The following is a 72089-nucleotide window of genomic DNA, read 5'->3' on the forward strand; positions in this document are numbered from 1 at the left end:
ATTAAAACTGCGTTACAATTGTAGGTTGTCATAAAATTTCAAGGGCTTTTTTCCTGGTCCTTCTTGCAATTTAGGGGGCTCTGTAGGAAAGTGTATGAGCTGGGCCTACCAGCAGTCAGTTTACAGGCCCCCCAGCCTACAGTAAAGTGAGGTGAATTGGGAGCAGCCTGCTTTGTCTTTCTCTGTTTTGGGGTTCTTATGTGTTTATTGTTCTGAATTCTTCAAAATAAAGTAGTGTTACACTGCAACCTTCCAGCAATGTTTTTAGCGGACGTTTCTGTGTGTATGCTGTGAACATAACATCAGTGTGAAGCAACCCTGCACAACAGATGAAGACAGGAAGTGAAGAAATATACCATACCCAATAGAAACTACCAAAAGAATTTCAGTAGGCAGCATCTGAATTCCCAGGGTTGGAAATGCCATGGACTCCTTGATGTGTACAAGTGGTCAGAACTTTAGTTTTGTGTCTCATGCAAAAGATGGCACCTTCCTGAGCACCTTGCTTGTGGGCATGGTCATTACTGACACAGAGGGAAACCCGCCTTCTAACATGTTATCGGCATGCCTCGGTAGAGTGTCTTTGGTTTCTCTTGGGGATCATTTACCAAATGTTGACCTGGCTTAGTTGTGAGATCTGGTAGTGCATAGGACGTTACTACCCAAGGCCTGTGCAAAACGAACGGTGATCTTAGCTAATTTCACTGTGAACAGCTGACCACTTCACTAAGAACCACCACCATTGGCAGCCTCAAAGGAGAGGCCGAGGACTACACAGGCTTGGAGACTGAACTGCCCTCTCATACCATGGAATTGTGCCTCCATGACCTGGTGAGGCACGCTGGCAGCGACCAGTAGCGGCGGGGCGGGGAGAAGCTTACACCGCCACTTCCTGTGCTGAACCTGTCCTGTGGGTAAACAAGGCCTTTCTACTTCAAAGGTTTGTAATCTGGTACCCGGCACAAGCTGTGTATGGATCTGAAAAAACAGGCTGCTCGGCTACCGCTGGAAAGAAGGTCTTCATGTATGTAGCTCATTGTTCTGGGAGATGTAATTTATCAGGTGACTACACTGGCCAAACAGTTATGTGCAGGAAATCCCCTTGCCTAGGGGAGTTTGTTTCATTGGTGGTAAGAGGAATAGAAATACCTATCTCTCTCTCTCTATATATATAGGGATCTCCAATAGAGAGGCATTGTGGTGTATGTACAGTAGCTATGAAACTCGGTCTTGTTTTGTGTGTACTACACCTTTAAATGAGTAAGGCCTCTTGCTGGATGCAGAAGCAGCTGCCATTTTGATCTCGGAATTGCCGCAGATTATTACAGGGGATATACATACACTGAGCTCTCTCATGGAGACTTTACTTGTGTGCTTCCTTGTTGTTTTCCTTACTTTAAAATAAATCATTCTGACTAGCAACACAGGTTTCCTCCTTTTGGGAGGGAAAACATAAGAGGGATTGGTCCATGGCTGGCAATGTTATCTAAAGCGTTGTTGTCTAAACATGCTCTCTGGGCTGGAGGGGATGCCTTAGTGGGATAAGTGTCTCTGAATCCACAAGGTCACAACCTGACATGGCTGACTCCATCCTGCTGAGGGTGGATGACCTAAGTTATTTCTGTAGGTTCTTACCTTAAAAACCATCTAGTCTCTTCTGCGTAGATGTTAAAGGTCCAACGATGTTTTTTTAAGGATAAAGATCTTCCCCTTGCATCATTGGTCAAAATTTCTCCTTCCTCCACTGTCTTCCTGGCTGCTGTCCTCCATCGTGTCTGCAATAGACACAGAGTAAGTCTATACTTTCAAACCAGATATTTGTATTTTACATTAAGGGGAAACAACAAAAAAGAAGGCACTAAGGAAAATTTCCATGAGAGAGAGCACAGTGAGTGGGGGTGTGTAAGAGAGCTGCCTACTTGGGATCTTCACAGCTAAAAACACAACCTGCTACCGTTTGAGCTAAAGCTCTCTACCTAGAGCTGTAAGAATGTTATATCTTTTGTGGATCAGCACAGAGCAGGACCCATAACAGGCATTCACCAGTGGGTTGTGCATGTCTCCTCTGTACCCTGCTGCACCAACTGTCTAACAAAATGGCAGCTGCCCTACAGAGAGAGGCTTAAAAAAATGTAAAGGTGCATAGAGTGAGAAGTTACACAGCTCTCTACAGCCCCCTTCCACTCGGAGCAGGCTGCAGGTCGAAGGTGGTGATGGGAAATACAGCAAATCAGCTCCAAAAGGTCATTAGGCTCAGCTCAGTCCTTCCTCAGGCAGAACTACTATTGACTTCCACAGGAGTAAGAACTGAGTTAAGACTTCAGAATTTGGCCTGTACTTTGAATATCGCTTTTTGCATTCCAACCACAAATCCTGCATCTTGGCAGCGGGTTAGACTAGTTGACCCTTGTGGTCCCTTTTAACCCTGTGATTCTATACAAATGATGCAATGATCATCACTAATAATACTTTGCATCACTTTGGTTCAGCACCTTGACCAATTTCTCCTAAGATCCCCAGTCTTATAAGCTCCCTGAATCTTTACCTGCTAAACTCACACCTCTCTCCTTTGATGGCTTTTAAATGCTTCTTTTTGTGAGCAGAGAGCCTCAGGTGACTTGTTCCTTCTGTACGTCCATCAATTGCTCCCACGCTGCTGGTTTTCTCTTTCCCGTCCATTATATCTGATTCTCTTTAGGCTTTGATAAACGAGAGGGTGGTTGGCACTGATGAATTAGCTGTCACATTTTTGGAAAGCTTAAGAGTGTCTTAATTGTCTTCCCATTGTCATACATTCCCAGTCTTCCTTTTCATGCCAGTAATGTCCCCAGTAACTTCAGAACTGTCAAGGTGGCTCCCAGAATGAAACTGGTTCTTGTGGATCAGGGCCCATTTATACCTATGACCTTGGTATGTGGAGTTCCGATGGGCTCTGTTGATAACAGGTTGTCCATATGACTAGGATAATTAGCAAAGTTTCCAAACTTTTTAAAGAAAAACTATTATAATCTGAACTAACCAAAATACCTTTTTCTTTCTCTTCAGAAAGTTTTGGATAATGCAGGAGTTCAATGCAAGAGCCAGGTCAGACAAATAGGGGAGAAGAGCAAAGGATTAAATTGCCGTTATGTTTAATTATATGGATTGCAGAATGCTCCGCAGTGACCCTTCAATTTGATCAGTCGACACCAAGAAACTCGTTACTTGGGCTACAAGTGAACTGTGACCTGGGCAGTGCATAAAAATTCAATAATGTTCTAAACATAATGGCATGAACACAGCTGAGGAAGACAGTAAATAGCAGAGAGCACTTACAGTAAATACAAAAAAAAAAAAAAAAAGAAAGAAACCACCCAAACCAAAGTTTCTTTGGATGGATCATGTCTATTAACTCAAAGGGCCTGTGCAAAATGCATTCTCCTGTCTGTATAACCTGGAAATTTCTAACAGGCCCATTACCATGGTATAGTAGACATAATATAACCACTACATACAATCACCCATGGGAACCATAGGATTTCAGAATATAAGAATGGCCACACTAGGTCAGACCAACAATCCATCTAGCCCATTATCCTGTCTTCTGACAGTGGCTGGTGCCAGGAGCTTCAGAGGCAATGAACAGAACAGGGCAATTATCGAGTGATCCATCCCTTGTCATCCAGCCCCAGATTCTGGCAGTCAGAAGCTTAGTGACATCCAGAATATGTTGCATCCTTGACTATCTTGGCTAAAGCCATCAATGGACCTATCCTCCAGGAACTTATCTAGTTCTTTGTGAACCCAGTTATACTTTTGGCCTTCACAGCATCCCCTGGCAAGGAGTTCCACAGGCTGACTGTGTGTTGTGTGAAGAAGTACTTCCTTTTGGTTTTTTTAATCTGCTACCTATTAATTTCATTGGGTGACCCTGTTATGTGAAGGGGGAAATAACACTTCCCTATTCACTTTTTCCACACTTTTTCCACAGTCATGATTTTACAGACCTCGATCATATCCCCTTTTAGTTGTCTCTTTTCCAGGCTGGACAGTCCCGTCCCAGTCTTTTCAATCTCTCCTCATACGGACGCTGTTCCCTACCCCTATTCATTTTTGTTGCCCTTCTCTGCACCTTTTCGAATTCTAATATAACTTTTTTGAGATGAGGCGACCAGAACTATATGCAGTATTCAAGGTGTGAATGCACAATGGATTTCTAGAGTGGTATTATGATATTTTTTGTCTTATTATCGATCCCTTTCCTAATGGTTCCTAACACTCTGCTTGCATTTTTGACTGCTGCTGCACACTGAGCAGATATTTTCAGAGAATTACTCAAGATAAGTCCAAGATCTCTTTCTTGAGTGGCAACAGCTAATTTAGACCCCCTCCCCCTGCCCTACCTCCTCCTCCGCCTCCCCTGAGCGTGCCACGACCCCGCTCCTCCACCTACCTCCCAGCACTTCCCGCCTGGCTGCTGCCAAACAGCTGTTTGGCCGCTCCAGGGTGGGGGGTGGGTGTGGAGGAGTGGGAACATGGCACGCTCAAAGGAGGAGGCAGGGAAGAGGTGGGGCTGGGGCGGGGATTTGGGGAAGGGGGTTTGAATGGGGGCAGGTCAGGGGCAGGGCCTCATGGAAGGGGTGGCGTTGGGGCAGGGCCAGTGGCAGAGGGGGGTCAAGCACCCACAGGCGGGAGCAGAAGTCAGCACCTGTGATGCATCTAAATTACAGCCATATTCTGCTCCTGGTTACAGGGTGGAATTCCAGGGTTACTCCTTTGAAGCACATGGGCTTATTCCAGTTTTAAACAGTGTTACTGAGAGCAGAATCTTGCCATAAGAATTTGACAACTCTACCTGTCAAATGCAGATGTTGACAGCACTGAGCACCTTTCTGGATTGAGCCCCAGCTATGCAATGTTGTCTGGGGGAAGTGAGGTGTGCCTTCCTGACCCTCTTCAGTGATCACCTCATGCCCCCTAAAGCATACGAGTCAATCACTCTTATTTTTACTTAGCCTAACTATTTGGGCTATACAGTTACAGTTGATCTTAAAACACAGCCCCCTGGCCTTGTACAGGGGTGACTCGGCGCCATGTAAAGAGTGATCCCCTTTGTTTGTTCTGAATGCACCTACCAAGAATGTCATTGACCGTCACTGTCCCATCTGCTCTTGTACAATGGCTCTGAGTAGACAGGAAGGAGCACTCGGTGTTCACTCTACTCTTCAAAGAATAAAGCAGGAACCACCACTCAGCTATTCCTCCTCCACTCTGCACCCCGGCAAGACTCATGCTGTAACCAAATCATGGTCCCTCGAGGAACGTGCCCAGCAGGTCCCTAGTCTCACCTGGAGCCTTTGGGTGCTACTTAAAACAAGGTACTCTTAGAGAGGGGAAGGGACTTGCCAAGGCCAAACAGCAGAACCAGAACACAGGGCTCCTGACTCAGAGTTCTGGGTCCAATTCCCTGGGCTGTGCCCCCTGCCTTAACAAGCCTGTCACCTTGGTGGTATTTATACCCTTCAAATACCCATAGGTAATGATCACATCTGCCTTTATCATCACTCACCCACACTTTACATTAACACTTTCAAACATCCCTCAATAAATCACTCTCCGCAGCCCGTTAACCACCCGCCTTAATGCTCCATTTCGCACAGTGACACATTTTCAGGCCCTGAGGTAATTAATCGATAGTAACAGAGCCACTGCAGTGCGTGGCTGTGTCAGGAGGTACAAAGAAAAGAGGTAAGATTTAATTACATAAAAGGACACTGACCTCTGGCACATGTGGGGAATTTTCCACAGGGCAAGTGTCAAAGACACGTTCTACACTGGTTTCAAGGGGCTAGGAGAGCAGGTGGGCATGGCAGGTGTCAAGGTTCCTTCCCCACTCTGAACTCTAGGGTACAGATGTGGGGACCTACATGAAAACCTCCTAAACTTATTTTTACCAGCTTAGGTTAAAACTTCCCCAAGGTACAAACTATTTTCCTTTTTCCCTTGGACTTTATTGCTGCCACCACCAAGCGTCTAACAGATATATAACTGGGAAAGAGCCCAGTTGGAAATGTCTTTCCCCCCAAAATCCTCCCCAAACCCTACACCCCATTTCCTAGGGAAGGCTTGATAAAAATCCTCACCAATTTGCATAGGTGAACACAGACCCAAACCCTTGGATCTTAAGAACAATGAAAAAGCAATCAGGTTCTTAAAAGAAGAATTTTAATTGAAGAAAAAGTAAAGGAATCACCTCTGTAAAATCAGGATGGTAAATACCTTACAGGGTAATCCGATTCAAAACACAGAGAATCCCTCTAGGCAAAACCTTAAGTTACAAAAAGACACAAAAACAGGAATATCCATTCCATTCAGCACAGCTTATTTTATCAGCCATTTAAACAAACAGAATCTAACGCATATCTAGCTAGATTACTTACTAAGTTCTAAGACTCCATTCCTGTTCTGTCCCCGGCAAAAGCATCACACAGACAGAAAGAGAGGCTTTGTTTCTCCCTCCCCCCAGCTTTTGAAAGTATCTTGTCTCCTCATTGGTCATTTTGGTCAGGTGCCAGTGAGGTTATCCTCGCTTCTTAACCCTTTACAGGTGAAAGGGTTTTTCCTCTGACCACGAGGGATTTTAAAGGTGTTTACCCTTCCCTTTATGTTTATGACAGAAGGTTAGGAATGGCAGGCATTGGCAGGACTGGGACAGCTTCATCAATTTCAGGTCAGGATTGAGGTGCATTGGCAGAGCTGTGTAGGTGTGGGGGGCGGTCTGGGGTGTGGGGCAGGGAGAGATCCTGTTAATTACAATGTCTAATATTGTATCACATAAGGATCTTATTGAGGATCGGTGCCCATTGTGCTTGGTTAGTACTGTACAACCAAAGATGTGTTCCCTGCCTCAACTAGTTTAAAATCTAGGGATGGCTTTCCTAAATGGGCTAAGGGAGTTAATTTTAATGGAAGATGTTTCTAAATCCCCTAGGCTGCTCTGGAAATTTCAACTTTGGTATCTCATAGGATGACAAGGGCATGTGAGGAGGGGTTCTGAGTAGACGCTAACAGTAAAATGAACAAAGTTTAGCGGAGCGGACCAGATCCTCAGCTGGTTTACATTGATGGAGCTGCATTGACCTCCATGGAGCCATGCTGAGGATCTAGCTTAAGAAGCAGAGGTCCTAGGTTGCTATTTGCACAGGAATAGCAGGGAGTGCAGGTCAGGCCTAAGATGCAACAGCAGACCACTCGTGCATATACTGTATTTTGAATTATTCCCTTGTTTCCAAGAAATGCCTTCATCCCGCTTTTCACAGAAAGGAAGCCAGGGCCCAGACTTGCGGCAGTGGGAGTGTCCCTGGCACGCTGTCGGTCAGGCTTGTGCTAAGGGCAATGAGATGGATGTTGTTAGAAGGAAGATTTATTAAACCCTTTTTAAATTTTTTCATCACTTTCAAAGTCACTTTTGCAATCGTTTATTGCTTGGTATAGAGTTCCAGGCACCGATCGTGCCCCCTATGGCTGTAATTTACTGACAAACTGGGAGGTGGGGGTGGGGGGGTGGGTCAGAGATGGAATAGGCCCATTTATCCATCCTGCTGAAGCAGGAGTGTTGCTAGAGTATGTCCCCTTGAGCACTCCGTTCAGTCTAAGTCCAAATAGCCCCGATACCTCGGCTGCCACCACTTCCCTTGACTGTTCCACAGTGTAATGTTCTCACTCAATGTTCTCAATGTTAGGGGAACCCCATAATCCCAGGGCTGCACAGAACTGTCTGTAGTATTCTAGGTGCCGAGGGCGTGATCCTCCTCAGCCTGGCAGCTTCTGTCCTCATTTCTACCTGGGCAAAGTGGGTGTGAATGTGCAGGTGTGAATAACCACACAGGGGAGACTCCAGCACATTGAATCCCACACTTAGACTATCAGTTTCTTCTGTCTGGGTTTATACCCCCCAGAACAACACTCTGAGAGCCACATTCTCAGCAGGTGTGAAGTCAGTGTAGCTGCACTGCAGTCGATGAAGCTATGTTGTTGATGTGTAAGCATGAACCCCTTGTGCCACTGAGGTTTACCTGCTTTTGCTAAAAGTAGTACCTAATGTGTACGGGTGCGAGAAATCCACCTTCATGGCTATCACTATGCAGCTCATCATGTGCAACTTCATGGCAGCAGAAGTTGGTTCATCTTGCCCTAAAAGCACAGGCCCCTATTACCCGAGCTAAAGGAGAATCGCTGTTGGCAGTATAGAGCCTATGACACACAGGTGAGCAGTTCTAATTCAGTAGAGGGCTGTGGTACACATGCAGTATTGTGATGCACTAGTGATGCGAATAGTTTGACTACATACTGGTCAGGATGTGCTCACTGCATTATATAATGCTGTAACGGCTGAACAGTGTGTTCCCCATTTCTGTTGGCATCATTAAGGTCAATAACCCAAAAGTGGGTAGAGAAAAATATGCCAGGGATTTTTTTCACTGCTAACTAGACACAATGCTTTTTGCTTGCAATCTCCAAAGAACCAACGTAAAATGGCATTAGCAACCTCACTACACTCATCCTGACATATTTCTAAGGTTCCTAATATAAGATACCAGCAACTTTTACAATTTTTTAGTGTGCATAGGATGAAAAATATTAATGTGAGTGTGTTGCCACTATGAATTGGAAAACAAAACACTTAGCATATATGAGGACCATGCACCCATTTAGAAATGGGTTCAGTGTAAATGTGAGAAGCAATCAAGCTCCTTTATGGAAAAGAGAGCTGAAACAATAGGAACCACCACCGAAAACACAGACCACATGCAGGACAGGTCACAAAAGCTATGTGAGTGGAAGGTTCTCACTGGGGGCTGAATGTAAACATAGAGGGCTGGTTAATGTTTTGGTGGACATATGTGTGTGAGAGAGAGAAAGAGAGAAAGAAGCAGCGAGAAACACCACAGAAGTACATGGAAACAGCAGCAGAAAACCAAGGACAGCCAGAGAAGCCCTTGTAGTGTGACCCTCAGAGGAAGCTAACAGACAGAGCTTTTTAGGCAGAGTGCTGGCTGGGAAAAGGAGGCTTGGAATATTGAGCAAGGAAACTATCTCTTGTTTGATTCCTGTTGTGTTCAGGGAAACAGAACTTTGTACATTCTTTGTAAATAAGATTGCACCAAAGAAATACCTGACAACATCATTAATTTCTCCTCCTCAGGGAAACACCCTGCAAGTATTGGCTACCCACTTGAGTCAAAAGGGGTAACAGTATCATTTATCTGTAGTAATACATTTGATTTTTGTTTGTTTTATTGGTTGTATTTGTTATTAGATATATAAATTATGTTATGACAGAAATGGGAATTGACCTTTTAAAAAAAGAGTGGGGGATAAAACATGGGCCCCCCAAGCAGTGTGTGTTCCTGTGTCGGGTGGTCAGCAATGGGTGGGGGCTCGGGAGGGCTCAGCCTGCAGGAAGCAACCAAGAAAGGTCAGAATGAACAGTTATCCTTCGGACCCCGTCTTGTGATTGAAGGTATAACATGTGGGCTAACAGGGACGTTTCATCTGCCTGTGTCACTGTCTCCCATCCCAGCCTTTGTCCATTTTGACACCATCTTCATGGTGGGGACTGTTTCTTATTGTGCATGTGTCCAGCGCCTACAAAAACAGAGCCAATACAAATAGTGGAGAAGACCTACACACAGTAACACCTCAATGCCTTGACCTGCTGGTAAGTGAGGGGAGCGTTATCCTGAGGTGGGTTTTACCACTAAACTTAACACTCCATATTTCCCCACTCGCTATACAGGGGATGACGTTTTTATTACCGTCTCCCCACTCTCCTCACCCCTCTTCTCATACGCAGGGTGGGGTTTTCTTTCTTGGCAGCATCAGAAGAGTCACAGTTCAGGGCAGTTGCACCTGTATTTCCCCTCAGTGGTTCAGCAACGGTTCCCCCTCTTGGCTCTCAGCTCCCCAGCGCTTGCCTTTCTTGGGTGAACACCCGCATCTCACTCCCACCTGAGCAGGGTATTTCCAGGCTGCCCAGTTCCTTGCCTTCACTGTGTCGTTCCCAGCACATACAGGCTGCCCAAAGACACCTGCTGGCTTTCTCTTCAGAGCCTGACAACAGAGTCATGGTGAACAGTTATAAGTTACACACAATGCTTCCTAAACAGGCCTGCTTTATTCTTAATGTAAAAAGCATTACAGAAAAAACATATTCAAAACAATAAAAGAACCTGCACACATGCTAATAAGCTCACCAGAGATCACCTAACACGGGTTCTGGCAGGCCCAGTTCTTCCATCTCTTCCATCTCTAGTTCTTCCCTCCCCGTGGACCAGGGTCATAGAATCATAGAATCATAGAATATCAGGGTTGGAAGGGACCCCAGAAGGTCATCTAGTCCAACCCCCTGCTCAAAGCAGGACCAATTCCCAGTTAAATCATCCCAGCCAGGGCTTTGTCAAGCCTGACCTTAAAAACCTCTAAGGAAGGAGATTCTACCACCTCCCTAGGTAACGCATTCCAGTGTTTCACCACCCTCTTAGTGAAAAAGTTTTTCCTAATATCCAACCTAAACCTCCCCCACTGCAACTTCAGACCATTACTCCTCGTTCTGTCATCTGCTACCATTGAGAACAGTCTAGAGCCATCCTCTTTGGAACCCCCTTTCAGGTAGTTGAAAGCAGCTATCAAATCCCCCCTCATTCTTCTCTTCTGCAGGCTAAACAATCCCCGCTCCCTCAGCCTCTCCTCATAACTCATGTGTTCCAGTCCCCTAATCATTTTTGTTGCCCTTCGCTGGACTCTCTCCAATTTATCCACATCCTTCTTGAAGTGTGGGGCCCAAAACTGGACACAGTACTCCAGATGAGGCCTCACCAATGTCGAATAGAGGGGAACGATCACGTCCCTCGATCTGCTCGCTATGCCCCTACTTATACATCCCAAAATGCCATTGGCCTTCTTGGCAACAAGGGCACACTGCTGACTCATATCCAGCTTCTCGTCCACTGTCACCCCTAGGTCCTTTTCCGCAGAACTGCTGCCTAGCCATTCGGTCCCTAGTCTGTAGCTGTGCATTGGGTTCTTCCGTCCTAAGTGCAGGACCCTGCACTTATCCTTATTGAACCTCATCAGATTCCTTTTGGCCCAATCTTCCAATTGGTCTAGGTCCTTCTGTATCCTATCCCTCCCCTCCAGCGTATCTACCACTCCTCCCAGTTTAGTATCATCCGCAAATTTGCTGAGAGTGCAATCCACACCATCCTCCAGATCATTTATGAAGATATTGAATAAAACCGGCCCCAGGACCGACCCTTGGGGCACTCCACTTGATACCGGCTGCCAACTAGACATGGAGCCATTGATCACTACCCGTTGAGCCCGACAATCTAGCCAGCTTTCTACCCACCTTATAGTGCATTCATCCAGCCCATACTTCCTTAACTTGCTGACAAGAATACTATGGGAGACCGTGTCAAAAGCTTTGCTAAAGTCAAGAAACAATACATCCACTGCTTTCCCTTCATCCACAGAACCAGTAATCTCATCATAAAAGGCGATTAGATTAGTCAGGCATGACCTTCCCTTGGTGAATCCATGCTGGCTGTTCCTGATCACTTTCCTCTCATGCAAGTGCTTCAGGATTGATTCTTTGAGGACCTGCTCCATGATTTTTCCAGGGACTGAGGTGAGGCTGACTGGGTGCTGTCCATTTGCTGGATCAGGAAGACCCCGAGCCAGTTTAAAACCAGGCTAGTTATCCAAACCCCCTCTCTTTACCTGTTGGTCCCTCGAGAATTAAGTTTGAATGAGTATATGCATATCACTGCAAGGGGGGCTGGCTTCAAAGCATTGATAACAGAGAAACTACATTAGCATCCCTCGCCCCTAAAAGAAAGTACATACAGTGCCACAATACCACATACACAAGTGCAATTTTAATACAATGTACCCCAAAGCTATTAACCCTAATCCAATAAGGTTTAGCTTAATTCAATAAAGTTGATCTTAATCCCCTAAAGGTTTGTGCAGTATAATACAGGATATTGGCCACCTGTCACAGTAAAAGCTCCTATTCTCTTAATAGAGCTAGATTTGGCAATACTGGGCTATTGGCTGCTAGTGTTTGAACGGTGGTAACACCTAGGGGTTCAGTCATGGACCAAGACCCCATTGTGCATGGTGCTGTACAATCACAGAACAAAAAGTCCCTGTCCTCAAGGAATTTACACTCCAAGTATAAAGTGAGAGACAACAGAATTGCTTTTTATTAAGTGTTAAATTCAATTTGACAGGCAAGGGAGTTCAATCCAGTTCTGTCACAGCTCAGAGAAACTCCCCCCTTTTCTGGCAGATTTTGAGAGGTGGCACATTCAATAAATGAAACACAGATCAGAATAATTACAGCTGATCAGCAGTAAACTCTCATTGAAAGAAGACTGAGAGCTGGACTTTACACATCGATCCTTTCATGGATACTACAAACCCCGGGAGGCAGAAGTCTGGACTCAGATACATGCACACGCCTCCCACTCAGTCAAGACTTTTGGGCATTACTTACACAGAACAAACGTCTTGTAGACAATATCATAGTCATCTGGTCAAATATTCATAAAATCACAGGGCTGGAAGGGACTTCATATTTGACATTGACTAGACAATCACAGGGTGCAAAGTCTGAAGGAACTGCCATGATCATCTAATCTGACCTCCAAGGATGCTGGAGCACTTTGCATAGAGAGGGTGCGGAGAGCCATTGAACCAAACTGTAACCTCAGTATATAATGGAAACCACTTCAAGCCAGAGGGTTTGGCAGGAACCCCAACATCCCTAGTTCTAGCACCTATGCTGACAAGTCCTAGACAGGCCAGATGACTTCCCTGAAATAATTCCTGATTGGACGAGAGCAGATCCTTCAGAAAAAATATCAAACCTTGATTTAAAGACTTGCAGGTTTCTCCGACACTGGCACAAACCTTGGGAAATGGTTCCAATGATGAATTACCCTCACTGTTTAATCACCACTCCTGTATAGTCAGATGGCTCCAAAATATCTTGTCTATGTAAACAGAAAGCTCTTTGGCGCAGGGACAATCTCTCACTGTGGGCTAACTCATGGCTATGCCACAAGATTCCAGCAAGGGGCCAAAAATGCCTGAGTATTCACAATTTACTTTCCACTTTCCATATTGCTCCAGGGATTAGTATCCTAGCAGCCACACTGTGCTGCATAACTATCAGGCCAGATATCTTCCTGCACTTATCGTTTAATAATGCCAGTGGATCCTGACATATACTGGTATAAGTAATTGAGTCTGCAACATGTAACATAGTGGACACATTTTCTCCTTCGCTGACTTCTCCATAACCATGTCTTTGTCCTGTTTCTGGCTCTAGCTCCGTGGATGACAGGGTTTGATCGAATCTGAACTGCACAGAAGGAGGAAGTTCCCAGAGGTTCTCATGGGTTTATCATCTTAAAAAGCCCACTTCCCTAATGTCTATGTGGTTAACCAACCATATAGAGAGTCAATTCTCTAAATGCAATCTCAGTTTCCAAATAACTGAGCTGTGCTTTGTTGCTATTTGATCACACGCAGATCCGTGCATAACTTCTGCAACAAAACCTGAAATGTGAGCCAGGTTCCTCTTCAGGCCATTGAGATTTGTTAAGTTTCAAAAATGTCTTACACTGAGTTTCAAGCCAATCTGGTTCATCGTGTCAAATGGACCACAGCTCCTTTCACCTCTGGATCACAAGTTCAAATCCTCTGGGTTAACAAGTGGGTTAGTGCCTACTCTCAGTTGCACTGGTGTAATTCTGAAATGACTGCCTTGCTGTCAATGGAATTACTCTGGATTTACACCACTGTAACCAAGTTGTACTCGACCAGTGAGCAAAAGCCATGTCTGTTATGTTTTTCCTTACACAGCATACACCCACATACATCCTGTCTGACTCACTGAAAGTTCTGCTGGGGACTGAGAGCAGTATGGTGTCCCAAATTTAGACCCCAGCCCATAGGCCATAGTTCAATATAAAATTCAGCCCTTTCCATACAATGATTTTGTTGTCCTTGCTATACTTATCATGATCAACTCTCTGGACAATGCAATCTAAATTTGGATTTTGACTCTGAACCCCTTTAAAATGGGGGTGTCTGAAGATGGGATTGAAGTGCATTGAAAATAAACAGCGCTAACCAAGAATTAATGATGGTTATTATTGTTCCTTACAAGACAGAACTAAGTGACTAACTTTTCCTGCCTGCAGACCTTTTCTGTATTTGAAATCAAATCATTGCCTCTTTCTTCCTACGGAATTAGATTCAAAGGTAAAAACTTATTTAAGCCTTTCAGTCTAGCTGTGTCTCCTGGTTTGTATTTAAATTTCATCCCAGATTCTGAAAATGGTCAAAGGAGTAAACCGAAAGCAACTGTCGCAGACTATTAACAGGCAAACAATGCATTTGAAATGTAAAATCCCACCACTTATTAAACACAGTGCTCACGTTAGCACTATCCCCGGAAGCAGGTGGCTTAAGTCTTATCACCAAAGTAGAATTTCATCCAAGGAGAGACAGCGGCTAAATGGAAATGCAGAGAAACATAATTCATGAGAGAGTGGACAGGATTTAATAAGCTCAGCCGTGGCATCTTGCTCAGCCATGCCGGGTTGTTTGCTGTGATGATGGCCATGTCAGATTTCAATGGGATTTGGCCAGGTAAGGTTTGCAAAAGCCCTTTGTTCTTTCAAATGCTTCATGAGCATTAAAAAGCTCCTGCTCTGAGTGCTGTGGTATCAGCCTTGGGGAGGATAAAGAAGACACTCAAAATAACTTGCAGAACCTGTTTGGCAGCAGAAAGGGCTTATTTTCCCAGCACATGAAAAACAACGCGCCCCCCCCCCCACCCGCGAGTAGATGCCAGCAGCAGCAGGGAGTGGGTGTGTGATATTGGCAGTCTCCTTCTTCCTTCTGAAAACATAGCCTTTCCCAGCAGGCCAGGACTGTGGCCCAGGGCCTGGCGAGGTTGCCATTAGTACAGACACGAAGCTTGGTGCACAAACACAAATGGACTGTCTTTGTTACACCCAGGCATCTGGTGTAGTCTGGGACTGGCCAGGGACTGGGTCAGCCCCTGGAACAGGTTCCAGTGATGCCCTAAGTTATTATATGTAGTATGCTCACACCTAGCTGCCTCAGCTGAAAATCAGTGCCCCTTGCTGTGCTAAGCGCTGAACAAACATAGTAAGGCACGTACTATTTAAACAGACAAGGCAGCCACAAGAAGGCGTCTGTATCCCCATTGCAGTGATGCAAAGCACAGAGAGACCAAGTGACTTGCCCAGGACCACAAAGAGGGTCCGTGTTGCCAACTTGCACAGTTTTATCATGAGTCTTGTGCTAATAAGTGCTTTTTCTTAAAGATCCAGCTTCTGGAGCCCTGTTATTAGATCCAGACTCTCAGCTTCTATTTTTAAAAATAGTTCCACAGAGGAAGCTGGAAAACGTGCATGCTAAAAGCTCAAAGCCCAGAAGGAAAAAAGATAGATACCAACATCTGTCACTTTTAACAGCTCAAGATTTTTAAGCCAATCTCATGATTTTGGGGGGGCTGATCCTTGATTTTTGAAGCCTTTTGGTTAGCAACATTGAGTGTGCAACAGAGCTAGGAAAAGACCCCACGTTTCCCAAGTGCTATTCCTGGGCTTTAATCACAAGCCCATCTCTCAGGTAAATCTTGATTATTTCCTCCATGTTACAGAAGGGGAAATTGAGGCACAAAGAAATTATGAGACTTGCATCAGTGGACACCCAATACCTATGGCAATGCCAGAACTAGAAGCTAGGTCTCCCAACACCCAAGTGTCTTCTTTCTCCAGAAAGCTGCCTTCCCTTCTGCTCTAGCATACCCGTACCACATTATATGGATCTTCACTTCTTTATCGTGGCAATGTCATCATGTGCTCCAGAATGGTTTTATTTCTCATATTCCAAGCTGCGGTTTCCTGAATCAAGCCCCCAACTCACACTGACTCTCGGGGGATTTTGGGATCCATCTTCTTTAGATTCCTTTGACGCTCTGAGTGTAAATATTTGTTGGTTTTCTTGCCCCATACAAAGTCAGAGACACACAATAAAACTACAAACACAGTAAAAAGCCCTCTGCTTTATGATACTATGTACCATCTGTAATCATAGCACACAGATTGCCACTGCGGCTACATATGCATGATCCTTCCAGGAGCTGAGTATTGTAATTTGCATAACAGGCTGTTGACACATAGGCTGAAAAAAGAAAGAACTCTCCAATTGCTCTGTGGTTATTACCATCCCTTGCATCTGCCTACCTCAGAGGAATCTCTGCTGGCAACCCTGCATCAAAATGTGCTCCTCCAGGTCTTAGCATTTGCACTGTATAATGCTATACTCACACAACTGAATTAAACCTCACAACTCCATCCGCACCGGAGGTAGGTCTTATATCCATTTTACAGACGGGGAAATTGTGGCACATAGTAGTTAAGTAATTTGCCCAGGCCAAACAGATGTCCATGCTAATCCCCAGCTAAACTGCTAAGGAGTTCCTGGCTCCACGCACCACATGCATTAGCAGGAGCGTTGTGAGCAAGGCACGAGAAGTAATTCTTTCACTCTACTCAGCACTGATAAGGCCTCAGCTGGAGTATCGTGTCCAGTTCTCGGCACCACACTTCAGGAAAGATGTGGACAAATTAAGGAACATCTGGAGGAGAGCAATGAAAATGATTAAAGGTCTAGAAAACATGGCCTATGGGGAAAGATTGAAACAAATGTGTTTGTTTAGTCTGGAGAAGAGAAGACTGGGGGCGGAGGGACATGATAACAGTTTTCAAGAACATAAAAGGTTGTTATAAAGAGGAGAATAATAAATTGTTTTTCTTAACCACTAAGTACAGGATAAGAAGCAATTGGCTTAAATTACAGCAAGGGAGATTTAGTTTAGATATTAGGGAAAACTTCCTAACTGTAAAGTTAGTTAAACAGTGGAACAAATTATCTAGGGAGGTTGTAGAATATCATTCATTGGAGGCTTTTAAGAACAGATTAGACAAACACCTGTCAGGGATGGTCTAGATAAAACTTAGGTCACCTAGTCCAGTCCCCTGCACTGAGACAGAACTATCAAGGTCCCTTCCAATCTGACATTTTTCTGATTCATTGCAGTGGATTACCCCACCTCCCCCACTGAAGCATCCTTCACCATAGAGAAGGGACAGGTCACAGGTATAATAGACACAAAAGGGCTTTTATACTGAGTGCAGATAGATTGGACTGCCAGATTCAGGGCTGCGCCCTCTGAATAAAGGGGCTGCAGTGTGGGGGTCAGGATTTGGTCCAATTTTTGGGTAAATACTGGCTCAGAATAACCAGTTGTAGAATGTTACCTCTCTAAAGTAGGTACTTATCTGGCCTCCTTCACCATAGCATCTGAGCAGCTCATAACCTTTAATGTATTTATCCCCACAGCAGCCCCATGAGGTAGTGCAGGGCTGTTATCCTATTGTAGGATGGGGAACTGAGGCACAGAAGGGCTAAGTGACTTGCCCAAGGTCACACAGGAAGTCTGTGGCAGGACAGGGAATTTACTCCCAAACTCTTATGTCCCATGCTAGTGCTTTAACCACTGGACCATACTATGCTGACTCCATTGATAACACTCGCAATTTACATGTAGGCAAAGTAAGAAAAATGGTCCTTCAGAACGTATTAGCGTTTGCTTACTTACTTTGTATATTTGTATTCATCATCATCTTCTTTTTTAAATTTTCACCATTGCAGGAAATTATGGGGCAGTGTCAGACAATAATTATTTAATGCCAGTCAATGTTGAGATTCAAAAAATTAAAGCTTTATCAACTGTGCATTAGCAGTTATAACACTTTAATTTTTTGAATCTCAACATCTAACTGGCATTAAATTATTGTGGTCTGACACTGCCCCATAATTTCCTGCAATGGTGAAAGTTTAACCTAGATAAAAATTAGAAGTAATGTTCACAGCCCCTACGTTCACACAACCGTGAAAAATTAAATAGATTAAACTATTGTCCATCAAAATTATTACAAAAAAGCCCAGGTGCTGCCAGGTCTAACTCTACTGCACCCTTTCAATAGTTACATTATCAGCCTCCTACCAGCCACCCTCTAGCCCCCCAAGACACTGAGCTCTGCATACGAGAAATGTCATCTCTCTTCATTAGGGAACAAGAAGAGAGGGACGATTGTTTCAGGGAACGCTGAAACAGAAAATGGGAAACTTCTAAGTTCTAGCAATGCCCAGGGCTTGCTGCAGAACCAGAAAACTGCTCCTCTGTGCTATTCCCACCTGACTCCCACGCAGCATCTCACAGGGAAGGAAAAAAAATCCTTCTCAGGTTCTTTCCATCCTAGACCTTAAGGGAGAAATCTTCCCATCCCCACATTTGGTACAGAACACTGATTGCTATTAACAAAGGGCGATTTAATTTGGTGGGGGGTGGGGGGGGGGAACTACTCTGCAATCTGCTAAAATCAGTTTCATGGAAAGGGCCTGGAAGGTATTTAGCATTTTTCTATTAGTCCAGAAGTAATGCAGGGGGGTATGTTTACTTTTGTTGTGGGTTAGAGAGCCCTCTGCTGGCTGAACCTACACTAGTGCAAACTCCTATTGCTCTTCTGCAAAAGCCGCCAAAGAACCACATTGTCAACAGGGCTGGGGATTCTCAGAAGCCTTGGGCTGGATAAACCCTCCAAAGTCTGAATCCTCCTCTGGCCTCTGAGACTGGGCTGGCAATCTTGCAAGAAGAGTTTATTCCATCATGATAGGCACCTTATTAGAAATAGGATAGATCACTCAAGGGGCTTCACTGGATTCTGGCACTTAAGCTGCAAATGGTGCATTAGCACGTCTGAGGCTGACCAACCCCAGGGAGTGGGGGAATTGAATAAGGTGGACACAAGTTAACCAAACTTTCTCAAACCTTTAAAAAAATCATCTCAAATTCAGAGTGAAAGTTTGGATTAGTTCTTACATTAATCCAGATATCATACCCCTCTGTACTCAGTCTGGACTCTGTCTACGTTACTGAAGGTGTGTAATAAATAAATGTACTCTCTCTCTCTGTTAATGTATACACACACAAAGAGCTAGCTATATAGAATAGATATTGCTGTACTCTATATACTATACTTGATCATACACTAAATAATATATATAGGCCTTAGTACATGTAGATTCACACACTATCAGAGCTTGGGGAGGGATAGCTCAGTGGTTTGAACACTGGCGTGCTAAACCCAAGATTGTGAGTTCAATGCTTGAGGGGACCATTTATCTTTTGGAGGGAAGGGATAGCTCAGTGGTTTGAGCCTTGGCCTGCTAAACCCAGGGTTGTGAGCTCAATCCTTGAGGGGGCCATTTAGAGATCTGGGGAAAAAATTGAGGATTGGTCCTGCTTTGACCAGCAGGTTGGACAAGATGATCTCCTGAGGTCCCTTGCAACTCTGATATTCTATGAGCTTGGTATAATTATTATTATAAGTTATTAGTATTGCAGGCCTTCAGCAATGGAAAGAGAATCAAGATCGAGTATAGGGAAGCACATTAGCAGTATTAAATAATTAATATTGGCCCAAATGGCAGTAGTGACAAAGACAAAGTAATTGCCAGTACCAAAATGATTTGCTAATGGTGGCTGGGTTTGAGCTAGACCTTGATGAGACTTTTACTGGTTGTTTTACGAGCACTGCATAAGCACTCATTTATATCAGGGATCGGCAACCTTTAGCCTGCGGCCCACCAGGGAAAGGTGCTGGCGGGCGGGGACGGTTTGTTTTCCTGCCGCGTCCGCAGGTTGGGCCTATCGCAGTTCTCACTGGCCACGGTTCGCTGTCCCAGGCCAATGGGGGCTGCAGGAAGTGGTGTGGGCCGAGGGATCATAGAATCATAGAATATCAGGGTTGGAAGGGACCCCAGAAGGTCATCTAGTCCAACCCCCTGCTCGAAGCAGGACCAATTCCCAGTTAAATCATCCCAGCCAGGGCTTTGTCAAGCCTGACCTTAAAAACCTCTAAGGAAGGAGATTCTACCACCTCCCTAAGTAACGCATTCCAGTGTTTCACCACCCTCTTAGTGAAAAAGTTTTTCCTAATATCCAATCTAAACCTCCCCCACTGCAACTTGAGACCATTACTCCTCGTTCTGTCATCTGCTACCATGGAGAACAGTCTAGAGCCATCCTCTTTGGAACCCCCTTTCAGGTAGTTGAAAGCAGCTATCAAATCCCCCCTCATTCTTCTCTTCTGCAGGCTAAACAATCCCAGCTCCCTCAGCCTCTCCTCATAAGTCATGTGTTCCAGACCCCTAATCATTTTTGTTGCCCTTCGCTGGACTCTCTCCAATTTATCCACATCCTTCTTGTAGTGTGGGGCCCAAAACTGGACATAGTACTCCAGATGAGGCCTCACCAATGTCGAATAGAGGGGAACGATCACGTCCCTCGATCTGCTGGCAATGCCCCTACTTATACATCCCAAAATGCCATTGGCCTTCTTGGCAACAAGGGCACACTGCTGACTCATATCCAGCTTCTCGTCCACTGTCACCCCTACGTCCTTTTCCGCAGAACTGCTGCCTAGCCATTCGGTCCCTAGTCTGTAGCTGTGCATTGGGTTCTTCCGTCCTAAGTGCAGGACACTGCACTTATCCTTATTGAACCTCCTCAGATTTCTTTTGGCCCATCTGGGATGTGCTGGCCGCCACTTCCCACAGCCCCCATTGGCCTGGGACGGTGAACCGCAGGCAGTGGGAGCTACAATCGGCCAAACCTGGGGACACTGCAGGTAAACAAAGTGGCCTGGCCCACCAACGGCTTTCTCTGGCGGGCCGCGTGCCAAAGGTTGCCGATCCCTAGTTTATATGATGACCACTGTTTCCGCTAAGCTATGCGCGTGTGCACACAGATCCTAAACCCCACGCACACAGTGAAACACCATGAGCACAACAATTTGCACAGAAGCAATTTTTTGCGCACATGGCCTGTCAAAAATTTGCACAGAAGGATTTTTTTGCTTACATGGCCTGTCAAAAATTAGAGGGAAAATTGATGACACCTTTTCGTTTGGAATGACTAGCATGGTTCTGTTTGTATTTTTGGGGAACTTCTCTGGTGCGAGGGTTTTCTGTCACTGAGGGCCCGGCTGACTATACTTCTTAGGATGAGATATGAATAGTTTGGCAGTTGCTTTTGGAGACACCAGAAAGGGAACAGAGGTTCAGCTTATCCCATAACCATGATACTTCCCAACCTGCAGGGTCAGATTAAAGAATTCCAGGGCCCGGTGCACTATGGTAATTGGGGTTCCCCTCACCTTCCCTAAACCCAGAGTGAGGGAGGCCGGGGTGTGGTGTTGGGGATGAGCCTGTGATACAGAGCTGGCCTGGCTCCCTGCTCTGGCCTGTTAGCTCTTGCAACAGTGTGCAGACAGGATCGTCCCTCTGCAGCGTCCTACCCCACACCTCCCATTCGTGGCGTTGCGTTGGTTTTGTGGGTCTTTCTCCCTCTGCCCTGGTGGTCTGGGGGACCTGAGGTGGGGGCCCTGTGCAAGTACCCCAAGTGCACATTGGTTAATCTGGCCCTGCCAATCTGCCCCTTTGCGAATGAGAGAGTCGTGTGACCAGGTGCAAAGGGGATTGTGGGGGAAGCTCTAATAGGGCTCCTAACATTTGTTGTAATTTTAAATAGATAAAAGGTTACTCTGAGTTTGTGTTTAACTCCCACAGCTGAAGGACGTGTAATGAAAAGGGGCCTGTAAGGAGCTATAGAGCGCTGGCTGTATGCTGCAAAACAAGGTGCAGGCGTTCGTTCAAATTCCAAACTTCAGCCATGTTCATGCCCCTTGTTATCTGTTCTGGGAAAATGCTGGTGCTAACAGGATTTTGTGCCCATTGATGCTCCAGGAATGGTTCTTCTTCATGCAAACACCTGGATTCACATGTGGCTAAAGAGATCCACTCTTCCCTTTTCCACTACTCATTATCCCCTTCTTTGAAAAGGTTTTGATTAACCAGTTATAACCCAGGCCTGCTTGGTGTGGTGCTCTGTCCCCCTCCAGTGGCCCCTAGCCCAGCTAGAGATTGATGAGCCTGTTACAGCTTCGGCTACTAGACAGGTCTCTTTTAGCTCATGCATTAAGCTCCAGAGGTTCCAGGTTTGATCCTGGACAACAACGACTGGGGTCTGTTGGCGTTACACAATCTATTACCTGTGCTTTGGACAACCAGTGACACGTGGCAATTGACAAAGAGAACTGTTGGTGACCCACCACCTGAAAACTGTGTCCCCAAACTATTTGGCAAATGGTTATACAGAAGGAATACCCATGGGGGTTTGGGAATGACTGGCCAGCAGGAAAGAGGGCTGAAACAACCGGGCCTAGTTTGTTTGTGACAATCAGGCCAATTCTAGAGCTGTGATAGGGCTGACAACGGCAGCTGATACCACCTTCAACCTAGAGGGACTTAAGTTGAGCATGTTTCTTCCAGGTCATCTAGCCCATCCCCCACCGCTGGTGTGTTTGTGAGGAGGCCAGCTCCTTTGTTTCCCATCACAGAGTCAATGCATCATGTAGCTTAATGATTAGAGCTGAGGACTGCGAATCTGCTGTCTAGTCCTGACTCTGTACTGGCTTACTGCACAATACCTTATTTACTCCATCCATAAAAAGAGGCTAATTTTAATTTATTTTGCAGAGGGAGACAGGAGTATTAAGCAACTAATGTCTGCAAACTGCTTTAAGATCCTCAAATGCAAGGTATCCACTTAAATTATTATTTTTAATTATCATGACCCTTAAGGACAGAAGCTGATAACTAGTTTAGAGCAGAGAGAAATGTCTTTCTTTGGCCTAGTGCTGAACCCCTAAATAGATTATGGGCGTGGAAAGGGTGATTACTGTCTCTTCTCAAGTATCCAGCACTGGTCAGTGTGGAAGACCAGTTACTGGATGGGATGGATTATTGGTGCAATCTGGTGTGGCAATTCCTACCTTCATTGTTTCCGCCTGCATGGGGCCATATTATATTAGATTAGGTTCATGTTTGCTCTTGACATTTTGCCCAATTCAATCAGGAAGAACGCACTTCCAGGAGATCAGTATCCGAGCGGAGGTTTAATTGCATTTGCGCTGATTCCTTTACACCGCACGGTACAGCAGCTCACGGAGAGCTCGAGGCTACAGCAGCAGCAGCCTGTTCACGTTCTCTTGGCCAGCTCCCACCAATGCCTTCCTCAGGTCCACCTTTTACCTCTGGTAAATTCCCATGGCTGTCGATGAGGCTTTTCAGGAAGCACGGCAATGAGAGCTGAGCCTGCGTGAGGACTTAGGGATTGAACCCCCGGCCTGTGCTGGAAACCAAGAGCGCACAATGACAACAAAAATGAAGACACTTGCCCAGACTTTTCCGCCTATTACCCTCCCAACCCCCGTCCTGATTTTTCACACTTTCTATCTGGGGCACCCTAAACTCAACCAAGGTGGGTTCTAGAAGTGGACCAAATTTAGGGGCAGGGAAGGGAGTTTTTATTTCTAACAAACCTATCGGTCCTTTCCCTGCAGTGAGACACTTCGTGAGGAACCCCTGCAGCCTCCCCACTCAGCACAAACTCTGACATCTTTTATTTTACATGTGCCCCCTGACGTTGCCGTCACAAAGTGTTCTGCAGCTCACTTTTTTAGGTCGGCTCTATTTTTGCTGCCTTCTCCCAAATACAACCTACTTGTCTTCACTTTCAAGGAAGGCTCTTCACAGCTCATCCCCACCTACTTACCAGCTCTCATTCGTTATTGCGATGTCTATTCCTGCCTCGAACGGACTCAGTGGTACCAGCTTCCATCATCCACTTGTTACATTTTCAGCAAGCACCTGTGTGCTGTCCCTTCGGGGTGGAAAGAGCTCCCCGGAAACACCTACAAAACAACCTCATTATCCTCCTTCAGATCCTTCCTTAAAGCTCTCTTCTGATGCGATGCCTTTAAAAAGAAACCTTGACAACAGTTAGGCAGTTGATGGGCTGAGCCCATGGGCCATCATGCTGACCAGCAGTGTCTCATTGTTCCTTGTACTCCCCGGTCTGCTTGTTGTATCCATCTGTTGTCTCTCATCTTATACTTAGATTATCAGTGTCTGAGGTAAGCGACTGTTTTTTGTTATGTTGTACAGCACCTAGCGCAATGTTGCTCTGCTCTATGTAACACAAACAGCTGCTGACGGAGCCGAGGCATGAACTGCTGCACTGGGGTGGAGGTGGGTAAAATGGGGCCTGTCCGTCCAATGCCTCCAGACCAAGAACTTGGGGAAACTAGGCCGTAGGTGCTGCCTCTCCCTCCCACACCTTGTGGCATTAGTGCTAAACTGCAGCAAGATACCAGCTGGATGGAGAAGCTGCAGCCACAGCAGGGCCCTTTGGATGTTCAGGGAACTTTCTACAGTTTTGCCTGGACTTCTTCTGACAGCTGATGGGCTGTTTGCTTCAACCCTCACAGCAGCCTAAATTAATGGGAAACTTAGGCCTGAATCTAGAAAATGCGGTGCACCCTCTGGTCCCATCGAAATCAATGGGCACGGAGAACATTCACCAGCTCATCCCAGGAGGCACTCAGCACGTTGCAGGATCAGCCCATAATATAGGCAAGGGCCAGAACCAGAGCCTCAGCATAGTTCCAGTCAAGCTGATACACACCAGCTGAGGATATGGTCAGTGACGTGGAGAAAGAAGATTGTCACTTTGCTTCAGCAACAACAAGGGAGGAGGTGTGGCTAAGCGGGAGAGAAAGGTTGGTGGGTAACTGTGTTTCCTCCCCCTTTGAATCTCACTGATTATGTTTAAAAAAGGAATCTAATGAAATAAAAAGGAGAATCTGTCCTAATTTGTACATTTTAATAGGTCGCGATTCTAAAGCAGTTAGACACTACAAGATTGGGAAATGGAGGGTTATGGTAATGAGACAAGAATTAATGAAATGTAACCTATCATATCATTAAAACCAGGAATTGCTGCAATGACAACTCAGGCTAAATAGAGTTTTGGGGGTTGGGTTGATTAAAGCTTGTGACTGGCTACTGTAGAGTTTCTCTCTGGCATATGGAAGGATAATTTAGTTACATAACTAGCAGCGGGATTTATACTTCGCAAATGTTATTTCAGTGAATCAGACTGAGCAGCAACCTGGACATTTAACACGGGATTTTTTTTTTCTCTCTTGGTAACGTGATCATCAGGAGATCTTGAAAGAATCCCTAACTGGAGAGTTGTTGTCTCGACAGCGCTGAACAAAAAAGATAAAGTCTGATGGCCTGATTTGGAAGCAGGGACTCTTTTAAGGACAGCTTGGATTAGGCAGGCATTAGTGGAATTCACTGCTGGCCTGGTAGGAATTCTCACTAACCCCTTAGGGCTTGCTGGTTGGCAGTGGGCATTAGCATTAATGCAAGCACATTAGTACATTGAAAGGATTCCTTTGTTACAGCATCCCTGATGACTCTTGCTCTTTACTGTATTTAGAGAAAAAATTATCACGTGACTTTGAAATTCACTGTCCATGAAATCAAGAGGCTTACGCGTAGGGCCTGATATTTGGGGCACAATTCATGGTCTCCTCATGCTTGCCCTGCACTGTTCTGCCAAAGTACCGTGAGCCAGTGGCACCCAAGTGCCAGTCAGAGGAAGGAGGACAGCGCCCGCAGTGGTTGCGTCAGGAAATCTGGGTCCTATTTCCACCTCTGCCTATTTCCACCTCACCCAAAGACTTCCTGGGTGACCTTGGACAAGTTATTAGGACCAAAACTACCAAACTTAGGTTCCTAACGTTCAGTACCTACATTTAGATTTAGAAAGGTATGGAAATTTTGGATTTAGGTATCTGCGCCAGATCCTCAGCTGGTGAAAACAGATGTAGCTAGGCAACAGAGCTGTGTCGATTTACCTCAGCTGAGGAGGTGGCCCATCTAAGATGACCAGACAGCAAGTGTGAAAAATCGGGATGGGGGGGGGATAATAGAAGCCTATTTAAGAAAAAGCCCCAAATATGACTGTCCCTAAAAAATCGGGACATCTGGTCACCCTAGGAGGCCCCCCTGGTTTGCAGATGTTGGCCTTTGCTTCTCTGTGTTTCATGCTCATCATCTGTAAAATGAGGAGACTAGTTCCCTGCCTCACAGGGGTGTGGCGAAGTGTAATTCACTAATGCCAGGTGGAGTGCCGATGCTACAACGAAGGGTACACTAGAAATGTCTGTACAGTAGCAAGGTTGAGAGGCACTCCGAGCTAGTTCAGGGATGTGGAGTTAGACCACAAAATTCATACGTGGGGCCCCGTCTGCGCATCCTCCCCTCACGGCCACCCCTCATCTCTGGTCACAGCAACGCACAGGGTCCTCATCGCTGGCTCCCGCTACTGGGCTCTCCCTTACTTCACTGGCTGGTTATTCATTTAGCTTTGTCAACTTGCCACTTCATGCCATTTGCGTGGAATGCCCTGTACAAGACATCTGAAGCGTGGGGTATAATTTACTGTACACAGGCATACGTGCTCAGCAGTTAACCAGATGATTATTGTGCATATTGCTACCTGCAGCGTGGAAGGCCAGCAAATGACAAACACTGCAGGCTGAGGAATAAAATCTCTCATTACTGAGCGATGGACAATCATTTCCTTCCTAGATCCTAGTGAGATGCAGTAGATTCAGTTGATTTGTGGAGTAGATAAGGTCATGACAGACTTTATAAACTCTATCAACATTGCTGATGTAAGAGCTTTTCTTCTTCCGGACATGGGTGTGCAGGAAGGTGGGCTACTTTTCCGATGCTTTTAATCAAACTACAGGGACAAAGATGTCTTGAGATAAATCACTCTCCTGTACTGAATCACAGGAGTAAGAAACTAACTGGCTCATAGCATGACTGAGGAGTGCTTTAAGAAGCAAATCACAGTAAACAATAGAGATGGGGATGAACCAGATTTTCCACCTCAGGGGGTAGCCCATGATTTTGGGTTTTTTTCCATTCCAGAACAGAATCAAAACCAAATTAAATTTCCCACAAAACAACATTTAAAAAAAATTGGTTTTGGACAACCAAACCATTTCATTTTGATTAAATCAAAAGCTTTCACTCTAACCAACTCCTTTCAGCCTTATGGGAACTCTCCATTTTGTTTTTATTTTTTTCTTAAAAAAAAAGTCACTGCCATCAATGTGCTTCCAACCGAACGTTTTGCCTTCGCTGACTCAGCATTGTCCGATGGGAAAAGCATTCTATGACAAAATGTCCAACCAACTTCTGTTAAACAACCACGATTAAACCCAATTAATTTCACAGTACAGGCAGGCCCCCGAGATCAGCGTTGAGGGGCTGATTTCAATGGGCTTCGGATCAGGCCCTCAAATCTGGCGGTTTTGGGTTTAGTATCTAACTAAAGGAGCAGCTAGGGGCTCAGTCCTGCTGCCCTTGAAGTCAGTAGTTTTGCCATTAGCTCCAGTGGGAGCAGGATCAGGCCCCGTGCCTACAGCAGGTGTCCTGTTCCATGAGCATCCCTGCCAAGAGTCACAGGCTTCCTGGGTCTGTCCTGCTTGGACCCTGGAACGCCCTGGCCCAGCTGAAAGAGAACATTTCCCGAATTCAGGGCCGCCGGGATGGCAACAGGGGGAGTCTGGCCCAGGCCCCCCATTTGAAAGGACCCCCAAACCTCATGGCATTGCAACCTGGCACACAGGGGCACAGTGCCACTCAGGTCTGGCCCTTCTATCTCCCCCTTGATGGAGACAGAGGGCAGACGGACCAAACCGGAATGCCTTTGTGCCCCACGCTAGCCACTTGAAATGTTGGGAGGTAATTAAACACCTGACATTTTGCAGTCCTTGATATGCTTTAATGATATACAAGCAGCTCCGTGCTAAACAAGTCAGCAAAAGGGATGTGCATATATTTTCAGATGGCCCTAGCAGCCATCAGCTCAGATAGGCGGATTGAACCTGAAATGAAGCTACAAACTGGCATGTTGCAAGGGAGACTTCCAAATGATTTGTGAGCTTGTGAGGGTCACATTCCTCCCTACTAGAAGCAGCCCAGTATTTACATACTTAAACCAGGGTCTGCAGAATGTAATAGGAAACCTGCTCTACAGTGCTTTGAACAGGATTGTGAGCAAGGAACAGGGAAGCAAGCAGAAATGCAAAACTATTGAAAAGCCACATCCCTGGAAACTGTTAGAGGGCTTTCCCTTCACCCTCTCCCCTGGTTCTTGTCATACAGACAGAAAGCAGAAGACCAGAAGTCTGAAGTGCAGGCAATACGATGTTTATTGGGGTTAGTTTCCAGCAAGCATGTGTCCCATAACTCTGATGCTGCAGAGCCTTGTTTCCCAGTGTCCCATCCCCCGCTCCTCAGCAGGCATAATTGTAACCCTTCTGCCCGTCAGAGTTGGCAGCAACAAGGGCCGGGTTCAATATCTAGGGGTTCCATTCCAATAACACAATGCAAACCAGCTCGAGCCCCCACCCAGTGACCTGGGACAAATATATACCACCCCCCGCTGGGCGCCTCCAAGAGGCAATACTTCCCCTCTCGCAAGCACATAGTCTGAGTGTAGCAAAAGTCTTTTAATAACAGAGAGAAACAATGTGGCATTATGTTGGGGAAACACCACCAACCGGATTCATAACACAACCCATGAGCAAAAACAACCCCACCCCAGGCAAATTGGGGCATGCCCTTTTCCCTTTGGTTCTTGAGTCCAGCAACCCCAAAAGTCCAATGCCCCAAAAGTCTCTGTCCCTGGTCAGGGCAGCCCCAGAGTTCGAAAGTTTATCGGCGGAGCTTTACCTCCCAACCTGGGTGGAAATGGGACGGGGGTAAGAGGCACCTTACGTGATCTGAAGCTGACCGCCCCATAGCTCCATAGCGGCGCTCCGCTCCGCCAGCCGCCCCACAAAACTCCTTCGCGCAGCTGCGCTCCGCTCCGCCAGCCGCCCCACGAACTCCTTCGTTCAGCTGCGCTCCGCTCCGCCAGCCGCCCCACGAACTCCTTCGTTCAGCTGCGCTCCGCTCCGCCAGCCGCCCCACGAACTCCTTCGTTCAGCTGCGCTCCGCTCCGCCAGCCGCCCCACGAACTCCTTCGTTCAGCTGCGCTCCGCTCCGCCAGCCGCCCCACGAACTCCTTCGTTCAGCTGCGCTCCGCTCCGCCAGCCGCCCCACGAACTCCTTCGTTCAGCTGCGCTCCGCTCCGCCAGCCGCCCCACGAACTCCTTCGTTCAGCTGCGCTCCGCTCCGCCAGCCGCCCCACGAACTCCTTCGTTCAGCTGCGCTCCGCTCCGCCAGCCGCCCCACGAACTCCTTCGCTCAGCTGCGCTCCGCTCCGCCAGCCGCCCCACGAACTCCTTCACTCAGCTCCACGGCCCACAAGCAGCTCCTGCCATCCACACACTGCTCCGTGTCGAACTGCTTCACCAGCCGTCCCGCAAACTGCTCCACAATATATCTTCAGGCTCCCCCACTACTTAACACAACACTCAGTGATTTCAGCTCTTAGGTGAATTCAGCTTATAGTAGGGGAGCCCCAGTGCTGGGGCACTGTCAGCCCAAAGTGAGCTCAGCAGCCTATAACTAGACTTCTAATGAAATCAAAATTAGCTCTGATATTCCACAGTGGAGAGAGGAGGAAGTGCAATCAGCATGTAAGGCCCTCACCAAGGGGCCCATGCCACCAAGTATTAATACTTGTCCCCAGCCTCTCTCCATTCACACAGTTTTGGAACCCATGACCCTTGCCTAGCAAGTGCTACTTAGATGATGGTGAATCCCTCCATCGTAACAAAAGGCCACGTACAGTTCTAAGCACAGTTCCCATAATCAGGGTAATAACAATTTATTCTTCCTGCCCCAATAACAGAGACACTGGGGATCCCACAGCAGCCAAAGTGACCATTTGGGCAGCTATGGTCTCATTCTAGGCGTGGTGGGTGTGTCTATGCAAATGAGATCTGCCCCTGAAGTTCTTTTCCACAACTTGCCACACCTCACCACCAGATGTCAGGGTGGAGCTCATCCTGACACTGCTTACATCCTCCCCCCAGCCGAGACTTTGTCGTCCCGACAAATCACACTCCCTTTATACCAACTCATTGGTTTCCTCCAAAGGGCCTCAGGAAGCCCACTTTAGCTTCCACAAGCCTGTGTGCTAAATGTATTGGCTCCTCACTAGTCACCCCAGGTGCATCATAAGTTAACCGTTTCACTGGTCTTATCACCCTGTCTCGTCTATTGAGAATCTCTGTTGCCGAAGTAAGGGGAACATCCTCTTGAGTGACGGATGGAGAGGCTTCCCTGGAGGGTCCCTCAGCTACTGGCGTAGGCCCCTGCACTCCTAGTTCTAACGCTGGAGGGTCCAAGGTGCCCAGGACATCCTCTACCTGTCTGTCCCCATTGTCCAATAACCTGTGTGTGTCATCACAGGGGGGTCTCATCAGCAGCACCGGGGTATCAGAAAGGGGCCTAAATAGTTCCGCCATTGGGTTTAGGGCGGAAGAGGGAAAACTCTCGTTTGGTTCAGCTGATCGAGACTGAAATCTTGTCTCCATCCCAGGATACACCAGGGTTGTGTCTTCCTCCTCAGACTCACTCTCAGATGTGCAGAATAGGGGTAAGTTAGCTGCAGGGGGCCCACTGTCTGTGTTGGATGGCGGCTTTGGTCTAGCACCTCTGTTCTGCCCGGCGGCCCTGCCGTGGCCCATCTCACAAGGGGTGCTTACCAATTCCCCCACAGGGAGCAGAAGGTTTCTATGCACCGTCTTTATTTGCCCTGGACCGTCTTCAGGTTTGATCTTGTAGACCGGCAGATCTCCCAGCTTTTCCATCACCAGGTAAGGTATTGCCTTCCATCTGTCAGCTATCTTGTGTTTGCCAGCAATACCCAAATTTCGCAGCAGGACTCTGTCCCCCGGCTGGAGCTCCTGCGAATGCACTCTAGCATCATATCGATGTTTGTTGCGGTCTGCGTTCTTCCGAGCCGCAGCGGTAGCTAAGCGATAAGCATCCCGCAGCTTTTCTCTTAGTCGGGATACATATTGCTGATGAGTTTCATAGCTATCTCCATCCTCTGATACACCAAAGCACAAGTCTATGGGTAATCTTGGTTCTCGCCCAAACATCAAGAGATATGGGGTGACTCCCGTAGCATCGTTCTTTGTGGCATTGTAGGCATGCACCAGAAATGCGACATGCTGGCTCCAGGTTGCCTTCTGCTCTGGTCGCAAAGTTCCCAACATATCTAATAGGGTTCGATTGAACCTCTCTGGCTGAGGATCACCTTGGGGGTGATAAGGCGTTGTCCTAGACTTTTTAATTCCTGCTATCTTCAGCACCTCCTTCAGAAGGTGACTCTCAAAATCCCGCCCCTGATCAGAGTGTATCCGAGCCGGGAATCCATAGACTGAGAAATATTTGTCCCACAATACTCGAGCAACGGTGGTGGCCCTCTGATCACGTGTGGGATATGCTTGTGCATACCGTGTAAAATGGTCAGTCACTACTAGAATGTTTCCAACATTCCTCTTGTCTACCTCTACAGACAAGAAATCAATGCATACCAACTCCAAAGGTTTGTTGCTGATGATGTTCTTGAGATATGCAGCCCTCGTGGGCAGAGTTTTCCTTTGAACACATCGAGCGCAAGTCTCACATTTCCTGCGAACATCTTCAGCCATTCGGGGCCAATAGAACCTACTACGAATAAGTTCCAGGGTCCTCTCCATCCCTAAATGCCCAAAGTCATCATGCAGGGCCCTCATGGCCAGGGCTCTGTACTTTTTTGGCAGTACTAGTTGTGCTCGTTGTTTTTGTAAAGGGTCAGTGGTCATTCGGTGTAGCACTCCCTGAATCAGTTTTAGTTTGGTCCATTCTCTCAATAGTAGTTTACCCTCCGGGTTAGGTGGGACAACCGCAGTTGGGCTTCGCCCCTCCCTTTTGGCAAGTAGTGTATCACGAATGTCAATATCTTGCCGCTGGGCTTCTTGCCAGTCAGCCGCATTGAGCATGGGCAAAGGAGATTGGTCTAATGCAATATAGTTCACCGAAGCAGAAGGCATGCATTCAGGGGGCAGGCCCAAAGCTTCTGCAACACATCCCTGAAAGTCTTCACGGGCCTCTGGCTCTCGGCGACTCACACTGCAAATAGCTCTCACTCCATCTGTGGGTATCACAGCAACTTCTGGAGCCTGCGGACGCCTGGACAATGCATCTGCATCTACATTGCTTCTCCCTGATCGGTACTGAATGCTGAACTCATAGCTAGCCAAGGCGGCCACCCATCTCTGCCCTGTAGCATCCAGCTTAGCACTTGTTAACACATAAGTCAGTGGATTGTTGTCTGTCCACACCTGGAACTGAGCACCATACAAGTAGTCTCGAAATTTCTCAGTGATGGCCCATTTCAAGGCCAAAAACTCCAGCTTGTGGGTGGGATAGCGAGTTCCACTATCAGACAATCCTCGGCTGGCAAAGGCTACAGGTTTACATTTGCCTTCCACTTCCTGGTACAGGACTGCTCCCAGACCCTCCAAACTGGCATCAGTATGCAGGATAAATGGTTTGCTTGGGTCAGCAAAAACTAGGACTGGAGCATGAGTTAGGCAAGTAATGATTTCTTGAAAAGCCCTTTCACATCTCTCATCCCACCGTGGCCCAAATGGTGCAAAGGGGCCATTGTGTCTCTGCACAGGAGGCTTTGGGGACCTCCCCTTATTCTTGGACTTAGATTTGTTCTTGCTGGACTGATGTCCCCTGGTAAGATCATTCAGAGGCTTTACAATCGTAGCATAGTTTTTCACAAATCTGCGGTAGTAGCCACTAAATCCAAGGAAGGTCTTGAGTTCTCTGTAGTTACTTGGACGTGGCCATGTAGTGAGTGCTTCTATTTTATCAGGATCAGTACTCACACCTTCTTGGGACACAATGTGACCCACATACTTCACTGAGGTTCTGCAGAACTGGCATTTGTCAATTGAAAGCTTCAGACCATAATCCTCCAACCTATCAAGCACTTTAAGAAGTCTTTCTTCATGCTCCTCTAAGGTTCTTCCAAACACAATCAGGTCATCCAAATAAACTAACACTTGCAGTAAATTCATGCCTCCCACAACTTTCTCCATGAGACGTTGAAAGGTGGCAGGTGCTCCAGAAATCCCTTGGGGCATGCGTTCGAACTGATAAAACCCTAATGGGCAGATGAAGGCTGTCTTCTCCTTATCTTCTTCTCCCAGAGGGATCTGGTAGTATCCACTTCGAAGATCCAACACAGAGAACCACTGGCTTCCCAGCAAACAGTCTAAGGCATCTTGCACTCGAGGCATAGTGTACTGGTCGACCACCGTACGGCTGTTTAGGGTGCGGTAGTCAATACACATCCGGATTTTCCCATTCTTTTTGCGGACTACCACAATGGGTGAGGTGTATGGGCTGCGGGACTCTGTAATGATGCCATTCGCAGCCAGCTCCTGAAGATGATGTCGCACATCTTCCATCTCAGAGAGAGCAATCTTCCTAGATCTCTCCCTGAAAGGTCGAGAGTCATGTAGTCTGATATTGTGCTCTACTCCTTTTGCACATCCCACATCCCACTCATGCAGTGAGAACACCTTGGATCTTTCACAAAGTTTCTTCCTCAGGCGATCTTTCCAGTCCTCGGACACTGGTGAATCTCCAAAGTCAAACTTTGCTGGGTCTATTGCCGGAACTGGAGTTTCATACTGGGGTTTTACAATCGACTCAGGCTCAAAGAGGTCTGCTATCTTTTGTCCTTGCTTCACAAAAATATCACGACTCGTTTCATTAGCAATCAGTATAGTCACCCTTTCCTGGGCTTCAGCAGGTAGGGTTATGACTCCACTGGGGACCAGCACTCCTTCAGGGAGCTCTCCTCCCATCGGCTGCTCTATCATTGCTAACGTCCCTTTACTGCCTTTCAGACAGGTACTCATGACAAGCACTTCTTGCTCCGTCCTTGCAGGCACTACTAAGGGGGTTGTGCCCGCGTACTTCAGTGCCCCAAGCGGTAGCTCAGATGTGTCCCTTTTAGCGCTCTCAATTTTCCTATAGGCTTCAGCACAAAGCGTATGGATCATCAGGGTATTCAGGTACTGGTCCCCAGCCCGCCTTCTGCAGTAATCCGCGAGTACCTTGAAGAGACTGGAGTTGGTCCCTATCAGCACAGACACATCAGAAGTCCCTTTAGGGTCAGGGCATATTAAGGCAGCTGTGTCTACCTCTTCTCTTACCCCAGCAACCTCCTCTGGGAATTCCAGGTGCACTATGACATACCCTTGATAGGGGTATTCATCCATGCTGAGGCCACATAGGCCAAGGCCAGTCAGTGGCTGTATAGGCAGGTGCCTAAGCATCTGTTGGTAGAATGACTGAAATATAATAGTCACTTGAGATCCAGTGTCAAGCACTGCTTTACACTCCACCCCTTCGATCCTCACCATGACCTCTGCTCGAGGCCCTATCAGTCCTGCAGGGATCCCAGCTGGACAGTCTTTTCTGGGGGAATCTTCAAATCCTGCAGACCTGGGGGGTCCCCGTCCCCAGACCCTCTGGCAGCTACCGGATCTCTCCCAACTGATCCTCAGCTTTCCATACACTAAGGAGGGGTTTTCTTCATTACGGCACTTGGCAGCACTGTGTCCATCCTGACCACATCGGTAGCAGAAGAATTGACCTTTCCCCCTTCGCCTGGGGGGGATGGTGGCTCTAAGTGCGGGCTTCTCAATCGCCACAGTTTGAGGCTTCTTATTCCTAGAAGTCTTAACTCGGTCAACGGTACTTTGCAGCTCAGCTATCCGTTCCGTCAGGACCTGCATTTGTTGGGCAAGTTCCTCTCTGGTGCTCACCATCAGTACACTGGCCATTTGCAGTGGTGTTGTGCTGGCTGGCTCCGATGTTTGGGCTTCCCAAAACTCAATGGCAGCCTGCCTTTCTTCCTCCTCTCGGACCTCTTTTATCAGCTGGGAGTAACTTGGGGGATGTTCCCGTCGTTCTCTTAGCCGGAGATGAAGTAGAATCGGGTTCTGATACTGAGTTCCTCTTACAATTTGAGCCAGTCTGGTCTGATCCATCTGCTCAGCAGTCACTGCTCCCCTCATGACAGCTCTCTGAAGCAGTCTCTCCAGTCTCTGTATGTAGGCTGAAGCCTTCTCGCCCTTTTGTTGTCGGGAATTAAGGAACTTACAGTAGCTGTCTTCAGGGCCCTCTACGCTCCCAAAGTTGTGTTCAAGGGCCTCTAGGCAGTCCTTCACACTGACCCCAGGGTCAATGAGCTTCAGGGTGCGAATCACATCTAATGCTGGGCCGCCAAGGCTCTCTATAAGGCATCTTCGCTTTTCTGCATCTGGTACGGCCCACTCTTGCAGCATTTCAGTGGTATGCTCTAACCAGGGTTCAAACTCCTCCTCCCCAGCAAATAATCTTAACTTACGACAAGAGTCTGACTCAGCATGGGGCAGCACAACCTTTTCCAATATTTGCCCCAGAGCTTTTGTCCAATCATCAGCCGAGGCTGCAGCCTCCGAGCTAGAAGCTGCTGAGCCAGGGCCCAACAAACCTGACATATTAGCCATTATACAAACAGTAATTTCCTCAAAATATAAGCACAAACAAAAAAAAAATATAAATTGTTTCCCAATGTAGTGGATCACTCAACAGGTGCTTGCGAGGGGTACTGACCCAGGCGATCCCGGACGAGCCCCCAAAAATGTAACCCTTCTGCCCGTCAGAGTTGGCAGCAACAAGGGCCGGGTTCAATATCTAGGGGTTCCATTCCAATAACACAATGCAAACCGGCTCGAGCCCCCACCCAGTGACCTGGGACAAATATATACCACCCCCCGCTGGGCGCCTCCAAGAGGCAATACTTCCCCTCTCGCAAGCACATAGTCTGAGTGTAGCAAAAGTCTTTTAATAACAGAGAGAAACAATGTGGCATTATGTTGGGGAAACACCACCAACCGGATTCATAACACAACCCATGAGCAAAAACAACCCCACCCCAGGCAAATTGGGGCATGCCCTTTTCCCTTTGGTTCTTGAGTCCAGCAACCCCAAAAGTCCAATGCCCCAAAAGTCTCTGTCCCTGGTCAGGGCAGCCCCAGAGTTCGAAAGTTTATCGGCGGAGCTTTACCTCCCAACCTGGGTGGAAATGGGACGGGGGTAAGAGGCACCTTACGTGATCTGAAGCTGACCGCCCCACAAAACTCCTTCGCGCAGCTGCGCTCCGCTCCGCCGACCGCCCCACAAAACTCCTTCGCGCAGCTGCGCTCCGCTCCGCCGACCGCCCCACAAAACTCCTTCGCGCAGCTGCGCTCCGCTCCGCCAGCCGCCCCACGAACTCCTTCGCTCAGCTGCGCTCCGCTCCGCCAGCCGCCCCACGAACTCCTTCGCTCAGCTGCGCTCCGCTCCGCCAGCCGCCCCACGAACTCCTTCGCTCAGCTGCGCTCCGCTCCGCCAGCCGCCCCACGAACTCCTTCGCTCAGCTGCGCTCCGCTCCGCCAGCCGCCCCACGAACTCCTTCGCTCAGCTGCGCTCCGCTCCGCCAGCCGCCCCACGAACTCCTTCGCTCAGCTCCACGGCCCACAAGCAGCTCCTGCCATCCACACACTGCTCCGTGTCGAACTGCTTCACCAGCCGTCCCGCAAACTGCTCCACAATATATCTTCAGGCTCCCCCACTACTTAACACAACACTCAGTGATTTCAGCTCTTAGGTGAATTCAGCTTATAGTAGGGGAGCCCCAGTGCTGGGGCACTGTCAGCCCAAAGTGAGCTCAGCAGCCTATAACTAGACTTCTAATGAAATCAAAATTAGCTCTGATATTCCACAGTGGAGAGAGGAGGAAGTGCAATCAGCATGTAAGGCCCTCACCAAGGGGCCCATGCCACCAAGTATTAATACTTGTCCCCAGCCTCTCTCCATTCACACAGTTTTGGAACCCATGACCCTTGCCTAGCGAGTGCTACTTAGATGATGGTGAATCCCTCCATCGTAACAAAAGGCCACGTACAGTTCTAAGCACAGTTCCCATAATCAGGGTAATAATTTATTCTTCCTGCCCCAATAACAGAGACACTGGGGATCCCACAGCAGCCAAAGTGACCATTTGGGCAGCTATGGTCTCATTCTAGGCGTGGTGGGTGTGTCTATGCAAATGAGATCTGCCCCTGAAGTTCTTTTCCACAACTTGCCACACCTCACCACCAGATGTCAGGGTGGAGCTCATCCTGACACTGCTTACATAATTATACCTGAAATGCACGTCCACAGTCCCACCCTTTAAAACTTTTCATGTTCCGTTTTGGGGGGTTGTGAAATACCAAGTGATTTGCCCCAGGTCATGCAGGAAGTCTGTGGCAGAACCAGGACTAGAACCTTACCCACAATGCCAGGTTTCCTCTCAATAAAAGTTCAAGACCTTTTTGTAAACTAAAAAATCAAACAGTCAAGCAAAACTCAAAATATTATCTCAGGGGAAAATACGGGCCTGGGTCCTACATCATCACTAGCACTCCTAACAGAAACCAAAAAGCATTTTGGGATCATTGACATCCACAAGACCTTGGTTTTTGAAGTCTGTCAAAAGATCCTACAGAGCAAACTTTGCAGAACACGAGATACTTACCTTTGAGGAAGTTCTGAACATGTGGGTCTAGGGACTCTAAAGAGGTCCAGAGTATTGCTTAGACCACTACCCCACCCCATCCACCTACTATTAATAGGAGGAAGTAAAGATGAGCCAGAGCCACATACTTCAGCTCCAGTTATACACATTGGGATGTTCGGATCAGAACGGCAGTCGGTTCAGCCAAGGATTTGCCAGAGGTCTGCGTGGGACTGTGTGTGAAGATGCAGCCCTCATCCCAATGGGCTCAACAGTTAGAATTAGAGCTGTACAAATAACTGATTTTTTGGTTCACTGGCAATTCTAAAAAAAAAAAAAATCGTTTTGGGTCAAGCCCAAATGAAAATCTTGGGAAATTTTCAATGAAGCAAAAAGTTGAAGAAACCCTGTGTTGAGTCGAGTAGCACTTTGTTTCAATTTTTTTTTTAACATTTCATTTTTTGAAGAAAAAAAAAACATCCCTGACAGTTTGACATGAAAAGTTATTTCAAGTCAAAAAATCAAAATGGTTTTGTTTCAGAAATATCAAAACTAAGTCTGATATTTTTGTGGTGCTTCCTCAACACGAATAATTTGGTGAAACCAGCACAAATACACAAAAAAGATTTTGCTGTTGCCAAATCTGTATTTTTGGCTGAAAAATGCATCAGCCAAAAAATTTCACCCAGCTCTAATTTGAATGAAAACACAAAAGCAGAAATTATATTATGTGATATGGCCTCTGTATAAATCCATGGTACGCCCACATCTTGAATACTCTGTGCAGATGTGGTCACCCCATCTCAAAAAAGATATATTGGAATTGGAAAAGGTTCAGAAAAGGGCAACAAAAATGATGAGGGGTATGGAACAGGTTCTGTATGAGGCGATTAATAAAATTGGGACTATTTATCTTAGTTGTCTCTCTTCTAAGTGGGGATATGATAGAGGTCTATAAAATCATGACTGATGTGTAGAAAGTAAATAAGTGATATTTACTCCTTCTCATAACACAAGAACTAGGGGGTCACCAAATGAAATGAATAGGCAGCAGGTTTAAAACAAACAAAAGGAAGTATTTCTTCACACAACACACAGTCAACCTGTGGAACTCTTTGCCAGGAGATGTTGTGAAAACCAAGACTATAACAGGGTTCAAAAAAGAACTAGATAAATTCATGGAGGACAGGTCCATCAGTGGATACTAGCCAGGATGGGCAGGGATGGTGTAATTACCCTCTGTTTGCCAAAAGCTGGGAGTGGATGATGGGATGGATCACTTGATGATAACCTGTTCATTCCTTCTGAAGCACCTGGGATTAGCCACTGTTGGAAGACATTGCAATCGACATACTACACTGACTATGATGAGAGACTGTGCCACACACTCTCAAAGAAACTGAGGAACCACCTGATCAACGTCCTGTACAGCAAAACAGTAGAAGATCAAGAATGAGCTCTCAAAACTGGAGATTCTTATACAAAACCAAAATTCCACACAAACTTCCACGTGACTGGACTTTACAAAAACGAGACAAGCCATTTACAGCGCACATTTCACTTCTCTATAGAGAAAAAAGGACAGTAAACTATCTAAACTCCTACATGCCACAGGGGGCTACAACAGTGGTACCCTCAACTCACCTAACAATATTTTTAATCTATCTAACCAAACACTTAGCCTGGTGGAAGAGTCTGTCCTATCTCGGGGATTCTCTTTCTGCCCCACCACCCCCACGAACATGATACAGTTCTACGGTGATCTGGAAGCCTACTTTTGTCATCTCTGACTCAAGGAATATTTTCAACACACCACTGAACAGTACACTGACCCACAGGAACCTTCCTACCAACACTAGAAGAAGAAGAATTCTGTGTGGACTCCTCCTGACGGTTAAAATGACAGACTGGACTTCTACACAGAGTGCTTCTGCAGATGTGCACAGGCTGAAATTGTGAACAAACAGCATCACTTGCCCCATAACCTCAGCTGTACAGAACGCAACACCATCCACAGCCTCAGAAACAACTCTGACATTATAATCAAAGGGGCTGACAAAGGAGGTGCTGTCGTCGTCATGAACAGGTTGGATTATGAACAGGAGGCTGCCAGGCAACTCTCCAGCACCACATTCCACAGGCCACTATCCTCTGATCGCACTGAGAGTTACCAAAAGAAACTACACCAGCTGCTCAAGAAACTCCCTGCTATAGCACGGGATCAAATCCACATGGACACACCCCCAGAGCCCTGACCAGGGGTATTCTATCAGCTACCCAAGATCCATAAACCTGGAAACCCTGGACGCCCCATCATCTCTGGCATCGGCACTCTTACAGCAGGATTATCTGGCTATTTGGACTCTCTCCTCAGACCGTACGCTACCAGCACTCCCAGCTATCTTTGAGACACCACCGACTTGCTGAGGAAACTACAAAGCATCAGTGATCCTCCTGAAAACACCATCCTGGCCACCATGGATGTAGAAGCTCTTTACAGCAATATTCCACATGAGAATGGACTACAAGCTGTCAAGAACAGTATCCCTGAGGAGGCCACAGCATACCTGGTGGCTGAGCTTTGTGACTTTGTCCTCACCCACAACCATTTCAGATTTGGGGACAACTTATACCTTCAAGTCAGTGGCACTGCTATGGGTACCCGCATGGCCCCACAGTAAGCCAACATTTTTATGGTTGACTATAGCGGGGCAGACACCCGCTCCGGCTCAAAAGGGTTAAAGCCAGCCTTTAGAGAGAAAAGCCTACGCTGATTAGGGAAACAACCACAGCTGGGGCCACGCCCTAATCAGGCCATAGCTGGCCCTATAAAAGGGCTGTGAACCAGGAGCTCAGAGACTCTCTCCCTCTACCGCTAGAGAGGGAAGGACCTGGCTGCCTGGGAGCTGAGCAAGGTCCTGAGTGGAGCAGGGCAGGGGAAAGGCCTGAGGAGCTCCACCTGGAGAACCCTCAAGCTGCAGGCCTTGCTGAAGGCCCAAAGCAGGTACTGGGGTTGCAGAGAGGCAGCCCAGGGTTAGGCAAAGGCAGCAGGTCCAAACTCTCCTTGCCGATGAGTGGTTTACAGATTGCAGTCTGCCCCAGTGAGTGGGGGCTAGATGGTGACTAGCAATAGCCACTGAGGCAAGGTGGGGATAGAGGGGTGGGGATTCCCCTGGGAGGGGAGACCCAGATTGTGGGTTACTGCTGGGGGCAGAACCCTGATGTAGAGGGGCACCAGGATCCAGGAGGGACACGAGGGCCAGTAGCAGGCGAGACACCGGCCTGCAGAGGATGCTCTGGAGGCTGGAGAACTAATTCCCAGGACAACCAGCAGGAGGCACCACGCTGGTGAATCAGCGACTTCACCACAAGGTGGTGGAGAATGTGGGCATAGGTGGTCCGCCCCGATACAAGGGGCAAGGCAACGACTGGGACTATTGCCAAGCAGGGAAGCAAAGGGGTGATGGCAAACTCAGGAGGAAGGGCTGGAGGACCCAAACGGGTCAAGGACCAGCCGGGTAGGTGCTACAGAGATGGCAGTAGACCTGCCCGAGAGCCACCCACGGGGGATGGTAGACAAACAGAGGGGGCCCAGCAAGAGACCAGGACCAGATACACGGAGGTGTTCTTTGCTGAAGGCTCTTGTGCCATCCCTGGCTGGTGTCCGGTGCCAGGGCCCCAACAGAAGGGGACTGATGGAACACAGGAGAGGTGAGAGACCTTACTCCGTGTGATCTGGGAGAACCAGGAGAGACAGTGGGAGGTACAGTGGCCTTGCAGGCACAACTGGGGCAACTGGCAGAGGAGCAGCGGGCCCTGGGGAAACTCCTGCGGAGGGAGTTCCAAAAAGACTGCTGAGACTGGTGGGAGAAGCCCAGTGCTGGGGCCAGGAGGCCCAGGGCAGAGCGCAGGGTTTGTTACACCTGTGGGAGGTGCGGACATGTAAGGGTGAATTGTTCCTACTGGGATGGGGGCAGAGAGCCTCACCCAGGACGGGGGAAGGGACAAGCCCCTACGAGAGGCCACCTGGCAAGGGAAGTCAGGAGACAAAGAAGGTGTTGGGCCTGTGGGTGCACCTATGGAGGGAGTGCCCTGCCCCAAGGAGCACAGCCCAGTGCAGCCCAGGGAGGGCTGGCCCTGAGAACGACCAACAGAAGAAGCCGGGGCCCAGAGCAGCAAAGGAGCAGCGAGCCTGCTTTGGCTGCCATGAATGGAGCCACATAAAGAGGAACTGCCCCCTCGGAGGAGGGCAAACTCAGGAGGAAGGGCTGGAGGACCCAAACAGGTCAAGGACCAGCCGGGTAGGTGCTACAGAGATGGCAGTAGACCTGCCCAAGAGCCACCCACGGGGGATGGCAGACAAACAGAGGGGGCCCAGCAAGAGACCAGGACCCAGGCGGTTCTGGAGCAGGTAGTATAGGGAACCCAGACCCTGAAGGAAGAGGGCCTGGGGGATTTTGGCCTGCGTGCGCGGCTAGAGGCTGCAGAGCAGGCCCGCCGCGAGGCCAAAGTGAGAGCCCTGGACCTTGCTAAAGAGTATGTGGCCATCCTAGACAAGGAGACCCGCTTGCGGAAGCAGCTAGAGGAGTTGGAAAAGAAGTGAGCGGCTCTGGAGGCGCACGGGTGACTGGTCCAGGTCAGGAGACCCCCCTACCTCCACGGGTGATGATCTTGGGGGTGGGGGGGTAGCGGGGCGTCACCCTGCTCCGGCTCAAAAGGGTTAAAGCCAGCCCTTGGAGAGGGCTGGGGCTGAGAAAAGCCAAGGCTGAATGGGGAAACAGCCAAAGCTGGGGCCATGCCCAATCAGGCCACAGCTGGCCCTATAAAAGGGCTGTGAGCCAGGAGCTCAGAGACTCTCTCCCTCTACCGCTAGAGAGAGAAGGACCTGGCTGCCTGGGAGCTGAGCAAGGTACCTGAGTGGAGCAGGGCTGGGGAAAGGCCAGAGGAGCTGGGGAGCTCCAGCCTGGAGAACCCCCAGGCTGCAGGCCTCGCTGAAGGCCCAAAGCAGATACTGGGGTTGCAGAGGGGCAGCCCAGGGTTAGGCAAAGGCAGCAGGTCCAAACCCTCCTTGCCGATGAGTGGTTTACAGACTGCAGTCTGCCCCAGTGAGCGGGGGCTAGATGGTGACTGGCAATAGCCACTGAGGCAAGGTGGGGATAGAGGGCTGCGGGTTCCTCCCAGATTGTGGGTTACTGCTGGGGGCAGAACCCTGACATAGAGGGGCACCAGGGTCCGGGAGGGACACGGGGGCCAGCGGCAGGCAAGACACCAGCCTGCAGAGGACGCTCCGGAGGCTGGAGAGCTAATTCCCAGGATGACCAGCAGGAGGCGCCACGCCTATGAGTCATCACGTCACTACACTGACTTAGAACAACACTTCCTCAGCTCTTGTCCCCTAGTGCCCCACTTCTTGTGCTACATTGATGACATCTCCATCATATTGACCCGCAGGAAGGAGGCCCTTGAGGAATTCCACCTGGATTTCAAAACAACTTCCACCCCCCATCAACCGCAGCCTGGACCAGTCCACACAAGAGATCCACTTCCTGGACACTACAGTGCAAATAAGCAATGGTCACAAACACCACCCTATACCGGAAACTTACTGACCGCTATACTTACCTACATGCCTCCAGCTTCCAACCAGGACACATCGCACAATCCATTGACTACAGCCAAGCTCTAAGATACAACCGAATTTGCTCCAATCCCTCAGACAGAGACAAACACCTACAAAATCTTTATCAAGCATTCTTAAAACTACAATACCCACCTGGGGAAGTGAGGAAACAGATTGACAGAGCAAGACAGGTACTCAGAAATCACCTACTACAGGACAGGCCCAACAAGGAAAATAACAGAACAGCATCGGCCATCATGTACAGCCCCCAGCTAAAACTTCTCCAGCACATTATCAACAATCTACAACCTGTCCTGGAAAATGATCCCTCACTCTCACAGTCCTTGGGAGGCAGCCAGTCCTTACTTACAGACAGCCCCCCAACCTGAAACAAATACTCACCAGCAACTACACACCACAGAAACACTAACCCAGGAACCAATCCCTATAGCAAACCTCATTGCCTACTCTGTCCCCATATCTACTCTAGCGACACCATGAGAGGACCCAACCACATCAGCCACACCATCGGAGGCTCATTCACCTGCATGTCTACTAATGTTATATATGCCATCATGTCCCAGCAATGCCCCTCTGCCATGTACATTGGCCAAACCGGACAGTCCCTATGTAAAAAATAAATGACACAAATCGGACATCAGGAATGGTAACACACACAAGTCAGTGGGAGAACACTTCAATCTTCCTGAACATTCTATAACAGATTTAAAAGTAGCCATACTTGAACAAAAAAACGTCAAACAGTAACAGCAGAACTAAAATTCATTTGCAAATTAACACCATTAATTTGGACCTGAATAGGGACTGGGAGTGGCTGGCTCATGACAAAAGCAGCTTAGCCTCTCCTGGAATGGACACCTCCTCATCTATTATTGGGAGTAGACTACATCCACCCTGATCAAATTGGCCCTGTCAACACTGGTTCTCCACTTGTGAGGTAACTCCCTTCTCTTCATGTGTCAGTATAATAATGCCTGCATCTGTAATTTTCACTCCATGCATCTGATGAAGTGGGTTCTAGCCCACAAAAGCTTATGCCCAAATAAATCTGTTAGTCTTTAAGGTGCCATCAGACTCCTTGTTGTTTTTGTTGGAAGACAGGATACTGGGCTAGCTTGACCTTTGGTCTGACCCAGTATTTTCGTCATGTTCTTAGCAGCAACCCTGCCTATGATGATATGTAAGTTGGCATGGCAGGGACCAAGCTAATGCAAGTGGGTACTCTTTTCACTAGATGCTTTAGGGCTTCTCTATCTCCTCTAGCCAATGGCCCCTCTGCAGGAATCTCCTTCCAGGTGTGGGAAAGCAGCAGTGCCTTTTCCCATAGTTGCATGGATAGAGAGTTACTTGACTTCTTTGCTAGGCGATGAGAGAGCCATTGTGTCAGAATAGTTTGGGGCTGGGCTGAGCCTCTATTTCTAACAGCAGATTCATAAATCCCAAGGCCAGAAGGGACTAGTGTGATCATCTAGTCTGGGAGCTTGGATCAGTGTTCACGTTGCATTCCCAGTCAGGGCCCGGCCCGGCCAAGCTAGTGATCCAACCAGCAGACCAAATTCAGTGATGAATCCTGGTCATGTGCCACCTGAGGCATGTTGCACATACACTGAGAAGCCCTCCTGTATAACCTCCCCATGATAAGTCCTAGAGAAGATCTTTTAGAAAAATGTCCAGTCTTGATTTTAAAAGTGTTAGTGATGAAGAATCCACCACGACCTTTGATAAATTGTTCTAATGGTTAATTGCTCTCACTGTTAAAAAATGTACACCTTATTTCTGGTCTGAATTTGTCTAACTTCAGCTTCTAGTCATTGGATGGTTACTTGGTGCAGTGTTTCATTAAATGGTGCATCTCCTCATGCAATAACCCCAAACCATATATTTTCAAGCATTAATAAAAATCTCAAATTTATATCATAGCTTCAAATCCCATAGCCCTAAATCTACAGCAGCACTCAAATACAGCCATACATGGTGCAGCATACATCCGTTACTTAGCTGTGGGCAGCAGCCATTCAGTGAGCCTCAAAGGGAAGTGAAAAATACTGTATCCTACTGAAACAACAGAAGAAACTTAGGGAGCAAAATGTAATGAGAGAAAAATGGAACTGAGCCAGGACACCACATTGGCACACTGCTGTGAGTGTGCTAGGGGATCTTTATCATTACAAGTGGTCAGAAGCTTGGTATGGGGTCTCAACCAAAAGACAACATCTCCAGCAGCATAGCACATCCTAGCACCATAGGACACAGGGTTAAGAGTACACACATGGTATTTGGCCATACCAGTAGGGGGCAGCAGATATCCTATGTATATGCATGTGTATGCTAGTACTGGGTCTATGGTGTCTGGCTGAATCTACACCAGAATCTTCCTGTCTTATCCAGTCCTGGCTAGACGGCTGTTTCTGGGGGTGATTAAAAAAACAGAGCGTGCGCAGCCTCTTTCTTCTGACCAGCTCCACCTTCCAGCTGACGCTGGGCTTTTTCTGGAGGTCTCTCATCCAAGTACTAACCTAGCCTGACTCTGCTTATCTTAGGCCCGTTAATTGCTGCCCCAGGAGAGATCGTTGCAGTTCTGACGCGTGGGGGCAGCAGCAGCCAGTTCCCTGACTCATTTCACGCATGGAGTGAAATAATCCCTTCCACCACTCTGGCTTGATGATTTGGGTCGAGGAAAACATTTGTGGCAAATAACTATTTAGTGAGGGAACGGGGCATTCTGGGACTTGTGTTCTTTATGGCAGCGTGTTAATCATCCCCTGGCAGATTGCTTTGTAAGTGTCCAGAGAACACTGCTGACAGCCTGTTTGCAGCTTTCAGCGCCCAGCCATTCAGGATTCAACATTGCAGTCCTGTTCCCCCCATCTGCTCTGGGTAAATAAATTAAAGATTTGCTCAATCAATCTGGTGCCTGAGTTTTCCTGAATGATTGAGCCGTGGCTGGAGGCCCTGCGAAAAGAGAGAGAGAGAGCACGAGCGGGTCACTGATGAACGGAAGGGATCATAATAAGCATCAGACTGCAGAAGCTAGTGCACAGAGAGAACAGAGACTTTATAGGACTGATAACTCCCCAAAGTGACTCACTAGCCCCAGTGTTACATTTTATTTACACTCCCGTGGTATGTTCTGATCACTAATGACTCCCCCCTACTCTCTCAGGTTATAAACATACACTCTGCCTGTAACAGCTGAACTCCCAAACCCATCATTCTATCCTGTACTGACTGCAGGCATCAATCATCAGTTTGATACACACTTTTTGTTATTTTACATAATATGAAGAGACTGATCCCATTTCCATTGCAGCCAAAGGCAAAAGTGAGCATGGAGTCAGACTTGAAGTTTCCATGTTTTGTTCACTATACATGACATTTAACTACCCCACTCTGTCATACACAGATCACAGTTTGTATCGGGCCAGATTTTGAGAGAGTTACTCAAGGCTTATGCAGTAACAAAGTCAGAATTTCACACTGGACATTTTTCAGAGTAAAATATTCATTTTACATTGAATATTAAAGTTTGGAAGTCCTCCCTGAACATCTTATTAAAGCCCCATCAACACGCAGTGAAAGTCTGTCATGGCGATTCCACGTGATAATCTGAACAGCCATGTGGTCAGTTGCATTTATCATGTACTTTTCCTCACCTCACCTGCACTCTGCCCTCGAATCCAGTGCCCCAAAGATGTATTAACATTCCAAACCTCCCATAGTTTCCAACAGCAGCTTTTAAAACAAACAGAACCTCAACTTTTCAGGTAAAATGTTTCCTTCTTCTTTCCCCCTCCTGCCACCCATTATAGAATAACCCTTCCCAAAATTATGCTGATTTGAGGGCTAGGTTAGGCAATGTTCAGTCCTGCACCAGGGATAGCTTTGAAGCCTAATATCTCATGACCCTACAAGGTGAGCAATGCAAGTTTTATGCCTTTGAAAAGAGGCACTCAGCACTCACTTCTAGCTCTGAAATGGCCTGAAACATCTGATTTTTTTTTAAGTTGTGACTTTTTTAATATATATTTTTCTCTTAGATTTGTACAATTGGTACCGAAGGCACCTGCTTTTGCAGATGAAAGGGTATGAAACACAGACGGTGCATTGTACAAAAGCTTCCTAAAACTTTAGTTTACAAAGAGGTTTTGAACTTTTAGTGAGAGGAAACTTGGCATTGTAGGTAAGGTTCTAGGCTGGGGTACAGGAAATCTGGGTCTATTTCCTGGTCCTGCCACAGACTTCCTGCATGACCTGGGGCAAGTCACTTGGTATTTTCATGCTTCAGTTGCCTTATCCTTTCTTTCTATCTTGCCTATTTGTGTTCTTTCAGTCACAGACTCTCTTACCATAATAGCTTTCTTTGACAGAGTAAAAAGCCTTGTGGATAAGAAAGAAGTGGTATATCTTGACTCTAATATGGCTTTTGATGCTGTCTCGCATGATCTCCTCATAAACAAACTAAGGAAATACAACCTAGATGGAGCTACTATAAGATGGGTGCATAACTGGTTGAAAAACCATTCCTAGAGAAAAAAGAACGAGGAGTCCTTGTGGCACCTTAGAGACTAACAAATTTATATGAGCATAAATTTGTTAGTCTCTAAAGTGCCACAAGGACTCCTCATTCTTTTTGAGGATACAGACTAACATGGCTACCACTCTGAAACCATTCCTAGAGTCTAGTTCTCAATGGTTCATAGTCAAGCGGGAAGGGCATAACAAGTGGGGTCCTGCAGGGATCAGTTCTGGGTCCAGTTCTGTTCAATATCTTCATCAATGATTTAGAAAATGGCATAGAGAGTACACTTATAAGTTTGCAGAGGATACCAAGCTGGGAGGGGTTGCAAGTGGTTTGGAACATAGGATTAAAATTCAAAATAATGTGGACAGACAGAGAAATGGTCTTAAGTAAATAGGATGAAATTCAATAAGGATAAATGCAAAGTACTCCACTTAGGAAGGAATAATCATTTGCACACATACAAAATAGAAAATGACTCCCTAGGAAGGAGTACTGCAGAAAGGGATCTGGGAGTCAGAGCTTCGCGAACCAGCTGAGCGGCGGCGAACCAGCTGAGCGGCGGGGGACAGCAGAGCAGCACACAGCAGGAGTTTGCCTGGGAGTTCACCTGGAGTGAGCCCAGTGAGGCTTACATCTTGCCAACTTCTCTGAGGAAGCTCATAGTAAGAAGGTGGTATGGAAGGGAGGGGTTCAGCTATTGTGACCTGCACTGGATGTGCCATGTTTGTCTTTCTTCCACAGGACAGAAGCGACTTTGTGCGTACAAAGTGCAAGCTGGTCTCCATACTGGAAGAGAAGATTGAAGGTCTGGAGCAACAGATAACGACCCTGCGTTGCATACGAGAAACGGAGGATTTTCTGGACAAAAGTCAGGATATGCTTCTACGGGCACAAAGCTCTAAAGATTTAGAGAAGGTTGCACAGCGGAGCCAAGAGGCCAGTGAAGAAGCTTGGCAACATGTGACCTCCAGAAGAAGAAGGGGGAATGTCCGGGTTCCAGCAACGCGGACACAGGTAACTAACCGCTTTCATGTTCTCTCCACAGGTACCGTTGCGGAGAGTGGACCAGATGATATGTCTGGGGGGAGAAAGCAGAAGGAGACTCCGCTGGTTGGAAGGCATGAGATGCGATGTCCTGAGATGGGGGGTTCCACAACCACCACTCCCAAGAGAAGGAGGCGGGTGGTGGTGGTCGGGGACTCTCTACTCCGGGGGATTGAGTCATCTATCTGCCACCCTGACCGGGAAAACCGAGAAGTCTGCTGCTTGCCGGAGGCTAAGATTCGCGATGTGATGGAGAGACTGCCAAGACTCATCAAGCCCTCGGATCGCCACCCCTTCCTGCTTCTCCACGTGGCACCAATGATACTGCCAAGAATGACCTTGAGTGGATCACTGCGGACTACATGGCTCTGGGAAGAAGGATAAAGGAGTTTGAGGCGCAGGTGGTGTTCTCGTCCATCCTCCCCGTGGAAGGAAAAGGCCTGTGTAGGGACCGTCGAATCGTGGAAGTCAACGAATGGCTATGCAGGTGGTGTCGGAGAGAAGGCTTTGGATTCTTTGACCATGGGATGGTGTTCCATGAAGGAGGAGTGCTGGGCAGAGACGGGCTCCACCTTACGAAGAGAGGGAAGAGCATCTTTGCGAGCAGGCTGGCTAACCTAGTGAGGAGGACTTTAAACTAGGTTCACCGGGGGAAGGAGACCAAAGCCCTGAGGTAAGTGGGAAAGCGGGATACCGGGAGGAAGCACAGGCAGGAATGTCTGTGAGGGGAGGGCTCCTGCCTCATACTGAGAATGAGGGGCGATCAGCAGGTTCTCTCAAGTGCTTATATACGAATGCACAAAGCCTTGGAAACAAGCAGGGAGAACTGGAGGTCCTGGTGATGTCAAGGAATTATGACGTGATTGGAATAACAGAGACTGGGTGGGATAACTCACATGACTGGAGTACTGTCATGGATGGTTATAAACTGTTCAGGAAGGACAGGCAGGGCAGAAAAGGTGGGGGAGTAGTACTGTATGTAAGGGAGCAGTATGACTGCTCAGAGCTCCGGTACGAAACTGCAGAAAAACCTGAGTGTCTCTGGATTAAGTTTTGAAGCGTGAGCAACAAGAGTGATGTAGTGGTGGGAGTCTGCTAGAGACCACCGGACCAGGGGGATGAGGTGGATGAGGCTTTCTTCCGGCAGCTCACGGAAGCTACTAGATCGCATGCCCTGGTTCTCATGGGTGACTTTAATTTTCCTGATATCTGCTGGGAGAGCAGTACAGCGGTGCATAGACAATCCAGGAAGTTTTTGGAAAGCGTAGGGGACAATTTCCTGGTGCAAGTGCTAGAGGAGCCAACTAGGGGGGGGAGCTTTTCTTGACCTGCTGCTCACAAACCGGGAAGAATTAGTAGGGGAAGGAAAAGTGGATGGGAATCTGGGAGGCAGTGACCATGAGTTGGTTGAGTTCAGGATCCTGACACAGGGAAGAAAGGTAAGCAGCAGGATACGGACCCTGGCCTTCAGGAAAGCAGACTTCGACTCCCTCAGGGAACGGATGGGTAGGATCCCCTGGGGGACTAACATGAAGGGGAAAGGAGTCCAGGAGAGCTGGCTCTATTTCAAGGAATCCCTGTTGAGGTTACAGGGACAAACCATCCCGATGTGTCGAAAGAATAGTAAGTATGGCAGGCGACCAGCTTGGCTTAATGGTGAAATCCCAGCAGATCTTAAGCATAAAAAAGAAGCTTACAAGAAGTGGAAGGTTGGACATATGACCAGGGAACAGTATAAAAATATTGCTCGGGCATGTAGGAATGAAATTAGGAGGGCCAAATCGCACCTGGAGCTGCAGCTAGCCAGAGATGTCAAGAGTAACAAGAAGGGTTTCTTCAGGTATGTTGGCAACAAGAAGAAAGCCAAGGAAAGTGTGAGCCCCTTACTGAATGAGGGAGGCAACCTAGTGACAGAGGATGTAGAAAAAGCTAATGTACTCAATGCTTTTTGCCTCTGTCTTCACGAACAAGGTCAGCTCCTAGACTGCTGCACTGGGCATCACAACATGGGGAATAGATGGCCAGCCCTCTGTGGAGAAAGAGGTGGTTAGGGACTATTTAGAAAAACTGGACGTGCACAAGTCCATGGGGCCAGATGAGTTGCATCCGAGAGTGCTAAAGGAACTGGCGGCTGTGATTGCAGAGCCATTGGCCATTATCTTTGAAAACTCGTGGCAAACGGGGGAAGTCCCGGATGACTGGAAAAAGGCTAATGAAGTGCCAATCTTTAAAAAAGGGAAGAAGGAGGATCCTGGGAACTAAAGGCCAGTAAGCCTCACTTCAGTCCCCGGAAAAATCATGGAGCAAGTCCTCAAAGAATCAATCCTGAAGCACTTACATGAGAGGAAAGTGATCAGGAACAGTCAGCATGGATTCACCAAGGGAAGGTCATGCCTGACTAATCTAATCACCTTCTATGATGAGATTACTGGTTCTGTGGATGAAGGGAAAGCAGTGGATGTATTGTATCTTGACTTTAGCAAAGCTTTTGACACGGTCTCCCACAGTATTCTTGTCAGCAAGTTAAGGAAATATGGGCTGGATGAATGCACTATAAGGTGGGTAGAAAGTTGGCTAGATTGTCGGGCTCAACGGGTAGTGATCAATGGCTCCACGTCCAGTTGGCAGCCGGTGTCAAGTGGAGTGCCCCAGGGGTCGGTCCTGGGGCCGGTTTTGTTCAATATCTTCATAAATGATCTGGAGGATGGTGTGGATTGCACTCTCAGCAAATTTGCGGATGATACTAAACTGGGAGGAGTGGTAGATACGCTGGAGGGCAGGGATAGGATACAGGGGGACCTAGACAAATTGGAGGATTGGGCCAAAAGAAATCTGATGAGGTTCAATAAGGATAAGTGCAGGGTCCTGCACTTAGGACAGAAGAACCCAATGCACAGCTACAGACTAGGGACCGAATGGCTCGGCAGCAGTTCTGCGGAAAAGGACCTAGGGGTGACAGTGGACGAGAAGCTGGATATGAGCCAGCAGTGTGCCCTTGTTTCCAAGAAGGCCAATGGTATTTTGGGATGTATAAGTAGGGGCATAGCGAGCAGATCGAGGGACGTGATCGTCCCCCTCTATTCGACATTGGTGAGGCCTCATCTGGAGTACTGTGTCCAGTTTTGGGCCCCACACTACAAGAAGGATGTGGATAAATTGGAGAGAGTCCAGCGAAGGGCAACAAAAATGATTAGGGGTCTGGAACACATGACTTATGAGGAGAGGCTGAGGGAACTGGGATTGTTTAGTCTGCAGAAGAGAAGAATGAGGGGGAATTTGATAGCTGCTTTCAACTACCTGAGAGATAGTTCCAGAGAGGATGGTTCTAGACTATTCTCAGTGGTGGAAGAGGACAGGACAAGGAGTAATGGTCTCAAGTTTCAGTGGGGGAGGTTTAGGTTGGATATTAGGAAAAACTTTTTCACTAGGAGGGTGGTGAAACACTGGAATGCGTTGCCTAGGGAGGTGGTGGAATCTCCTTCCTTAGAAGTTTTTAAGGTCAGGCTTGACAAAGCCCTGGCTGGGATGATTTAATTGGGTATGGGTCCTGCTTTTGAGCAGGGGGTTGGACTAGATGACCTCCTGAGGTCCCTTCCAACCCTGATATTCTATGAGTCATAGTACTTCACAACTTAAATATGAGTCAACAGTGTAACACTGTTCCAAAAAAAAAAAAAAGCAAACATCATTCTGGGAAGTATTAGCAGGAGTGTTGTAAGCAAGACACAAGAAGTGTGATTAAGCCTCAGCTGGAGTATTGTGTCTAGTTCTGAGTGCTACATTTGGAGAAAGTCCAGAGAAGAGCAACTAAAACGATTAAAGGTCTAGGAAACATGACCTATGAGGGAAGATTGAAAAAATTGGGTTTGTTTAGTCTGAAGAGGAGGAAACTGAGAGGGGACATGATAACAGTTTTAAAGTACATAAAAGGTTGTTACAAGGAAGAGGGAGAAAAAGTGTTCTCCATAACCTGTGAGGACAGGACAAGAAGCAAGAGGCTTAAATTGCAGCAAGGGCAGTTTAGTTTGGTCGTTAGGAAAAACTTCCTGTCAGGGTGGTTAAGCACTGGAATAAATTGCTCAGGGAGATTGTGGGATCTCCATCATTGGAGATTTTTAAGAGCAGGTTAGAGAAACACCTGTCAGGGATGGTCTAGATAATACTTAGTCCTGATTCTGTGTGTTTGTAGCATGCTTAGCACAATGGGGCTTTGATCTCAGTTGGGGGCTCTTGACAAATGCAGTAAAAATGATCATAAGCTGTTTTTCATTGTTTCGCTGCCTCACATAGCAGACACTCAGTTTTCTATTCCTATGCTGTGAGCAGTCTTGCTACCAGCATGAGCAGCTGAAGAAGAAATTCCACATTGGCTGAGTGACCTGGGTCAAAAAACCCCCAACAAGGTGATTGCTGCTTCTGACTTTCCACTTTTAATTGGCCCTTGTAATCTTGTGGCGCTGGTGCGTTGTAGCTTCATTTTATCCCAGCAACAAATTCTTGATTTGGAGGACCAGTAATGATCAATAATGGGTAAATTCTTTATCATGCTACCCAGAGGAAAAGAAGAAGAAACAGGTAATTCATCACATGACTGCCAGAGTTGGACACCCAGCTTTCAAACTGAAGTTATAGAAAAGAAAGATTCAGCAAATCTACGAGATTAAAAAAAAAAGGAGTTTTCAGCAATCTTGGCTATCAAGATTTACGTGGTTGGGAGTACACTAGCGAATTAGAGCTTTTCGCTTAGTCTGCAAAAACTGTTCTGAAAAGAAGATCTTAATATTTTCTACGAAGGCTAAACCAACGTTTATTTTGTCCGGATTTCAAGAGTGGAGACACACATTGCGTGGTTTTTACACAAAAAATCCTCCTGTCACAAGGAAGCGGTAATGCAGTCTGCTGCTCTGCAATTGCAGGTAAATGTTTCTGTGCTAATGTCGGCCAGGTACAGAAAAGAATCACAATCAGCTAGGAATGTACTGCACAATATTTTAACAGTATTGCTTACCTAGCTCACCAAGGAATAGCATTATGTGGACACAATAAAGGTGATTCAAATTGGATTCAGCTCTTGTTGCTACACAGCACAGATTTGGAGGAACTGAGACAGAGGCTCAGTCACACAAAATACAAGTGGCTGTCACATGAGGTTATTAACGAAATAATCGAAATGATGGCAACGATGGCCCTAAGACAAATTGTGCAAAAGGTAAAGGATTCAAAGTTTTATGACATTGTAAAGGATGAGACTACCGATTTGCCAAGAAAAGAACAAGTAAGTTTTTCTTTAAGGTTCTTTTCTAGTGAAGCCTGGGAGATTTATGAGGCGTTTATTGGGTTTTATCAAACTAACGCAATGGATGCTGCTTCTCTTTTCAAAATTGTGGAAGATACGCTTCTCAGGTGTGATTTGCCCTTTTCTGATTGCCGGGGGCAGTGTTACGACAGAGCCAGTAATGGAGCCAGCTGGCAAATTTACTGGGGTCCAAGCCAGAGTGAAGGATCAAGAGCAGAGAGCAGAATTTGTGCACTGTGCTGCACATTCCCTTAACCTTGCCACACAGGATGCCCTGCATAATATTCAAGAATGTCGTGATATGTTTTTTATGGCAAAAGCTCTCTTCAGGAAGTCACCAAAGTGCATGGCAGCATTCAGAGAGTTTCAGAGTGAAGGGGAGCCTTCTTTACGACCATTGTGCCCAACAAAATGGACACTAAGGACCAGTAGCATTAAATCACTGTTCCACAACTACGAGGCTATGATGAACTGCCTAGATGAATTTAGTTACTCTTCCTATCAATTTGCCTCAAAATGTAGTGGATTCTCGAAGCAACTTCGATCTTTTTCAATGTACTTTACACTAACAGTTCTTGTGAAAGCCATGGGTCCTATAGAAGAAGTTAATGCAAAAATTCAAAGCCCAAATGTGTCATTGGCAAGCATTACAAAGAAAGTTGGCCTGTTCCAAGAGGTGTTGAGCGGGATGCGCACCGACTCATCATACAATCACTTCTGGGAAACAACAGTAGAGAAGGCAGGAAATCTTTATTAGATGGTCCTACGCCCCTGAGAAAACACAAGCCACCGAGATGGCTCGACCATGGAAGTCTTCCTCACGCTTTTAGTGACCCCAAAGGAGTATTTTCATCAAATATACGTCGGGATCATTGATGCTTGCAAAGTTGCCATTGAACAGAAGTTTTCAATAGGAAGCTTTACTTTCACAATAAAATTGGAGAAGCATTTAACTGATGCAGCAAATGGCTCGAAACAGGACATTGTCCCAATAAGTGATGCTTTCCATGGTGACGTTAACATGGAGAGGTTCTCTCTTCATTCAGAAATGCAGATTGAGAAATTGCCAGCTTAATTCACTGAGCTAAGTGAAGCAATTTCTGAAACAAAACAAAGGCTTGAGTGACATGTTGTCAGGAGTTACAATTCTCCTGAAATTATTCTACATAATTCCGACTACAGCCTGCACCACTGAGCGACCATTCAGTTACCTGCGCAGACTGAAAAATTATTTGCGCATGACAATGGGCCAAGAACGTCTAAATCACTTGGCATTTCTGCACATTCATAAGAACTCTACCTCTGAACTGAACATTGCATGTCTCCTGGAGGCCTTCATTTCAAGAACCAAACAATGAAGAAAAATGTTTGCGGCCTCCCGAAGAACATCGCAAAAGAAGGGGCTATAGTTGTTTTAATTTTAGAAAGTATTTGCTTTTGAGGGTTATTGATCCAAGAGTGCTTGGTTGTTTCTGTATTCAAAAGAGTATTAATAAAGTTGATATTCTTAGTTAAATAAATTTCTTACGATAGCGATATTGTGCAATAAAGGGAAACTGTTAAACGCATACTGTTTCCAGTCCATTTTTACATTATTTTAAAAATATATATCGGCTTACAAGGCATGGGGGTGGGCAGGACTTAGACCCATTCTGGGCACCACCAAAAATTATACAAACCTGCCCCCCCACCCTGGGGAGAGGAGGCTGTACAGTCGCAGCTCTGACTACGAGCAGATTGCTCATAGCATGGAGGAGGAGCCAGAAAGGGATACGCAGAAGTGTCATACTAAGATTAAGGAGCTGAGGCAGGTGTTCTAGAAGACAGGGAGGTAAACCGTCACTCTGGTGCAGTGCCAAAAACATGCCACTTCTACAAGGAGCTGCACGCCATCCTCGGCAGTATCCCCACTTCCACTGCCAAGAGCCCCGTGGATACTTTGGGGGGACTGGAGGCAGCTGCCAGTGGCATCAACCCCGAGGATGAAGTGGTGGACAAGGAGGCTGAGCTGGAGAAAGATGTGGGACAGGCGACAGGCTCATCCAGCAGTGTGGCTCTGGCATGCCTGAAGTGAGAGAGGGGAGCTCTGGTACTCATTTTTCTTTGATAGTGCACAGTTATGTGAGGTAGAGGTGTCCTTTATTTTGCTACATAGAACACATGGGAGAAGGGATTGAAATTAACACTATGTACTGTTTGCGTCTGCTTCTCATTCCCCTATGCAGTGGGGACCCTGTGGAAAAGTTTGTTAATGCACACTGGGATCACCTGGGAATCCTCCATGGAGATCTCTAGGAAACTTTCCTGCAGATACTCTGCAATGCTCTGCCAAAGGTTCCTTGGCAGAGCTGCTTTGTTTCTTTCCCCATTGCAAGAACCTTTGCAGCATCAATCAGAAATTATTTCTGGAGGAATCAAAGCAGCTCATAGAAAAGCAGCATATGGACCCGGTCTGAAGCCACAGACATGCAGGACATGCACCCTTCCATCTTCGGTTATCCTCAGTAGTGTGATTTCAGCTTTGATCACCCCTGCCTGTGGAAAATGGTGCCAGTATTCAGAATAGTGTCCCTAGGCGCTTGTGCTGACTCCCCTTCTGAAACCACCCAAACCCTTTATCCTGTCTTGCACCATCTTGTACCCTAGGTGTACAGTCTGGGGTTATACCCCATCCACCCACAGGAATCATTACAGGGGTCATTTAATGTGGCAAGTAAACAATGCCTAGCCCAATTCATTACAGAAAGACATTACTGGGGCTTACTGTCAACGCTGCTTCAAAGCCTCCCTGATTCAAATAGCCCCCCATTGAGCCTCTCAAAATGAGCCGCCAGGTGATCCACCTCAATGCTCCACCCCGGTGAAACTTTTCCCCTTGGCTTCACAAATGTTATGCAGATCACAGCAGCATCCTATGACCATGGGAATATTTTGCTTATTGAGGTCTAACCTGCCAAAAAGGCAGCGCCAGCAACCCTTTAATCTGCCAAACACACATTCTATGGTCATTCTACACCTGCCGAGCCTGTTGAAGTACTCCTTGCTGCACCTTCCCTGACCACCTTGTGTTGATGTCGGTGAAACAACCCAGTGATCCACCAGCGCCTGCAATACCACAGATAAGTAGTCTTTTCTGTTGATGTATTCCGTCGCAAGAGGGTGAGACCCCAAAATTGGGATATGCGTGCCATCTATTGCCCCGCTGCATTTAGGGAATTCCATCACCACAAAGCCATCCACTATTTCCCAGAGTCATAGTCCTTCATAGCAGATGATTAATGGCCCTGCACACTTGTATCATCACAATCCCCACCCCATGGTGGACTTCCCAACTCCAGATTGATTTGTAACTGACTGGTAATAGTCTGGAGTTGACAATTTCCACCCAGCCATCATCACAAGCTTTTCCACCATTTTGGCAGCTCTCATTTTGGTGACCTTGCATTGCAAGGCAGGGGAGAGCTCCACAAAGAGTTCAAGGAAGGTGCCTTTGCGCATACGAAAGTTCTGCAGCCACTGCTCATCATCCCATACCTGCATCACAATCCGACCCCACCATCGGTGCTTGTTTCCTAAGCCCAATAGCAATGTGCAGATGCTCATCTGCAACCATGTGCAGATGCTCCATGAATGCCAACATCAATCTTGATTTTTTTCTTTCAGTGGCATGAAGCAGGGCAGGCCACACACATTCCTGTTCAGATTTGCAGCTCATTAAATACTGCAGGATCAGCTGTGGTGTGTTCATAATGCTTATCACAAGATTGATAAGCAATCCAGGATCCATAGTTTCAGGCAGAGCTGGTGGGCGCAAAGTTTACAGGGGCAGTTGGAAGACAGCATGAAATGTAGTCGGAAATCCTTGGAATTATGGGATGGATAAAACTGCATCATGGGACAGTGATCCCGCCTCCATGATGCATTGCTATCCATTCCCAGAACTCCTAGTGGGATAAGGTGGCAATTTGCAATGTGATAGCTAGCCACATGCACTGCTCTCTCTGTCAGCCCTAGAGTGCCAAGTGTAGACACACGCCACCGACACAAGAAGCGTTGTGTGAACATCCACAAGCAATGTAACTACGGCGGTTTATGATCGACATAACTTAAGTTGACTTAACTCTGTAGTGTAGACATGGCCTTAGACAAGTTAGAGGTAATTAAATCAGCAAGGCCTAACATAATACATCCTAGAATGCTTAAGGAACTGGCTGAAGTTATCTCTGAGCCATTAGCGATTATCTTTGAGAACTCATGGAGGATGGGAGAGATTCCAGAGTACTGGAAAAGGCAAATATAATACCTGTATATAAAAAGGGGAATAAGGACAACCCAGGAAATTATAGATCAGTCATCTTAATTTCAGTACCCGAAAGGATAATGGAGCAAATAATCAAATAACTCATTTCTGAGCACACAAAAGAAAATAAGGTGATAACAGTCAACATGGATTTGTCAAGAACCAATCATGTCAATATAACCTAATATCCTTTGACAGGGTAACACGCCTTGTGGATGGGGGGAAGTAGTAGATGTGATATATCTCAATTTTAAGGCTTTTGATACTGTTTCATATGACCTTCTCAAACAAATTAGAGAAATATATCCTACAGGAACCTACTATAAGGTGGATACACAGGTGGTTGAAAAAGCATACTCAGAGAGCAATAATCAATACTTCACAATTAAGCTGGAAGGGCATATTGAGTGGGGTCCCACAGGGATCTAGCCTGGATATGGTTCTATTCAATATCTTCATAACTGATTTGGATAATGGCAGAGAGTACACTTAGAAAGTTTGTGGACAATACCAAAGTAGGAGGGGCTGCAAGCGCTTTGGAAGACAGGATTAGAATTCAAAGTGAACTGAAACTGGAGAAATGGTCTGAAGTAAATAGGCTGAAATTCAATAAGGATAAATGCAATGTACTCCACTTAGGAAGGAACAATCAGTTGCACACATACAAAATGGGAAATGACTGCCTGGGAAGTAGTGTTGTGGAAAAGGGTCTGGGGGTCACAGTAGATCACAAAATAAATATGAGTCAACAGTGTAACACTCTTGCAAAAATAGCAAACATCAATTCTGGGATGAATTAGTAGGAGTGTTGTTAGAAAGACACGAGAAGTAATTCTTCCATTCTGTTCAGCGCTGATAAAGCTTCAGCTGGAGTATTGTGTCCAGTTCTGGGCATCATATTTCAGAAAATATGTGGACAAATTGGAGAAAGTCCAGAGGAGAGAAGCCAAAATGATTAAGGGGCTAGAAGACACAACCACAAGGAAAGATTGAAAAAACTGGGTTTGTTTAGTCTGGAGAAGAGACGACTGAGGCAGGACATAACAGTCTTACAGTACATAAAAGGCTGTTATAAAGAGGATGGTGATAAATTATTCTCATTAACCATAGAGGACAGGAAAAGTAGTAATGGTCTTAAATTACAGCTAGGGAGATTTTGATTAGACATTAGGAAAAAGGTTCCTGTCTGTCAGGGTGGTTAAGCACTGGAATAAATTGCCTAGGGAGGTTGTGGAATCTCCATCGTTGGAGGTTTTTAAGGACAAGTTAGAGAAACACCTGTCAGGGATGGTCTAGTTATTACGAGTCCTGCCTCAGTGCAGGGGACTAGACTAGATGAGCTATCGAGTTCCCTTCCCATCCTATATTTCTATGATTTTCTCTGATTCAAAATTGAAATTGGCTATTTTAAGCTGCTTCCTATTGCAGCGGCAGGAATCATGTTGTCTTATAGTTTTGGACCACATCTGGCACAACATGGCCCTAATCTTGATTTTGGCCTGTGATCATTAATGAATGATAACGATATAGGTTTGTCCACATCTCAAAACTCCGGCATTATTGGCAGTCAGTGTGCAATGATATCCCAGCACAGGTGTACTAACAGGATATTTCAAGCCAGGAGTGAGATGCAGGAGGAGAGTTGAAAGGCAGGACGGGCATGTGACTAAAGGCAGTGGACTTGGATTCAAGGAGGCCTGGATTCAAGCGTTCTTTTCTCCAGAAGCTCGCTGTGTGACCTTGCAAAAAGAAAAGGAGGACTTGTGGCACCTTAGAGACTAACCAATTTATTTGAGCATGAGCTTTCGTGAGCTACAGCTCACTTCATCGGATGCATACTGTGGAAAGTTTAGAAGATCTTATTATATACACACAAAGCATGAAAAAATACCTCCTCCTACCCCACCCTCCTGCTGCTAATAGCTTATCTAAAGTGATCACTCTCCTTACAATGTGTATGATAATCAAGTTGGGCCATTTCCAGCACAAATCCAGGTTTTCTCACACTCCTCCCCCCACCCCAAAAACCTGGATTTGGGGGGGAATCTTTAAAAAGGTCTAACTGGAAAATGAGGAAAATTTTGCTCTGCTGAGGGTTCACTGAGTAGCTCTGCTCAGAAGTCTGAAGAATCGTTCAGGGGCAGGGGAGGAGAATAGCCATTACAGATGAGAGATAAGAACAATCTGCAGGCTTCAATTCTGTTTTCAGAGGCCCAAATGCGCTCCCCAGTGCATAGCCAGCGTAAACATGCTTCACCCACAGGTCGGCATGTAATTTATTCAGACACTGCAGGCAGCAGCCATAATGACTAGATGCGTGAAAGGCCCAGGGGATCTGGGAGTGGAACGCTTGCCCGACTCTGCAAACAGAGCCCATTCCCATGCCAGCTTCAGGGAAATGCCTTCAACGGCCAGCAGAAGGTCTCTCCTCCCGTGCAGGCTGCCTGCTCGGGGGCCACAATCAGTACATTGCAGCAGGACACTAGCCTCCCTCCTGTCCAGGCTGAGGAGCAATTAAGTTGTTGCTGCAGCCACTGAACTCTCCCACCGCAAATTCCCCTGTCCCTTCTGTGCCTCCCCCTTCTACATGACAGGTAGAGATCCACAGAGGCATGGTCCAGCAAACCCCAGCACGACCGCAAATAGAGCCCCCATGGAGCACAACCTGGCAGCATACAGAGGGGATGGATCCCCCACTCCACATTCTTCCTGAGCTCTCTGTATGCTGCCCTTTTTCATGCAGGGAACCTCACCCAGGCTCATTGCTGCTTGGGCTGTCTGAGTCCATGGGAGGGATGGGTTAGGATTTGAACCACACTGAGATGCTTCCTTACAGCTGCATGTTAACTGCCACAGCTGGCTGAAGGCAGGCGAGAGAGAAACCACAGTCCTTCTACCCTTCACTGCACCCTGATTACTCCCCTTCCCCATTTATTCAGAGATTGCCTGGGGCTTCCCCGTCTCTGAACTCTGCTGTCCCTGTGTCTGATGCCACCGTCTGAGAAGCTGCAGGTAATAACGTGCTGTCCTGCACATCCTTCCCTGACCCTGAAGCACCAATCCCATTTTGCACTTACATGGCACCTATTACCCATGCATCTCAGAACTCTCTGCAGGCATCAATTATTAAATGCTGGTAATGCAGTATTGAAGGCTGATAAGTCAAGCACTCAAAAATCAGGAAGTTCCAGAAACTCCCACAGTGTTAACTCAGCGACACTGCAGTTGGGATGAAATGCCAGAGTATTAAAATGTATGGCGGCACAGAAAGGTAAAATAATTACGTGTGGAATATTGTTTCTGCTTAGTTCAACACTGAACTGGATCTGCTTGAGCTATTGCAGTGTTCTACAACTCCTACAATGCATTGTGGCAATGCAGCCGGATGGAAGACCATAATACACCACGGGAGACGTAATCTGGCCAGTGGCCCTGGCCCACAGAGGAGAATGAGGCACCCAAACGACAACTCCCATGAGACATCACTGCATTTTAGGTGAACACAGATTAATGTAGAACTGCATCTGAGGAAGTGAGCTGTAGCTCACGAAAGCTTATGCTCAAATAAATTGGTTAGTCTCTAAGGTGCCACAAGTCCTCCTTTTCTTTTGACCCAAAAGGAAACATTTCAACTTCAACATTTCAACCCACAACAAAAATATTTTGTTTCAGTGTACCCAGCAAAAGATAAAAAGGAGGACTTGTGGCACCTTAGAGACTAACCAATTTATTTGAGCATGAGCTTTCGTGAGCTACAGCTCACTTCATCAGCTGTTACTCTGAAACCAGCAAAAGATAGCAACATTTCAGCCAAATCAAAGATCTCCCACTTCAGTTTTGCAGAAGGGACATTTTCCATAGAAAAAACTTTGCTTGCTACTCCAGTAGATGGCACATAAATATTCAGGTGCTTTACAAGTGTAAGTCATCATCACAACCTCCAGACTGAAAGTAAGTCAAATGCAGAACATCTTTGCAGATCAACCAAGAGGGAATTTTATTTGCAGGCTACAGATATTCTTTCCAGGTAATTCAGTGGTGCATGTTTAACAGAAGGTACAGCTGCGGTGTTAACAGAGCAGGGCACTGAAAGGAAATCATGCATACAGCTCAGCTGCTTGCTTTTCTCCGGTGCAGCTGTCTGTTAACCTTGGCAATGTACCAGGAGAATACAATGGTGTCTCAAACTGCATGAGTCAAGTACAATTTCTTCTTATGCTGGCTATGTTTCCACTGAAGCAATGATAAATAGGTCACGTCCTCAGTCTAGCTTCATTGATATGCACAAGAAGCTCAACTATAAAGTAACCCTCCTTCCTCCCCCATAGACTACATTCCTCTGCTGGTAGGTTTTGTGCCAGTGAGGGACAGGTGAGAATAAAGCACTAGGAGGAGTTTCATCAGCTAATGAGGCCAGAAGTTGGATTCACTGCTGTTGCCAAGAAATTAACTGAATATTCAGGTCTAAAGCACTGGTAGGATGCAAATCCACCAATCTTGGCCCTAAAAGTGAAAGGGGGCAGGCAGGATTTAAGTAGGTAACCCCTGCTGTCTGTTCTTCACTGTGTCTTACAAAGGACGGACAACTGCGATGCCTTTCCCAGCCAAGGGAACTACCACAGGGATTGTGTATCCAAATAGCAAGAGGGTGCTGGAGCCATCCTGCTTGGATCAAGCTCATTCCTATGCTCTGGGGTCAATCTGTGATTTTGGGGCACTTTCAGGATCCTCTCTCATGCACAGGTAGCAGCAGAATGGAAGCCATGACATCCTGCCTACTAAGTGTCACGTCAGCCAGAGGAGAGCCTCATCTGCAAGGAGACTTTTTTCCCTATCCCATCTTCTCGTTTCTCCTGCCCCTCCTGCAGCTTCCCTCCTCCACACAGCCCTGTGTGTGGTATGTGCAGCCTAGAGGCCTGATAGACCTCAGAAGTCTCCATTTTCCCCCCAACTTTAAAACGTGGAATTTTCTTGGTGTTTGGTTTAAAATATTCGCCTGTGAAAATGGCGACTCAATCACGGTAGCGTGAAGAAGTGAAGGCAGTGTTGCCAATTCTCATGATTTTGTCACGATCCTCATGATAAGAACGTAAGAAAGGCCCTACTGGGACTGTTTGCAGTAGCGAGCAAGAGACGGAGCCTCACAAGCGCTTGTGGGCTCACTTGCCCCCACTTCCCCTGACTTGGCGCCCCTCCTCCAGTTGCATTGGGTGGGGGGGGGGTCCACACTTCCCCCACCTTGCAGCAGTTTGTCCCCCCTGCCCTCCCACAGCCCAGTTTTTTCTCCCTCCCTATCATAGCCCCCCCTGGAAGTTTCTCCGTTTGGTTGCCTGCCCCTCCCTGGCCGTGCCCTGGGTTCCTAGCTTGCCTGCCCTGCCCCAGCCCTCTAGTGCTTGTTGCTTTGCCTGCCCCGCACTTCCCCAGTAGTTCGGTTCCCCCCCTGTACTCTATCTGCCCTATCCTCAATTGTTTCCTGGTCCCCCGGCCTCCCGCTGGCCCCTGCCCCGCCCAGCCCACTGCTCCGTACGCCCATGTCCCCTCCATGAGCGCCTGCCTTCCCCTTTCAGTTACCTACCCTGATCACTGCACACCCCTCCCCCCAGTGCCCTTGTGACCCTCCCCGTCCAAGTGCAGCCGGAGGAGCCGACCTCCCGCCCTCACCTGTGACCATGCCCCCCCACCCCCTTTTCTGCTTCGTTTGGCCCTGGTCCGTCCCCCCCTACCCACCATTAGCACCTCCTCCCCTGCCACAGCCTAGCAGGAAGAAGTGGTTGCTTCTCCCATACCCCCGCCCCGCCCCGCCCCCACGGGCACCCTTCTTCCCTGCATACAGCTTAACAGGGAGGAGTGGTTAGCCCCTTTCCCTTCTCCCCATCCCCCTGCCCTTCCTGCTGGACTCCTCCTCCCCTGCCTGTCGCTTAGCGGGGAGGGGTGACCAACCCTCTGTTCTTCCTGTCCCCCTGTTAGCACCCTCCCTCCCTGCAAACAGCCTAACAGGGAGGAGTGATTAGCCCCCTTCTCTCCCCCCCCCATCCCTCTGCCCTCCCACTGGATGCTCCTCCCCTGCCTGCTGCCTAGCGGGGAGGAGCGGCTGCCCCCCTCCCTACTCCCCTATTCCTCCTGCTCCTCACCGAAATGGAGGAGGACCCTGCCCCTGCAGCTGACCTCTTGACCACCATGGGTCCCAACTCTGCTGCTGCCATAAACACAGATACACACACACTACAGACAAACTTACCCTAAGGGTCACATAATCACTCCTTCACCTGGAGAACTCTCTTGCAAAACTCCCGTTAACCACTCTGTTTCCTATCTCCCCTGGTCACTTAGGAGCGGGCTTTTTAAAACCCTGGTCTCCCTGTGTAGCCCTGATAATTGTTTTCTTTAAAGCTCCAGCTCCTGGAGTCAAGTGATAAGTGATGATTTCAGCCTTCATTCTTAAAGAAAAATGAAGTTTCTAGCCCTTGTGGCTGTGGAGAAAACTTCAAAATGTGACCCCAGTGCACCTTAAAGGCTCAAAAAGCAGAATGTAAATTTAACAAAAAAAAACCCACACCAAATCTATTATTTTTACATAATCTCATTATTTTAAAGCCAATCTCATGATTTTTGGTGAGCCTGATTCATGATTTTTGAACATTTGGGGTTGGCAATACTGTGAAAGTGACTTGAAAGTGACAGTTTCACTCCTGTTTAAAGTCAGTTTCTAGTCTATTATTTGTAGTGGGGTAACACCCCTACAGCCCCAGGCAGGTGCAGTATAAACTCACGGGGCCTTGCCCTAGTAGGATGTTTCCAAAATTTAAATGTTTTTTTCAAGCTTGGTGAACTGCAGAAAAGTGATAGAAAGTAATCTAGGACTTTTCTAGAATTGTTTCAATTGTTGTATTCAAGAGTTCGTAACAAAATAAGAATATACATTAAATTTTTAAGCCTAACCAGTGTCCCTTAAGTGAATTGACACAAGATGTCAGAACATGTTAGTATTAGAGCTGAGTGGGTCAAATATTTATTTAATTTTCTCTCTTTATACAGGAATTAAAAATTATTATCCGACAGCAGCACTGTATCTAAGTTATCAACAAAAAAACAAGAGTTTTCAGGTGCCCAGTTGCCTCTGGAATCCTGGTTATAGTTGCCCATCCCCTACCAAAATCTGAAATGGTGCCCCTGGGATGAATGAAACCTATCAAACCAGGGCATAGGGAGAATACCACTCTGAACATCCTGCTGGTCTTTGTTAAAGGAGACCAAACTTTTTCTCTTCCCTACCCCTCGAGTTGGGATGGCAAGATTTAAGGAGCCGCTTTCTCTGCCTGCAGATATTGAGTGTTACAGTGGAGGTCCCCTAAGGATGGCAGAATCGACAAAGGTTTCTTGCTTCCTTTTGTACTGGAAACACAGTTTTCCAAGGCCACCACACACTCTTTGCAGGTCTACAAGGCACCTCTATCAGTTTCAGGTGGTGTCAGACACCTGCTAATGCTGCAACATGCTGGCTAGATCCTGCAACTGCTACTGTTAACAGTACCCACCGCTGGGTGAAATTCACCCCATCCCAAAGGGCTCATGTGAGAGTTAACTAGTGCATAGGATCTGCATCAGCTATCTGCACTGGGATTAATTTCAAGCTTCTATGAGTGGCCCCAGTGAGGTTAGTCCTCATGGGATTAAGTAGTTTGCCGCTCAGTAAGTATCTAAAGGATCAGGCATAAAGTATGTATGTTGTACTGTAGCGAGGCGGTGGGGCTCCTTGCTGCCCCGGAGAGGGTCGAACCCCTCCAGACACCAGAGTGGGCGGAGCCAGGGAACTCTGAGCCCGCCCCTCAGAGGGACAGGCGGCGGACCCAGAAGTATAAAGGCAGGCCCTCAGAGCTCACTAGAGGACTAGCTGCCGGGGAGGCCAGACATAGCCAGCCTAGCCCACGACCGGAAAAACCCCATAGCCCCTGCCCCGCGCCCGCTCTCCAGGGGAGTGGCTGGCCCTGCCGCTTGTCCACTGCCCCGAGGAGCCCATGGTGCTGGACCCCCTGGAGAGCACCGCCAGGACCCAGGTACCAGAAGGAGGGGAGTCAGGAAGTAGCCTGGGGGCAGCCGACCCTAGCCCGGCTGTAACTCTGCCAGCCCATGTCAGTGTGTTGCAGCCGGGATCCCCACTGACCCAGCAGTGGGTCGTTTGCCCTGGGCCGGGACGCAGTGGAGTGGGAGGGCCTGCGTCCCCCCTGCCACCCAACTCGTGGATGGCCATCTCCCCCTTTTCCAGGTCCTTGGAGGCCTGGACTAACTCACACATGCTGTGTTGCTCAGCCCCTGCCTGAGGGCCTGAGCTACTGACTATTTGGTGCTCTGCCCTGACCCAGGGCCTGGGCCTACGGTGCTCCGTCCAGTTACCGCAAGGGCTGCTGAGGGAGACTCCGGTGGCTGGACAAAATTCCCCAAAGTTAACTGTGTGTAGCGAGCCGGTGTGGTTCCCTACTGCCCCGGAAAGGGTCGAGCCCTGGCATAGCCCCTTTACATGTACGTACATTGTCCTCGACTGGCTGGCCAGCACAGTGGTATAAGTCCTCCTATGACTAACCGCTCATGGAGGTTTCCCTGTTCTGCAGCTCAAATGGTAGAGATCCGTGCTTTTTTGAACTAAAAGGCATTGGACTATTTCTGCTGATAATCCCAGAGCCTAGAATATGGATTTATTACCGCCACATCCTCTACAATAAGTCACTTTTACTCTTTGCCTCAAAGGATCCCCTTCTAATGATTTGTCTCCATTCTTCCAACCTCTGTGATTCCACCTTTCCATTCACTGTCTGCGATGATTCCGCTGGTGTTCTCCTGCCTTTTTTCTATTCTGAACAAGCCCCTTCACTAACCACCTTGTTTGCTGTTGCAAACATGCTGACTACAGTAACAATTTTTTTCCCCTTCCAAGTATATTAAATGGAGGACTCCAAAAGAGTGTGAGAACACTGATGTGAGCAATCCAGGAAGTGTTTTCACAGTCCTGTCACGTAAGGTTCCAACAAACAGTTCTGCTGAGACTGCTGGTACTACATCAGCTAATGAGGATTTCCTGCAGGGTTTACCAATAATTTTAAACGGCTTCTGAGGAGTTCCCCCTTGTGCTGTTTTAGAAACACACTGGGCTTGTTAAGCACCCAGAAATAGAGCATGACAAAGCACTATTTGGATGGCCAACACTGGACTTGTCTACTTCTCAGGCCTCTTGATTTGGCCCAAAAAGTCTGGAAGCATCAGCCACTACGGGAGAAAAATAAAAACTAAATGATCTCTGGAAGGTGAGAGGAGAAGGAAGATCCTGAACATACACAACATACTCCAGTAAAGACGAAGTTACCTGTTTTCAAGACAAGTTAGTGGCCCTGGGGCGGGAGGAAGACCAAGTGAAATTCAGCAGGGAGAAGAATGTACAGGCTGCACCATCATCAATTTCTCGTGAAATTGGCGTCTAGGAATTAAGCTGCGTTCAATAGGGTGTTCAATGCACAAAGAGTCTGGTGTCAATTCTGATCTCCACCATTGTGGCGTAACTCTACTGGTTTCCAGTAGAACTACTTCAGATGTATAACAGCGTACCAGTAGAACTGGGCCCTGCATGTGTGTGACAATGGGTTTAATAGTTCCTGGGATGGGGCATAAGAAAAGATCAGCAGAGCAGACTGGGTTTTTATTTACATTCAACAGTTGAGAAAATAGAAAGATTGAATGAACAATCACATGCGGGTATCATTCTAGTAATCTAGACAGACATGAATCGGTTTTGTAAGCAGCAGGCAGATCTATTTGCTCTGTTCATTGGGGGCCCTGAACTTCAACAGACAAGGTATGCCAGGATTGAGACAGTGAAAAAAGCAATATTGAGATCTACTGGTGAAATTGCAAACTAGCATTGTTACAAGCTACCCACTCAAGTACCAGCACACAGACTAAAGCTGCTATTGACAGCTATGAACACAGATGTTAAGAACAACCACACTAGGTCCGATCAAAGGTCCATCTAGCCCAGTATCCTGTTTTCCGACAGTGACCAGAGGGAATGAACAGAGCAGGGAATCATCAAGTGATTCATCCTCGTTCACCCATTCCCAACTTCTGGCAAACAGAGGCTAGGGACACCATCCCTTCCCATTCTAGCTAATAGAGGAATGATCCTCCATGAATTTATCTAGTTCCTTTTTGAACTCTGTTATAGTCTTGGCCTTAACCTCCAGCAAGGAGTTCCACAGGTTGACTGTGCATTGTGTGGAAAAAATACTGCCTTTTGTTTGTTTTAAACCTGCCTATTAATTTCATTTGGTGACCCCTAGTTCTTGTGTTATGACAAGGAGTAAACAACACTTTATTTAATTTCTCCACACCAGTCATGATTTTATCGACCTCAATCATATCCCCCCTTAGTCATCTCTTTTCCAAGCTGAAAAGTCCCAGTCTTTTTAATCTCTCCTCATATGGCAGCTGTTCCATACCCCTAAACATTTTGTTGCCCTTTTCTGAACCTTTTCCAATTCCAATATATCTTTTTTGAGATGGGGTGACCACATCTGCACGCAGTATTCAAGATGTGGATGTACCATGGATTTATATAGAGACTATGATTCTGTCTTATTACCTATCCCTTTCTTAATGATTCCCAACATTGTTAGCTTTTTTGACTGCTGCTGTGCATTGCGTGGATGTTTTCAGAGAACTATCCACAATGACTCCAAGATCTCTTTCGTGAGCAGTAAAGGCTAATTTAGACCCCATCATTTTATATGTATAGTTGGGATTATGTTTTCTAATGTGCATTGCTTTGCATTTACCAGCATTGAATGTTGTCCATTTGTTTTACGGGAGAGGAGGAGTGACCGGGAAGTTTCTGGAGGGGGAAATGAGATATACAGTGGAACCTTTCATAAAATAGAATAACTTCATGAGATGTGAAACTCACCCCTGTTTCACTCACCCAACACACGTAGGTCCCACTGCTGCCTTAGTGTTTAACAGCAGGTATGAAATACAGGAATAGTATCAGGAGCAATTAAAGCAGAATAGGGAGAAGAACCTTGTGTTACCCCTTGGCCCCCATCAGTCCTTGTGTGTCTGTGGAGTTTACCAACTCCAATGCCAATTACAGTCATGCTCTGATTTCATTATTCCCATTAGTATCCCTGACAGACATGAGTCTAGACTAACCTTAAATAAAACCTGTTTCAAAGCCTTCCTTAGCTCTCACCTCCTCTACTGCTGTTTCGTATATATTTATTCCTTGGAGTATGGCAGTGCCTCATTGTACAAACAGTTCATGCCCCAAAGAGCTTACAAATTGAAGTAGTTTTACTTTGTCTATCGATAGTTTCATCATGCAGTGTTGTTGCACCAGTGTCAGTCCCAGGATATTAAAAAGACAAGGTGGGTGAAGTAATCTTTGGTCCAATAAAAGGTATCATCTCACCCACCTTGTCTCTCTAATAGTTTCATCAATAAGATGCACCTTTTACATAGTGCTTTTCATCCAGATATCTCAAAATGCTTTACATCAGGAGATCTCCGTGCTCTACAGTGGAGTTAAGTATCATTATCCCCATTTTACAGATGGGTAAACAGAGGCACAGAGGGGGGAAATGGCATGTCCTATGCAGAGTTACCATATTTCAGGTTCCCAGAAAGAGGACACTGCCGGAGAGAAGTGGTGCTGGGGGGGAGGGGGAATTGGAGGAGGGGTACAGTTGGGGGTGCTAGAACTCACTGGAGGTGAAGGGGGGTGTCACTCCCTGTCAGTGGATGTAGCACAAGCCCAGGATGCAGTGACAGCCATCAGTCAGCAGCCCCCTGTGGGACCCCCTGCTCAGAGCTGGGAGCCAGGTGCCTGGATGGGCGGGATCCAGTAGCTGTGGCTTGCAGGGGATGGACCAATTGGGAAATAGACCAATCGGAGTTCTTTCTGAGCTGCAGCTTGTCTGCTCTGCAAACCCTAGACCTTTCCTGTTGTTTTTAAAATCCCCCCACCCCCGGACAGTGACAGAAGGCTCAAAAAAGGAGAGGCTATGACCAGGAAAACCTGGGCATATGGTAACCCTAGGCCCTTAGGTCATGCAGCAGGCCAGTGGCAGAGTTAGGCATAGAACTAGCAAAAAGAAAAGGAGGACTTGTGGCACCTTAGAGACTAACCAATTTGAGCATAAGCTACAGCTCACTACATCGGATGAAGTGAGCTGTAGTTCACGAAAACTTATGCTCAAATAAAGTGGTTAGTCTCTAAGGTGCCACAAGTCCTCCTTTTCTTTTTGCGAATACAGACTAACACGGCTGCTACTCTGAAACCTGGCATAGAACTAGGTCTCTCGACTTGCAGTCCAGTTCCCTACCCACTAGACCGCAGTGAAAGCAAGTTGCCATCGGGTATGTTCAGTATTACTCCAGTTGGTAGCCAGTTCTGATCTCCTGCTCCTCAAGAGGCGTGTATGAACTATTCGTTTCAGTGACGTAGGGACAGCAGGAGTCAAGGGGGCTGAATGCATTATTGACTCAGATTTGGTTGATAACCCTGAATAGTTTGTAACTGCCATCGGAGGAAGTGCCCCAGCTGCACAATTCACCTCTGATTTGTAATCTGCCCTGCTCCCTTCTGTTTTGTAATTGAAACTGAGCATTGCTCCAGGCTAGTGACCTGCAGCAATGGAAATGGGGGGGAGGGGGAAGAAGAGAATACTGTGGGTTTGCTAAACATGTGAATTAAAGGCAGACTCTTGGGCAGTCAACAGCAGGCAAATACATTTCACAGGCTGTTTACTCACAAATTGCATCCAATCTCTGAGCTACAGGAGTACAAACCTCAAGTTAAAAGGATGTAAGGAACTGAGAAAGGAGAAGGCCCTGAATTTATATGGTACATCTGCTGTTGCTGTAGATAAGAATTGAGAGATGGAAAAGCTAAATTCAAAAAAAACAAAAAAAACAAACATTGCTGGGACCCTCCATCCACCTTTCGACATGTCTGATGTACCAACCCAAACTAGTGGCCCTTTGCAGACAATGGAACACCAGAAACCCAATAATTCCCTTCCATAACCCCATGGGGTTAACAGTTTGTGCTAAATTTCCTTGTACGTGATACAGTTAAAAATAAAGGTCAGAGACCTTGTAAAATCTCTGAATGCACTGCTTCTGGGAACTGAACCAAGAGCTGTAGGCAGAGATGAAAGTAAGCCAGTCCAGTGTACCAGTAAGAAAAGCCGACCATACAGGCAGGGCCACTGACTCGGGGGCGGAAGGGGGCAAAAGGGGCAGCTGCCCCAGGGCCCGGTGATTTAACAGTGCCGGGAACTTCAGACTGTGGTCGGAGCCCCGGGCGGCATGGGCCAAGCAGCACTGAAGGGCTGACTGGAGGACTCTGCCCCAACCCCAGCCCCTTCTGCCCGAGGCCCCGCCCCTTCTAGAGGCCCAGAGTGCCCTCCCCCTCTTGCCCAGGACCCTGGCCTCCCTGCATTTTAGCACGTTTGTTAAGTTACTTTCACCCCGGACTGTAGAGCAGATACCCTGGGATCATTGCAGCTGAAAGGGTTTAGGGCAAATATTTGTGTG

Source organism: Lepidochelys olivacea, assembly GCF_965140295.1.
Source record: "Lepidochelys olivacea isolate rLepOli2 genome assembly, chromosome: 1".
Lineage (NCBI taxonomy): Eukaryota > Metazoa > Chordata > Testudines > Cheloniidae > Lepidochelys > Lepidochelys olivacea.